The 72089-nt window shown below is 33.5% G+C and overlaps 4 protein-coding genes across 4 annotated transcripts in view; 2 read left to right on the top strand and 2 right to left on the bottom strand.

The window, feature by feature from the left end:
* LOC115950134 (protein THYLAKOID ASSEMBLY 8, chloroplastic-like) overlaps nucleotides 1-472 on the top strand; it is a 1282-nt gene extending 810 nt beyond the window's left edge. Inside the window, exon 2 of the mRNA XM_031067378.1 lies at nucleotides 32-472. Within this exon, the coding sequence (XP_030923238.1) occupies nucleotides 32-472 (441 nt within the window). The remainder of the gene's footprint in view (nucleotides 1-31) is intronic.
* Nucleotides 473-34249: 33777 nt separating this feature from the next.
* Nucleotides 34250-35029, bottom strand: LOC115993725. The gene is made up of 2 exons (XM_031117683.1): nucleotides 34781-35029; nucleotides 34250-34657 (listed from the first exon to the last, which is right to left on the bottom strand). The coding sequence occupies exons 1-2, from the start codon at nucleotides 34985-34987 to the stop codon at nucleotides 34550-34552; spliced, it is 315 nt and encodes a 104-aa protein (XP_030973543.1). The 5' UTR covers nucleotides 34988-35029; the 3' UTR covers nucleotides 34250-34549.
* Nucleotides 35030-40140: 5111 nt separating this feature from the next.
* On the bottom strand, nucleotides 40141-44168 carry LOC115993908. The gene is made up of 2 exons (XM_031117896.1): nucleotides 43685-44168; nucleotides 40141-40539 (listed from the first exon to the last, which is right to left on the bottom strand). Exons 1-2 carry the CDS (start codon nucleotides 43940-43942, stop codon nucleotides 40297-40299), a joined length of 501 nt encoding a protein of 166 aa, XP_030973756.1. The 5' UTR covers nucleotides 43943-44168; the 3' UTR covers nucleotides 40141-40296.
* Nucleotides 44169-50558: 6390 nt separating this feature from the next.
* LOC115950133 lies at nucleotides 50559-51887 on the top strand. Its single transcript, XM_031067377.1, has 2 exons — nucleotides 50559-50867; nucleotides 50970-51887. The coding sequence occupies exons 1-2, from the start codon at nucleotides 50559-50561 to the stop codon at nucleotides 51885-51887; spliced, it is 1227 nt and encodes a 408-aa protein (XP_030923237.1).
* The last annotated feature ends 20202 nt before the right edge of the window (nucleotides 51888-72089 follow it).

The raw sequence follows: 72089 nt of genomic DNA, 5'->3' as shown, positions 1-72089 counted from the left end.
AAACAACACAAAGATCCATTGATTATTGAAGCTGGGGTCACACGGTGGGATTTGGGGTAAGATTTGGATAGCCATCAACGCCATCCAAACCATCAAGCGAGCTCACAAGTCCTCCTCCACCACACCCGATTACTCCCCCATCCTCTCTCGCCTCCTCAAATCTGACCTCCTCGCTACCCTACGTGAGCTCCTACGCCAAGACCACTGTGCCCTCGCTCTCCACACCTTCTCCGCCGTCCGATCTAAATACAACAATCCGGACTTGTCCCTCTACGCCGACGTGGCCCCCGCTCTCGCCAGGAACAGAATGGTGGAAGATCTCAACCGTCTGATCTGTGACTTGGAGACAGATTGTGGTGGAGGTGGGATCCAGTGTGACGACAAGGGGCTCATCGGGTTGATAAAGGCGGTGATTGGTGCTGATAGGAGGGAATCGACGGTCAGGATTTACGAGAGTGTAGAGATGATATAGTTTTGTTGTAAGATGTGGGTTTTTTTGTTATGGCTTTGGCTGGGATTGAAAGAGGGAGAGGAACCAGAGAGAAGAGACTGGAGAGAATTCTGAGTGAGGGAAAGAAAAGTGACGGAGGGTTTAACGGTGTTAAGGGTATTAGAGACTAATATGTCTTTTAGGGACCTAATTGGTCAATTTTGAAATGTGTTGGACTTGAGTGGTATTTCTCCAAACCTCAGGGTAGTATTCTGGAATTTACCCTTATTATTATTATTATTAAATTGAGTAGAAAAAAAAATATATATTAAAAAAAACCAAAAGATTAGTATCAATATAACTCCTTAAAGGCAAACAACACTAATGACTAAACCATAATGGTAATTTACTAGGGTTTGTGTAAACTAATTGGTTTTTATATAAGATAGGAAGAATTGGTTATTTTTAAAAAATTATTAATTATATAATATATTATATATTAAATATATGGGTGGGTTGGGTCGGATTTGGAATTTTATAACCCAAGCCCAACTTGACCGGCTATTAAAAAATTTTTTGTAACCCAACCCAACCCACCAAGCCCTAAAAACCGACCCAACTAGGAGGGTTGGGTTGGGTCGGGTTTGATTTGGCAGGTTGGCTGCACACTCCTAGATATTACTTAAACATATGGCATTAAATTATTAGTTTGGAGGACTGTTAGGCATTGCTAACATGGTCCTCCAAGTGCATTAAATAATTTCTCATGAAATGGCTACTATCTCAAGGTTAAGGGGTAATACTATATTTTTCACTACAAAACTATGCTAACTCATAATTAATTTACAACAAGTTACCTCCTTGCCTCGATAAATGATATGCTTGAAAACTGCTTCCTAGTTAGTTGCAAGCCAATTTGACTAAGACTAGTTTTCCATCAACCCTATTCTACCTACAAGGGTTCACACAAGAGTAACAAGAGGGAGACAAGTTTTTTTTTTTGGTGACTGATAAACAAGTGAGAGAAAATTTATATACAAGCTAAGGATTAGTCAGGGTTTGGGCCCAATAAAAAATAGCACAACTCTCTCTCTCTTTTTTTTTTTTTTTTTTTTTTTTTTTTTTTTTTTTTTTTTTTTTTTTTTTTTAACGTGTTTTACAGCGACTCTGGTATAGAAAAAAAATATACACTTAGAGTGGATTGGGTTAGCAAACCTCTCAAGAATCTGAAACAGAGAGAGGTTATAGAATATTAACAGTCTAAATATTCAGTAATTGTCCCAAAACCAGTCCGAATTCAGTAACAGGTGACCTGAGATGGTCACCACTTGGCCATGACCACATCAGGGTTAATTTTGATTGTGCAAGTTTCCCAAGCCTTAATTCAACTGGTGTGGGAGGTGTCATGAGAAACAGTGCTGGTAAAATATTAGCAGCCATGGCCCAGAGGCTTCCATTACCACATTAAAGGATCAATTACAAAAATCATTTACTAGTTTTATCAATATGTCCACTAAATGAATCAAAATTTTATGCATTATAATCAGTTTGGGGGGTTTTTCTTCTTTTAAATGACTGCAAATCTTTCTTTTTCTATCTATTGATTAAGTAATTGGCTTCGAGTTAACTGGTATGCAGGCTAGAAAAGTCGGAGACCTGACACTTCATTGATGAAACAATGATTCTTGCAGGAGCGCAATGTCTCTTGTATATCTGAAACTTTTGCAATTGACATCAATGCCAAACTCGATGAGTATTTGTGAAAGGAAAAAATAAGTTACACTTACCACCAGTCTCCGCATGATGATTAAGTTTCTTTGGATTTGATGAAGCTAATTTCGGAGAAAGGACATACGAGAGTGCCAATACATTATGATTTATGAGCAACTGAGAAACATCATTGCAATTATATTGGTACATGTTTGTTGCTGCTATGCTTGAACATTTTTTTAGCTAACGCAATGGTGTGCCATCTTTTTAGATTAATAGAATAATACAATAAATTTAGTAAGAGAAGTGAGGGTGGACATTCATGCTGAAAGTTATCCTCAAGAGAAAAGTCTAAAGAGCAAGAGAGCACTAAAGAAGTTGAAGGGTGTATCTAGTGATGTCAATATGAAAAGAGTATTATCCAAGACCAAGAGCAAGATATGGTCAAAGGACTTTTGCACTCAAAAGTCCTGCATATCAATGATGAGAAACTTTGTTTTTGAAGAGGTCTTACTAGTTCGAGAAACTTTGTTTTATTTAATTCTTTTGTTCTCATACCATTAAAAAAATTTATTCCCCTATTGGTTGTGTTCTTTTAGGAGGAAATCTATGATGAGACAGATCATTGGGAGTTTATAATTTGAAAGTTGCTTTTTCTACTGAGACATACGGGCAAACAACAAGCTTCTTTTACTATAGAGAGATACAGGCATACAACATTATTCTTTAAATCAGAATGATTACTGACAATAGGAAGATGCTAAAGGGTTGTTCTATGATTTTTTTAGACTTTGGAAGTGAATGACATTTTTCCCCTTTTCTTTTCTAATGCCATTAAAAAATATAATAATTACAGGCCAGAGTTTAATTAGATAAAAGCCCATATAGTATTTATATGACAGTTAAAGGCTAATTTGGCTAAGAAGCAATGTTATCAATTCCATAATAATAGTAGAACATGTTGGGTTACACGTGTGAGTGAAGTCCCATATTGAATAAAGATGAGAAGAATGAGTGGTTAATATAACATAATTGAGCACATACCCATTGGGCTTAGGCCTTTTGGGTTAAAGTGTGTCTCTATATGTTATATTAATTACTCAAGGAAGCTCCCCAAGGTGTTTATCTCCCCAACAAGTGGTATCAGAGCCCATGGTGATGTGCGGCGAAGGTGGTGATGTGTTTGTCTCAGTGGATGCTTTTTTATTTATTTATTATTAATTTTTTAAGTTTGTTAATCTGATGCGTACATATGACTTTAGTGTACTCCCTCCATAATATTCTTCTTTCATATATGCAATTTTTTTCTTCCTTTCTTAAATTGTAGTGATTCAATGCGTAGCCAGATTGCATATTCAGGAATCAAGATAATATACATGATAATTTCTCTTTTTTTTTGGCTGAAATGGTAAACAATAATTTTGATAACTTTAATACTACAAAAAAGTATCTAGTTTAAATTTAATTTAATTTAACTTTTTTTTTTTGGTGGTGCGTGTCAAAATTGCATGTATAATTTTTCAATGTTTGTAATACGCTGGGGGCATATTAGGTCTTGCATTATTCATTAAGGAATTGACGTTGGTGTTAAATGAACATGATGAGATGTTTCATCGGTAGAAGTTCTGCATACTTCTACGCCAACTGCAATTGTATTATTTGCTAAGTATTTGTGTACTTTACATCTTGAATACAACTATATGGATACAACTTCTTATTGGTGATGATTGTTGATACCCACTTTTGATAAAAATGGCCCAATAGCAGAAAAACCCAATAACTGGCAATAAGGGGTGCAAGAAGAGATTAGTAGGTAATGGCAGAAACAAGGGTTGTAAAAGCCTAAAAGGAAAGATAGAAAGAAATAAGGCCCAACCGGCGAACTCGGCAAGAAATAGCAGCAGGCAGGCCCACAAGCCCAAGAAGAGGCAAAAGTGGTGCAAGCCCAATAAGCCCATGTCATCCTTCATAAAAGATAAGCAGGGGCAGAAAGGATGCAGGAGCAGAACGAGACAAAGTTGAGTAGCAATGGTAGAAGCAGTGTGAGAAAAAAGAAAACAAAAACAAAAACAAAAAGTAGTGGAACAACCACGCTATGGTCGAAGCACCACCAGCCTACAGAGGGTGTGGTTTGGTGGAGGGGGGAAAACAACTCATTTTCGGTATCCAGCTAGGGCCTCTTGAGGGAGATACTTTGCTGGGATGACATCTTTTTCCAAAATAAGTAATAGATGGTTGAAACCACTTGATGCATACCAGAGAGGTAGGTAGAAAGAGACACTTTACCCATCAGAATGGGAATGAAAGGCTCATGGCAGAACCAAACGAATTGAAATTTGTCATGGAATGGGTAGTGGAAGAGAGAGAAAGTACTGGGCATGCCCAGGTGTAGTGGAGGTCGAGCAGCCAATAGGTTAGTGGGCAGCTTTGAAGAGTTGTTCACAACAGGCAAAAGTAGTTGGTGAGCAATGGGGGTAAAAAAGAGAAATCTCATAGGATTAGTTCGGTAAAAATAGAAACAGTATCCATAAATAGGGGGATGGCGACTAAGGCAAGAAATAGAGAGAATTGAAAGAGAAATAATAGAGGAGAGAAAGAGTGAAGTAAAAGAAAAGAGAGTAAATACAACAAAAAAGGCATGCATCAATAGGCTATATTTTCCATTCCTCTTATAGCAAACCCACTCTTTGTAACTCCAGTAGAACAAAAAGTAGCTATTTAGACCCGTTCTCCAAAATGCATAACTTTGATGGCTTAGCCTAATAACAAGGTTGTCCAAGTTAGAGTTTGGGCTTTCTTTAGTTCAATTCTTGCAGAAAAACTCATTATTTTACATTCTGATGTATCATTTTGCATTATGCTATATTGGTTATGTTAATTGCTTCCCTGACTAACCTTCCTGCTATAAGATATTCGCTCTTAAATTTATAAACGTGTACTGACATTTGTGGACTAATATACATATATTTGTTAATACTCGTTGTCTTTATTTTGGATGCTGGGTTTGTGCAAAAACGGACCCTTTAGCAAGGTCTGGCTAGAATAGTGGGTCAGGCCCAACTCTCCGACCCATAGTAGAACGGGCCCTAGCCTAGTAGAATAGGCCTTAACCCGTTAACTCAAAAAGCACCTACAATGATTATTATCAGCTTTATAAATCTTCTTCATAGAAGTAAATGATCTTATGTCTTTTTATTCTTTTGTAGCATTTCATGTGTAACTTTCTTAGTCTTTTCTTTTTTCTTCTATTATATTTGTTTTGCGCTTCAAATTTTTTTTAATATATTTTTCAATGTATACTCAACTTTTTGCCTTTAGTTAATTTGTTTTAAATTCTAATATATAGTTTTTCATTATCAATACAACAAAAATAAGGCTGCAATAGTGATACTATTTCTAAAAAATTGAGCTACAGTGAATGACACCTATGGCAGATGTGAGGGATGAAACCTAGGACTTGCAAGCCTAATAAGAACCTACTAACACAATAACCACTAGACTATGATGTGTCGTTTTTGGATTTAATATTTTATTTATTTTTAGTTTAGATTATAGTTTTCAATTTATCTTATTATTTGATAATTTTATTAAAGGTTCAAGAATTATGCTTTTTACATGTGAACATACAATTTATTAATTTATGTTGAAAATGATTTTATTTTAGATGATTTTCAGTGAACTATCATCTATAGCAGACGCGAGGGATGAAACCTAGGATCTGCAAGCCTAATAAGAACCTACTAACACAATAACCATTGGGCTATTCTTTGTTGATGTGCCATTCTTGAATTCAATATTTTATTTATTTTTAGTTTAGATTATAGTTTTTCAATTTATCATATCATTTGATAATTTTATTAAAGGTTCAAGAATTATGCTTTTTACATGTGAGCATACAATCTATTAATTTATGTTGAAAATGATTTTATTTTAGACATTTTTTTTTAATTTGAAAGATTTCTAAACACAAAATTTTTAAACTTGTTTATGCTTTTATTATTTTCTATTCTTATAAAAATGGTGAAAATTCATTTGAAAGTTCTTAAAAAAATTTTAGACATATTTTTAGTAAAATTTGTTTAATGTTTGTCATTTTAATACCTTTATTTGTATTTTATTATTATTAATTATGATATTATTACAGTTCGACCTCAGTTGAACCTCAATACAACCTTAAAAACCTTGAACCTCTTCTTTCTATGGTTCATCGAACGATCTAAGTCTGAAAACCATGGAAACGAGTGAAGCCAATGTATCAATGAAATTAGCATAAATTATGAATACTTAGTCCAGTTTTTTAATAATTCATGCCCAAAATAAACGGCTTTTCAAAATAAATTACGATATTTTCTTGAGTGTGTGTTGCTTAACAATGACATTATATTCATAAAAGAAACAATGTATAAATTAGTAAACAATCAAAATTTAATATATATTCTCAAATTGAAATAAATGGCCAACCACTATTGATAATAGATTATAAAATTAGTTTTCAAGATTGTAAATTTCTTATATGTTTTTATTATTTTTCAAATTAGTTATTGAATAAGGCATTTGTAATATTGTTTTATGTTTTGGGATGTTGATATTGTGTAGAAATGAAACTTGTGTATTTGTTTTACTTATCTTTTGTGCTATTTTGTTTTGGTTAGTAATGTTGGGGTTTGTATAATTTTAAAATTATTGAACAAGTATTAATTTGTTTAGCTGAGCTCATTTTTTATATGAGTGGTAAATTCAAAGTAATGTATTTTACATTAAGTAATTTTTTTCGTAACTTTACAAATGGCAAATACATGTTTTTTTCATTTTATTTATTTATTTTTAAAAATTCATGTGAAAAATGAGGGCCAACCCGACTCGATCCACAACCAGATTGACCCGACTGTTTCTAACCCACTTAAAAAGACCTTTTTTTTACTTGCAACCAGATTGAACTAACCGTTTCTAACCCACTTAAAACGACCTTTTTTTTACTCGCAACCAGATTGACCCGACCTGAACCCGCCTATTTGCCACATCTAATCAAGAGTGAACTCAATAAGTTGAAACTGTTTATATAAAAAAAAAATCATTTAAAAAATGTAGACATTGAATTATTTATGTGTAACAATATTATTAACTTTCTAAAAAACAAAAAAAAAGGTATGTGGAAAGAGGGTGCTTATCCACAACATGTAAGAATGACTTTTTTTTTTTTTTTTTTACAAGGTAGAAATTCTACTCTAGCTTAATCTAAGTGTATATGTGTGTGAAACTTTCTTCTGGAGACTTGAACCCCGGCCCTTGCTCTCCACACCCCACAAGCACTTATACTTGTGGAGTGACCATCGCGCCAAGAGTGTGCGGTAAGAATGACTTTTTCTCAATTATGTCAAAATCCTAGTTGATATTATTATTACAATATTATGTAATATAGTTCCCTTTTTTATAGTTAATACCAAGGTACATGGCAATATAGTTACAACTTACAACAATATAGTCCACAAACATCAAAATCCTAAAAATAACAAGGAATTTATTAATCCTGTAAATCATGATAATAAACTATTTAACCCCATAGTTACAACAACACCAACACCATGCAAACCAACGCATCCATGTTCAACAAATAAAATCATGAATCATCTCGAAATTAAATCCCAAAAAAGAAGAAGTAATAAACAATTTAATCCCACAATTTCAATAAGACCACCACCATGCACAAGCCCACAAAAATTCACCAGTTGTGTGGTTGAATGAAAAGGGCAACCAAGTTAAGCGAGAGTTGAGGATGCAAAAAAAAGCAAGGCGTAAGATAGACTCGGAGAATATTGAACTATAGATAGTGGTCTGGCGTAAAAGCTCCTATGTGCTCTCCATGAACAAATTTAGGAGCTCTAGGATTTTTTTTTTTTTGTTAGGTGTGTTCTCTTTCCTTTTTTTTTTTTTTTTTTTAATGATTCTGAAAAGAAAATTTTTGAGAGAGGCATGTCATGTTTCTTTTAAAAAAAAAAAATCAGTGATCACTACAAAAAACGTGGGCTATAGCCGTGTTTTTTTTAGCCACGTTTACAAAAACGTGGCTATAGGTTAAGTCTATAGCCACGTTTATAAGTGGTTTTATTTGCATTTTTAAAACGCGGCTATAGGTTAAGTCTGTAGCTATGTTCATAGGCTATAGGTCCAGCCAATTATTTATTTATTTTTTTTTAAAGGAGGACCTATAGCCATGTTTAAAAAACACGCCTATAGCTAACCTATAGGTCCGGCCAATTTTTTTATTTTTTAAAAAGAGGACCTATAGCCATGTTTATGAATGTAGCTATAGGTCCAGCCAAATATATATATTTTTAAAAGGAGGACTTATAGCCATGTTTAAAAAATGCGGCTATAGTGGTCCCTTATAGCCACTTTTTATAAATGTGGCTAGAGTATGTCCTATAGCCGCGTTTCTAAAAACGTGGCCATTGGTCCTAGCCTATTGCTGCATTTGTAAAAACGCGGCTATAGACCCCTTAGGCATATAGTTATGGGTTTTAGGCCACGGCTGAAAACGCGACTATAGGTCAAATTGTCTTATAGCTACGTTTTTAGGAGCTATAGCCGTGTTTTAAAAACGCGGATATAGGACTTTTTTTTGGTAGTGGATGTGAACAATTGTAAAGGCTCCAAAGCTTATATGACACAATATGAGGAAGATAACAAATAGTCCCGAGTAAATTTTCCTTGCCCTAGTAAGGTGATTTTTTTTGGGGGGGGGGGGGAAGGTGGATGAGTTTTGCTTCCCATGCCCCCCCCCCCCCCCCCTCTCATGCCATTGCACCCTTAATGTGTGTACATTTATTTTATGTAATACTAGTGTTGAGGCACGTGCAAGGCACATGTAAATAACTATTAAAGAATATTTATAACAAATCATTCTTCAATTCAAAACTAATTTTCTCTAAATCATTAGAATGAGGGACCAATAATTATTTACAACAAATTTACTATTAAAAGATTTTGTCCAAATGGATGATAAAAAGAAAATTAATAAGAGACTATAATTTGTGTTTGATGTTGTGCAGGTGAAACTTTGATCTCCAAAAGGGCCCAAAGCTATGGACTTGGGCTTGGGCTTGGAGGATAAAGCCCACTTCAATTAATTTGTTCAGAGATGGGCATGGCATACCAACTTGTGGATTCCTAGGCCAAGAGCCTGACCTGGGATGGACAAGCCCAATCAAAGATAAAAGACAAAGAAAAACACAGATAGATTATGCAAAGAAAAAAAAAGAACTTTGTATTAACGCTCCCTTAGTTTGGTTGAGGAAAGTGTCTCTAAACAAGTTACAACACAAGTCTTAGTTGATAAACTCTCCCTTCTCTCCCTCATTTTTCTGATCCCTTTTTTAGTGGGGATTCCCTTCCTTTTATAGTAGTCTGTCTTTAATCATGGACCTCCAGCTGTAGGGTGGTGGTTATTGATCAAGATACTTGTCCCATCACCTCCTTTTGGGGGAAGTGCAGGGTGAACTACAGATTGTCCAAGTATTGTTCAGGTATCACCTCTCTCATTAATGCAACTGTCTTGATTGATGTAGAGCATTTAATGTAGAGGTGATGGGTGTTTCCCTAGCACGCTTGCACCCCCCCCCCCCTCCTTTTTCCTCTTTGGTGCCCACGTATGGGTATCTTCCTCGGTCTAGGTCCCTTGGCCCGTTGATAACCCATCTCACTCCCTTCGGTGTGAAGGTAGGTCTTCCTTAGTAGGACTATCACTCTTGTCTGTCTGCCTGGCTTAGAGGTTCCTTAGGCTTGGCCCACATTTTAAATATTTGTTAAAATTTATTATTATTATTATTGTATTAGCCAAATAAGTTTCAAGTGTGTCAGTTGTGCATGTCGTGCACTATATACATTTTCTGCTAGTGACTTAATAATAGAGACCAAATTGACCATAACTACTACCAAAATGTAGGAACTACATTGACAATGACCCCAAATTGAGTCAGAATATGTCATTTTTACCCAAATTGCATTTCTTTAGGTATAAAATGAAGTTTCCTTAACAACAATTAAAACAAAGTACATCAAAAGATATACACCAATTAAATTACAAGCCATCAAGAATATCAAGACAATAAGAAAACCCTAAATGCAATTCCTTAGGTGCTATATATATTAGGTTGCGTAATTAAAGTTAAATACATGGTTGCATTGACCAGTAAAGTGTAAATGATATTGTCTATTTTAAGGACAATAATTTTTTTTTTTGGAGTAACCAGTAATACTTATTAGAACACACATGAAAATAATAATAGTGTTTTAAACCAGATTTATAATATAAAATAATCAGGTAAGCAATTCATCTGTTGATTATCCTCACTTTTTAATAACAATATAGTTAATACCCAACTAATTTGCATAATAAGCATTATACATGGAACACAACACAATTTTAACAAAAATATTTTTAAAATGCAACTAAGCAGGTAAGCAATTCATCTCTTGATTATCCTCACTTTTTAATAACATATGATATAGTTAATACCCAACTATTTTGCATAATAAGCATTACACATGGAACATAACACAATTTTAACAAAAATATTTTAAAAATGCAATGCACATTACGCTGCATCAGCTTGTAGTTACCCAATATATACCTATTCCAGTTCTATAAATGAAAGATAACTTGGTCAATTTGAAGTGACAAGGCTCCTAAACTTCAACTATTTCGCATAATAAGCATTATACATGGAACATAACATAAATTAACAAAAATATTAAAAGAAAATGTGATGCACGTCATGTTGCATCAGCAAGTAGTTACCCAACATATATCTATTCCAATTTTATCCATTTGTTTTGAACTTGATGAAAGATAACACAATCAATTTGAAGTGATTAGCCTCCTAAACTTGAGAGGGACAAAGAGACTTTTAGGGTTTAATTTTCTACTTACCACATATTTCTCATACTAACGTTTATATACATATTGGACTGGAATTCAAAAGACTAGATAACTTAATTATCTAATTCTATCCACAAGTCCTATCACCAGATAGTCCCTATCCAAATCCACAACTCAAATTCAAATAACAACTAAATTATGAAACTCAAATAACATCTAATACTTAGGCATTCTATAACATCAAAATCACTATCTTTTGGCAACTTTCTGCTATAGTTGCAGCTGCATCTGCATCTTTTGGTTCCTTGTGTACATGGGACATAACAAAACCTGACTTCATACCTCCTTTTTTTCATATTAGCCAATATGGTCCACTTACCTCCATAATCACTAGGCCATAAGCAAATTAGGAAGTTAGTAAAAATTCTTTTTACATGAGAAAAAAAAAATGGACATAGGTCTCACTTTCTAGTCCAAGAGTTTGACTGATTCATGACAAAAGTGTGAAATCAATAAAGAACCACATGAGTCATAATTGTGTCTTTAAGACTTTTTAATTTTTTTATTTATAGAAGAATTGTGTCTTTAATACTTCTTGTGCAACAAACACCAGCTACAGGGAAAAAAAAAAGCTTCAATTGTAGCACATCTTCAAAAATCCAATAAAATTTCACGAACCACCACACTTAATTTAAGGGAAAAAAAATTCTATAACAGAACAAGTAAATTAAGTTTGGTTAAAAAGAATCAGGTTTGGAGATTCTTGTGCACAGATCATAGTGTTACTATGGTGTCTTTCAATATATGAGTAACAGATTTGTTTTGTTTGTAACACTTACCTAAGGTCCACAGCTAACTCACTCATAGTCATAGATTTTGCGGTCTTTCCATTCAAGCGAATTATGCAAAGGATTCTAGCTATCCCGTTAAAAAATGTTATTAGAAAGAGAATAATGATAGCAACAATAGTATTTGTTCAAATTGATTATAAATAGATAACAAGATGCCCAAAGAGAAGACCACATGTCAATTCAAAACCTCAGTAATAAAAGTCATACAATATCAACAACCTAATAGCATAAACAGATGCAAATTCCATAAACCTATATCCTTCCTGCAACATCAATAAGCTTAACAAAGTGTGCAAAATTATTAGGTCAACATAGTTGGGCATGACTGTATTAATTAGCATTTAATTTAGCAATGTAAGCCTAAGAGTGTGTTTCGATACCGTTTATTTTGCTGAAACTGAAAACTTATTAATGAAAGTATTGTAGATAAAGGTAAAAGTTAGTTGAAATAGTATAGTAGGGCTCATGAATAGTACCAAAAAGTGCAGAGAGACCCATAAATAGTACCAAAAAATGCATGAAGAGTCATGCCCAACTATATTCATAACACTCTCGTCGATCGCGTTTCAGAATCATATTCAGTATATCCATCTCCCTAATCTGGTTTGCATTGCATAGCATAATGGACTACTCTCTTCATTCCATATGTATGGATTTATGTTTATTGATTACTAGATATCAATTATTTTACAACCTATTGCAATGATAAACATGAAATATTTATCTATTACAACGATAAAATGTTCCAATAACTTAACCCTAACTATTTTTGTCAATTATTTACAATCTATTAAAATAACTTGATACCACTTATGATCAATTATTTTACAATCTATTGTAATGACAAATATAAAGTTGCAATGAAAATAGCATTGTAATAACTAAATATCAATTATTTTACAACCTATTGCAATGACAAATATGAAATTATTTTCTATTACAATGAATAAAACGTTGCAATAAATTACTAAAAGATATTTGAAGTAGTAAATTTTTTATTGTAACTATATACGCTGGCAAAAATAAAGGGAGCCATGACCCCCTGACTTTTTAAAAATCCTATTTACAGCATTATCAAATGATCATGTTAACGGATACTTTTAGAACAATTGTTAATAAACCATATTGTAAAATTTTTGACACAACTTTTATAAGAAATATAAAAGTGTCCAGAACCCATCACTACAGAACATAATGAGAAGATAAATTAGGGTTAGGTTAGGGTTGAAAGGCAAAAATCTAATTACATGCTTAAAAATGAAATAAACCCTAATATATATATATATATATATATAATCGAAACCTCTGAAATTCTCAAAACCTCTGAAGCTCTCACAATTTTCCACGTCAGCACAATTTTTAAACAAAATTAATTTTGTTTAGTCCAAACTTAACAAAGAGTGAAACTCTATCTCTCTAACAAGTCTAACTTAAACTCAAACTCATCATTATCATTTTTTTTAAAACTAAATTAATTTTGTTTTGTCCAAACTTAACAAGGAGTAAACCACTATCTCTCTAACAAGTCTAACTTAAACTCAAACTCAAACATTGATACAAAAAAAAAAAAAAAATTGAATAAATCCTATATTAAGATTATCCTAAATGTGGCTTTATTTGGATAAATATAAAAATCATTAACTATTGATAAAGTTCAACTTCTTTGGATAAGAGAGGAATTCTACTGCAACTTCTTATACAACAATGTAGTAATTAAGATGCTTGGTAGGCATAATTATCATTTTTTTTAAACAAAATTATTTTTGTTTAGTCCAAGCTTAACAAGGAGTGAAACTCTATCTCTCTAATAAGTCCAACTTAAACTCAAACTTTGTGAGGTTAATCTTGAACACTATAAAAGCAATGCAAATCCCAATTTTTTTTAAAAGTTGAGTAGAGGTATGAGCTCTTCTTATGTTATTTTCTTCTCCTCTACTTTGTTAAAAAAAATTTATTTTATTTTATGGGTTTCATGTATTTTTTTAAAAAGTAATTTTTGTACATAAACCACCAAACTCATTTTAGCTGTTTTTTCAATACCATAATGGGAGTGATGGGCTTGAAACTGGAGCTACTGGGTTGAGTGTCGGCCTTAGGTTCTCTTTGTAGCCTTCCTTCAGATCTTGACCAAATTCTCCCCTAATGACAGGCTTGGTCGGGTTAATCAAAGCTAAGTCTCCATTCACATCAATCAATCAACCAAACAAACACACACAACATGCAATGCAATTTTAACATGGATTGGCCTAAGGGTAGGTTCTAAGTCATTACATTGTAGGGTGGTTTTGTTTTTTCCTTGTTTCCCATAGCTAGGATGTTAGACCTCCCAACTTGTAATGTAATGAACATTGCGTTGGTCCAAATGGCATGGTCTGTCCTTTACAGTCAACAAGAAATGATCCAATGACTTTAGGCTGTGAGTTGGTAAGTTTGCCACTGGGTACCCGAATCTAATAAAAATCGGTAATCCATGGTTACTACCACCACATTGTTGTTGAAAGGGGTGCATACATATTTGTTGTTTTGATGGCACACACTATGACAGTTAGAGAAAGCTCTTAACAAACAATACATACAACAAAATATCATACAATATCTCAACAAATATAAATAAACAAACAAACAACAATATCATGCAAGACCATGCAAAACAAGGGTACATATTTGGTCACTTAAGTCTAATACGAAACTTAACCCTTGACATCCCTAGTGGAGTCGCCACCGTGAGAGATCGGGAAAATTCCATGGTGCTCTCAAAAAAGAGATTTGGGTACTTTTTAGGGCATCTCTCTTTTTGAGTAAGTGGTGTGGAGTCGCCACTTATTTCATCTACTAGAGATCAATCTTATTCTTTAAGTACTAGTGGAACAAAGTTGCAACCCAAGCTTCAGATATCAAGTGTACTAAAGAGTAAAGCGTGAACTAGAGCAGATCCACATCAAAGAAGTCTGAGTGTTTTAGAGCTAGGTTTAGTAATCATAGTTAAGTTTACTATGAATTAAATATTCTTGACTGTAAACTTTTATTTGATAGTGGATTCTTCTTCTTGGGATTGGTCCCCTTAGATTTTTTACCTTGAAACTAGTTTGTTAATTAGTTTTTCAGGGTCATCATATCAGTGTCTTATTTACTTTTCCACTATGTGATATGTTTGATATATGTTTAACCTAAGATCTACATAATTGACTTAAGCAACAACTTGACAATAAAATTAGGTTAAACATTGTGTATTCGTGGGTCTAAAAACTAAAAAAAGACTTGCCTTGAAATATTGATATTTTCGTTTTCTCATTTTGATTTTACTACAAAAGAGATTTACAAATGTATACATTCAATCCATTTCTGGATTTTAATGTAAAGGGGTCGATTTCACTAATGCCAATAAACAAATTAAAATTTGTAAACAAATATAGCTTGAAATATCAGAATTTTAGCAATAAACAAAATTTGTAAACAAATATAGTTTGAAATATCAGAATTTTAGTTATTGATTTGTAATTTTTGGTTGTAAATTGTAATAGTCTGTAATCTGATTTGAATGATTCCACAAGTTTAAGTTTGTGAATATTTTTTTCTCCTTTAATTTTCTACCAAAGGATCCACAAATGTACCATCAAAGGATATGTGAAAAAGGTAAAGTAACTATATTTTCAATTTTCATATCTTTTTTTCCTTTGTACGTAAAGTAAACAGTTTTTTTTCTCTTTCTTTGTTATCTCTTTTCTAGGACTTAAAAAAAAATATGAATACTGAAATATATATATATATATATATATATGAAATCATATTTTTGTGTGTGAATGTGTTTATTTTTGGAGCTAGCCTCATGACACTCCTGTTTATCAATAGTTCTCAAAAACATAATATGATCGAAACATACACTTAAAACCATTGTTATTGATTCCGTTCTATTCCGGCCGGAATATTTCGTATCGGCATGCAAACCGGTACCATAATACCCCCTATTCCACCTCAGGTCAAATTTCGGCCTATTTCGGGGTGTTCTGGCCATTCTGGCAAATTTCGGCCAATTTCGGCCGAAATACAAATTTCGGCTGGTACTAGATTTTGGCTTTAAAAAAAAAAAAATCCTACCTTCTTCTTCTTCTTCTTCTTGGTTACAGACCCTTCTTCTTCTTGTTTTCTTTTTCTTCTTCTTCTTCTTCTAGGTTTCAGAGCCCCCTTCTTCTTCTGGTGGGTTTCAGACCTTTCTTCTTCTCTTCTTCTCTTTTTGATTTTTTCTTCTAGTGGGTCTTGCTGCCAGTCTGCCTTTTCTTTTTTATTTGTGTGCTGTACAGGTAATGTATGTGACTATTTGTTAGCCTCCTTACTCTTCCTTAAATGCTATGTCCTTTGTTTTAAATTTTTTATTTGTTATGTTTTTGCTAGCCCACACTCTTCTCTTTTGTCACTTGTGTTTTACAATTTGAATTTTTTCTTTGTTTTTTTTTTTTTTTGTGAGCCCCACATGACTAACAATAAAAATGAATGTTCCAACATGACTAACAATAAAAATGAATGTTCCAACCTTAACCCTCTTCCACTGTTCCAACTACTAATATTAACATCAAGTTTTTTTTTTTTTTTTTTCCTTCATATTATTACACTTATTATATTTCATAAATGATTGAACTGATACTTATTATTATTATCATTATTATTATTATTATTATTAGAGCTTAAAGATTACATATTAGTTGAAATATGTACTTATAACTTCTTTAAAACCCTTAGTAATTTATATAGGTTTTTTTTATTAATAATAATATATATTTTTTATTATAAAATAACGTAACTCCGAAACGCCCTGAAACAGTGTGCCGAAATAGGTCGGTACCAAAATATTCCGTTCCAATAGGCAAACCGAAATGGGGTCCAAAACGGTATTCATAACATTGCTTAAAACTAAAAGTGGAACGACTAGAAAATTATGACATTAAATAAAAAAAAGTCTTAGAGCACGTGGAAAGCGCGTGCAATGAAGCGAGTAGTAGTTAGATACTGACTTGGGTAAGTTTTTACCTTCACAACAAGAGGAAGAGTGGATTTAAAGGGCGATTTTCAATTTGATCTTTATTATTGTTGCAAGGGCCATTACAATCTGATCTAAAATGTTATTGAAGAGTAGTCGAGAAAGAGTCAAACGAAGAGAGAGAGAGAGAGAGAGAGAGAGAGAGAGAGAGAGAGAGAGGTGGTAGGAATACACTGAAAAGTGAAGGAGGACACATTGCTTGATTATGGTCACTAATTTTATAGCAACAAGTGAAGGTTGCTGATGTCATGAAATATGTACAATAAAGTACTTTCATATTTGCATATTTAACCTTACTTTTATGCTATTTTGTGATTGATTATAAATCATTATTGTCATATAAATAATAAAGACTATTCACGTGACATGCTAAGCTCAGGCATATGTGAAGCAAGAAGTAAAGAAAAGAAGAAAAAAGCCACAAAGGAAAAGAATAAGAAGTGAGCTCTAGTCTAGGGTAACTTAATTTATAAAAGAAAGAAAAGTAAAGAAAAAAAAAAATGAAAAAAGGGAACTAAGGAAGTTTCGTGGGATAAAAGATCTACAGGCTTTGAAAGTCTTAATTTGATGGACCTATCACCTATCCATTAATCCAACGAAATTGAAAAGAGTTTTTATTGGGCTGCTTTTGTTTTGGTTTTGTGAAGTAACTAGTAAGGGCTTAAGGTCAGCGTGTTGTGTGAATACCAGGTGCAAAACAAAGTAATAAACTATCAGGCGGTTTGTGGAAAAATATATATAGAGAGCAAACAGAAAACTAGTAGGGGATTGATAGGGCTATAACGTGAAATACATAGAGGCATATCGCAGTAGGTAGCCTAGCTAAATTTATAATTAAGATTGAGCATGAAACTTTGTTAAAGATTATTGGTATTTATTTATGAGATTTAAATTTTTTTTTCTAGTCTTTAATGATTTAATTGTTCTTCACTACAAAACGCGGGAGCCTTGGGCCGCGTTTATTTCAATTGACTAAGATAGCTAGGATTCTTAATATGAGTTCAATTATGTTTTTCTTATGATTTTGGATTTATCTTAATTTATTGAATGCTTGGCTTATTATTTCTTAATTTTAAAATTGGATCTCTTGTGATTTTTTTGTCAACTTATAAAATTGATGATTTGATTTTTAAGTTGGATATCTCTTGTGATTTGTTTTTAAATGGATACAATTGATGATTTGATTGTATATTTATGAAGCAAAAAAAAAGCATGATTTAGATTTTTAAAATAAGAATTTTAGTAAGAATATTTTTCATGATAGTAAGATTGATTTCTAGATTATCATGCAATATTTGGGAAAAATGAATGATTATAAATAATTTCTAATATGAATTACAAGGTGGATTCCAAAACTTTAATTCCTTCCTCTTGATTGTTTACACCTTTTTAATGCTTTAATAATATATTTGATTAGTTTGATTATTTACTTAGCTTTATTTAATTTTAAAATAAACAGTTTTTATTGAACTAGATTATGACTTATTTAGTTAAGTTTTGATTAATTAATTTTCCTACCTGTGGATTCAACTTTTTGCTTGCTCAATTATACTTTGGTACGATTTGTGCACTTATGAGTATTTATAAATTTCACAAAAGCCGCCAACTTAGAAATTGAAATTCAGTCAAGGAAATGGAAATCTTAGGAGTGGAAAGGCAAATGAAGGGAAGATGAAGCCAAATACAAGAGAGTTGGGTGAGATGAAAGACGTGAAACTGTTTCCAAATATCCCTTTTGCGCCTATTCCTCAATTCCCGTTTCCTCATTTCATATTCCTGGAATTGCCCCATTACTTACAATTCTTCTATTACCATCCAACCCTAATTGTTTGGAATTTCATTTGTAATGTTTATTTCTTTTTGGAAAAATTTCAAATCCAAAATTTATTTTTTATTCGTTTTACATTTGTTTTCGTCTCTAAAATGTGCTTTTAACCATGAAGATTGAGAGGAGGATTACAGAAGCCTAACGCAACTAAAGCTTAGATGGAGAAGTGTTAAGTTTTGAACCATGGGTAGGTAATGTGAAAACGTAACTAACTTCAGGTAGGTTTATTGTAATTTTTCTAATATTTTTTAAATTACAAATGCACATTTTGATATTATTTTGTGGTATTAAATGACATTACACTATTACAGTGAGTTGAATAAGAATTGGTCAAGAAATTAACATTGTGCATATTTGTGTTCAACAAATACCATAAAACAACATGCCTTATAACCATCTCATGATGAATTCAAAAAACACCGTGCTTTAATGCAATTAGAAAATTTTAATTAATATAATATTAAAATAATTAATCTGTCTTCACAATTGCAACTTTGGTTCTATTGGTCAAACTGCACAAAAACTTCTCTAATAAAAAATTACTAATAAAGTAATAATCATGCTAAGAGAGGGAGGGGGGGAGGGGGGAAGCATAAAGAAACCCAAATTAATTTCCATGTACAGCTTCAAAAGAAACGTCACATTTACACAAAAGAAATGAAAAAATAATACAGATTATACTTAAACTCTGTACTTAGTATAGATACAAATTAAACTCTATAATTTTCAAAAGTTTCAAATTATATCTTAAAATATAATACTATTATAAATTGAATTTTAAATAATTTCATCAATGACCTCAAAAAAGTTACCAAATTAAAGATGATATGTGGTAAGCTCTTACCATAAAAGAAAGTCAACCCAAATAAGTTCTAATAATCCCGCACTCCTACTAACCACCTATCACTTTAGAATAATTTTAGCAAACCTATACCACCCGTTACATTTTTAACGGGATTGTCGCTTATGATTAGAACTTATTACGGGATAAATTTAAGGAAAATGAATTTGAAATTGAACGATATAGAGAGGTGGAAAAGGGTCAATTACCATTAGGAGATTAAGATGGAAATCATAATCATATTTATATAAACAAAAGAACATAGTCGCAAAGGGCTTTTGCCAATCTGGTAGGCCTATATGACCAAGATGCAACCTATATTAGCATTTAAAGAAAACAAACAATTTTTATCGTATTCTATGGTAATAAGCAGTAAAATCATACCGAGTAGATGCAACACAAGCATCCAAGCATGAGCAAACGATGGCTTCACTATGACTAGCAAGGACAACCGTCAACTCAACTTTGACAATATTTTGTCCTTATATCTTGAGACTCAAACGATGAAAAGAAGCTCTCTAAAAGTGTGGTCCAAGCAAAAAAGGCCGGAAACAGATAAGGCTTTTAACATGAGAGTACTCACACCAAACCAAAAATGGAAAATCTTCTCCATTTTGATTATTTTCAGTTCAACTCTCCGCGCTCATGACAAGCAATCAACCGATCAACAATATTTTGGGTGGTACATCCACTACAAAAAAGTGGGCCTATAGTGGCGTTTTACAAACGCCACTATAGATACTAAAACGCCACTATAGGCCCATTTTTGGCTATAGCACTATTGTACCGTAATGATAAACCTATAGTGGCAGTTACAAACGCTACTATAGACCAATTATTTTTTTTAATTTTTTGGCGAAAACACCATTTTGGTCCTTACATTTTGGGGTTGCAGTCAATTTGGTCCCTACATTTTGAGAGCAATCAATTTGGTCCCTGCTATTTTCAAGTTACAATTAATTTGGTCCCTACCGTTAAATGACTAACGGAATCTGCTTAGGTGGCAAACGGAATACACACATGGCATAATCTAAATTAAAATATAAATAGTGCTTCCGCGTTAGCCTTCCACATCAGCTTTCTCTACTGTTAAAATTGCACGTGAGTCTCACATGACTCACTTATCAACAACATCATCTTCACTGGGCAACAACACAGACACGATTGAATACTTAATCCCAAAATGAAATTTTGAACCCTAACCCCTTCTTCTTCATAGCCATTATCACAGTCTCACAGCCATGATGAACAAAACTCCTCAATGAACATGAACTCCTTCTTCTTCATAGCCACATCTCTTCTCACCTAATCCCCAAGATCAAAGCTCCTTTCATCTTGCCGATTCCACCGATTCCACCGATTCCACTCTCATCTCGCCGATTCCATTCCCAATTCCCAATTGAGCTTTCGACCCTCAAAGAAACGAAGAAACAAAGAACCCAAACAGCAGGTGAGTTGTTATGTGTACTTTCTTTGTTAATTTTAAGAATAAGTATTTTAGAATATTATTCCACTTATAATGGGTTTGTGACATTTTGTTCATTAGAATGATGTATGGGTCACCATGTTTGTTCATATACTTTGTAGCTAACTAAGCTTTTATTTGGAGGCTTTCGTATAAGCATCAAAGTATAGGCATGGTCTTCAACATTCCCAAGAGTACGAGATTCTGACTTGCAATTTCGTTCAACTATTTTAATTTCCTTCTTTTTAATCTTTAAAGTTAATGGTGGATCTACCTTTCTCTTTTCTAAATAGATAAAAAGCCATGCCTATACTTTGATGCTTCTTTCTTGATCTAAGTGTTTTTTGGTTATTGCCTTGATTTTTAGCGTGTAAAAACAACTAGGTCTCTGTCAATTTTCAATTTTTTTTTTTCATGATATGGGGTTGTGGTTGTATTTACCTTCATGATGTTGAGAAAGTGATCCCTTTTTTTTTCTCTCTTTGTTATTCGATTATGATTATTTTTTTGATCTAATCAAATTGTACGTTTTTTTTTTTCTCATTCTGTTGGGTTTATATGGTGCTTGAGGAGTTTTAATTGGATATGGATGTTTGATTGGTTGATTGAAAAATGTGGGGAGGAAATAAGAATTGTTGAATATTCATGCAATTAATCGATTTTGGCCTTGTTAGAGGTATTTTGAAGAGAAAAAATTAAAATCATTTGATGGTTCTTCTATTCATTTTGTGTTTGTGCATCTGTCTTTGTTTGTGCTTGTGGCTGAAACTTAATAAGTTGAGGTGGAAAATACGTAAGAGTACTATAGATTTACAACCAGGGTAGGGGTAGTGCTTTAATCAAAGTTATATTATTTTAATAGGCCAACTAACACTATAAACTCAATTGCAGGTTGTTTGCTAATGAAAAAATTTTCAATGACTTAATGAAGAGATATATGAGTGCGACAAGCAAGACAAGGTGCTTATATAGCAGAGGCAGAGAGATTATCACACTTCAAGTTGCAAATTGTTAAAGAGGAAAAAGGTTTTGACAATGTGTTTGGCAGTGTCATTGGTAATATATGGGATCGGCATTTGTGTGATTGTAGTTTTGGTGGGTTAAAGGGCTAGGTTTATTGTACTTAAACTAAGAGAGAAAAAAACTAAGAAAAGTTTTTGATGTAGTGGAGTGTTTTTTGTAAATGTGTTTCCAAGTATCAATGCATCTGCAGGTGTTGTCTGATAATTTTGCTGGTTCTGTCAGATATATTTAAGGTTTTGAGAGTTTATTTGTTGTACTTTTTCAATTTAATGAAATGGCAATCTTATTCCCAAATGGTTTTTTTTTTCTGTTGTGTAATCTGCAGTTTAGCTTTAAGGGGTTTGAAAAATCAAGTAATGTGCAGATTGTGCAATAGCTGAAATTGTGCAATGCACTTACTACCAAATGCAATTGCATTATCTAAACTAACTACCCTGTGATGGCTCAACAAAATTGACAATGATTCCATTAATTCCACTGTATAACATAATTGCATTTGGCATCTCCACTAACTGCCCTGTGATGGCTCAACAAAAATGACAGTGATGCCATTAATTCCACTGTATAACATAAATGAACCTGTTGGGTTTAACTACCATTAAAAAAAAAAAATCAATCCCATAACTAGCAACAATAGATAACCTGTTGTGTGTTTAACCACAAATCAGAATCACATTCACAAACATATAACAAAATAAATTCTTATTCCATTGACAATAAAAGCCACTGTCTAGCTAATAAAAGCCACTGTCTAGCTTGTAAATAGTTAAGGACATTCCAATGGTCAACACAATTATAAAAACAAATGTGAAGAAGGCCTTACAAAAATCAAGGAGGTCATTAACATCAATTAAAATCATCTTAATATAAGTTCCAGCTAGTAACAAAATATTAAGCTACCATTTAATATTAAGCTGCTCTCCTCTACAAAATATCTCTAGTACATCCTGCTTACAATCCTGGACCATGCATAAAGGATTGGCTCTCTCTAAACCTCAATGCATCCATATACCTTGATGCATTTGTAGTGGCTCTTAGAGTCTCATCAATGATTGTTCTTTTTTTTGACTTTGTTGAACCCTTACAGCTATTTCTACTCGGAGTGGAAGTGGTAGCATTGGAATTGACTGGTGCACAAGAGAATTCTGCTTCACTGGTGGTAGGTGGTGCACTTGTCTGATTTGGTTCAATAGTGGGAGATCCACCACTTGGACCACCCTCATGCCCCTACAAACAGAAAATACAAGATAATCAAAACTACAACATTAAACAATAACAAAAATTGAGGAAAAAAAAAAAAAAACTAGATATATTAAAAATGGAGGAAAAAAAAAAAAAAACAATACAAGATAGTCATAAAGCCTTAGATCAAGTATTTACGTTCTTGGTGTTGGTTCTTTTCCTTTTTGGCCTTTTGGTAGCTCCTGGAAGTGAAGAATTTCCTCCAACCTCCCCTTTGCAACTTCTTTTGTTATGGCCTAACCTCCCACATGCCTTACACTTCTTAGAGACTCCTACTCTTCTAAGCTTGGTATGGCGGGTTGGTTCATCAGGTTCCTTTACTCTACTTTTTTTAGGCCTGCCAGGTGGTCTACGTTTAATGGGAGGTTGCACAAAAGGAAGTCCAGTTGATTGCCACATGGTCTGCCCATTGATTGGCTCTATCATTGGCTCATAGCATGCCTTATACGCATTGACTTTGTAGCAGTCATTTACATATTTTTCAGCATCTTCTCTATTGAAAAAAATACATGAAATGGCATGGCAGCAAGGTATACCAGTGATCTCCCATTTCCTACAACTGCACTTGTATTCAGCCAAGTCCACAATGAAGCTATTAACCCCATTTTTGACCTCAAACTTGGTATGACCAGCCCAACAAGCTAGCCACTTGCCACTTCCAAGCTTCTCCTTGTACAATCTCTTCATAACCTTAGTACACAACTCCGACTCAAATTTCAAGATTGTTTTCTTGTTTAGTTGAAATCGTCCCATTAAATACAATCTAATGTCCTCAAGCTGAATACACAAACAAATGGAGAAATGAATTATCACACTATTAAATTACAATTAAAGTGAAAATTTAGAAAAGAATGTAAATAAATTACCATGCTAATTATGGGCTTCCCTCTAAATTTCAAGATCCTGCTATTGAAACTCTCACACATATTGTTTAGTATCGTATCACTCATTGCATCCCCACGAAACATATGTCTAGACCAGATTGTTGTTGAATGGTCTTGCAACCAGTTGTATGCCCCTTCATCAATTTCTTTTAGTTCATTCATGACCCTCTCATATTCTTGGAGATATGTTGCTTTTGCAGCTTTCCAAAAAAACTCCCTAATAAGAACACCAGGGTGATTCTTTCTCAAGTTATTATACAAATGTCTACAACAAATCCTATGTTCATATTGTGGCCAATTGTCAGCAAATGTTTGCACCAATCCCTACCAAGACAGGGGTAAAGTCAGTAACTCTAACAGAATAATGTAGCTTGCTTTAAAATTCTCAAACATTAACCATGAAAAATAAAGTTGTAATACATACCTTTTGCTGATCTGATATGAATGTCCACCTCCTAGCTTCACCTATGTCTGCAAGCAACAAATTTAGAAACCAAGTCCATGAATCCTTGGTTTCGGCTTCTACAACTGCAATTGCTAGAGGGAAATATTCTTCATTGGGATCTCTAGCAACTGCAGCAATCAAGTGTCCACCTAACTTGGTCTTCAAATGGCAAGCATCCAAACCAATAATTGGCCTACATGCAGCCAAGAATCCCCTCTTACAAGCTTCTAGACACATATACAACCTTTGGAAATAAGGCATCCCAGGCAGCAAATCCATTTCAGCTGCTAAATCACCTTCATTGAAGGTTTGTACCTTCATAAGTATTGTACTACCAGGACTAGACCTCCTTAACTCTGCACAATAGTCCCATAGCTTGTTATATTGTTCTGTGTAAGACCCATCAACAAGTTCATGAGCTTGACCCCTAGCCCTACTTGCTTTGCTGGCACTTATCTGGACCACATATTTTTCATGCACAGCATCTTGAATTTCTGCAACCTTAAGCTCAGGATGACGCCTCACTTTTTTCACCAGCTTCTTGGCAAGGAATTTAGCAGTACACCTAGGATTTTTATAACTCCTACTACATGTATGTTCCAAGTTTAGTGTTTTGAGTTGGTAGCTCATCTCCCCTGAAATCTTTGCCAGGTAAGCTAAAAACTTGCACCCTTCTTGGCAAATAGCTCTAACCCTTTTCTTATCATTTTTTTTAAACCTGATCCCCCATCCTCCATGAACTGCATACTCAGTGATAGCATCCTTGAATTGCTTAGGTGAGATAAAAAGCATATCCTTCTCAAACCTAATATTTTCAGCTTTCAATACTGGCTTAAAAACGGGATAATTGCTCAACCTAATAGAATTATCAACATAATCATCATCATCATCATCATCATCATCATCATCATTTGATGAAGATGATTCATCAAGACTTAATAACTCTTCAGTCTCATAATCGGAGTTCATTACCTCAACACCCATTTGCTCCACTTGTTCAACCACATCATCATCACTATCCCAACTATCACCACCATCAGAATTTTGATTGAGGTGCATTAATGCTACATCTTCCTCTTCCCTGTCACTTTCACCACTATCGGTGACAAGAACAGGTTCTTTACCTAGCTCTAAACTCCTAGAATGGATCTCTTCAACTTCTACCTCGATAGGCTCATCAATTTGATGCTCTACAAATAAATCAATCTCTCCATATCCTGCAACCAAGTCTGCCATGAACATTGCATCATTATTATTCACAATCATGTGGAACGATGCATTATCAAGGTTCACACCAGGCATTCTATACCACAACTTGCTAAGTGAAGTATACCCAAACTGCTTACATATAGACTCAATCTCACATTTTGAACACATCTCAGCATTACAATTGTCCACTATTCCCACTGCACCTCCCATGTACTGACGAGGATTAAGAGTGAAATAACCACCATGATGCACATTCATAGTAAAATATTGGGTGTCCATTCTGCATGCAAAAATACACACAAGATTAAACAATAAAAAAAACCAAACAGTATAAATTCTACACTGGTACAAAAAACAATAATAAAAAACAAACAATAATTTCATTATTCATTTAATTTTCAATCTTAAGATTAAATAGCAGCCAACTCTAGAATAGTTACATTATTCTTTATGCAATTGATTGCAAAGTCATTTAGAGATTGGTATCTTTATCAAGTACATGTAAAAGCCATTGACTGTGCCTACCCATGTTACAAAACCTGCCACGGTCTAGTTTTCAAGTGATTGCAAATTTATTCAATGTCACCTCATGTGGCTGGAGAAAACAAATACTATTAATTCTATATTTTTTCACAAACAAAAAAATATATATAATGGAATTATGCAATGAATTTTTTTTTTTTGGGATAAGGATGCAAGAAATTTTTTAATAACTGACACTTTCACATGCTAACAAGCTTACACATTGACTACCTTGACCCAAGAAAGAAAAGCACCAACAAACAGTCAATGACAAAGCTAATAACAGTCAAACAATAGTTATAAAAATAGCAAAAGTGTAAAAGCACAACCAAAGACACGACAAAAAAAGGTGTCAATGTTGAGGTTTTGTGGTCCCCAAAAGGTGTAAAACACAAACCCATTATAAGTGGAATAACATTCTGCATTACTTATTATTAAAATTCTCAAAGAAAGTACACATAACAACTCACCTCTGTTTGGGTTCTCTGTTTCTTCGTTTCTTCAGGGGTCGAGAGCTTAATTGGGAATCGGCGAGATAAGAGTGGAATCGGTGGAATCGGCAAGATGAGAGTGGAATCGGCAAGATGAGAGGAGCTTTGATCTTGGGGATTAGGTGAGAAGAGATGTGGCTATGAAGAAGAAGGAGTTCATGTTCATTGAGGAGTTTTGTTCATCATGGCTGTGAGACTGTGATAATGGCTATGAAGAAGAAGGGGTTAGGGTTCAAAATTTCATTTTGGGATTAAGTATTCAATCGTGTCTGTGTTGTTGTCCAGTGAAGATGATGTTGCTGATAAGTGAGTCATGTGAGACTCACGTGCAATTTTAACAGTAGAGAAAGCTGACGTGGAAGGCTAACGTGGAAGCACTATTTATATTTTAATTTAGATTATGCCATGTGTGTATTCTGATTGCCACCTAAGCAGATTCCGTTAGTCATTTAACGGTAGGGACCAAATTAATTGTAACTTGAAAATAGCAGGGACCAAATTGATTGCTCTCAAAATGTAGGGACCAAATTGACTGCAATCCTAAAATGTAGGGACCAAAATGGTGTTTTCGCCTAATTTTTTAAAAAGGCTATGACAGTGTTTTAGAACGCCACTATAGGGCAAACCTATAGTGCACACTCACAAGTCATTGGGATAGATATTTATCCCAACGACTTGTGAGCGTGCATGTATCTCTTGTACACTTCAATCATATAGACATTTATTCCAAAAGATGTGCCTAGTGTTTAAAACCCAACCACAATCCACTGTATTTTTTTTAAAAAATAAGCTAAAGTGCAGTTTAATCCCTTGCTTTTAAAAATTAAGCTACGTATTCTTATATATGTGCTAGTAGGAGGCTGTAGGACCTACCTTCCATTTATAAAAAAAAAAAATTAAGTTACCCACTGCTTTTACTAGGGCTTTTCAAGTGATTTTCAAATGGTCCTATTCTTAAGAGGATTTTCATATACTTTGATCTGTCTGAAGGAAAATATTGTAAGAGAAGCGGAGGATTGGCCCTAATATTCCCTAAATTGATTGAGAGAATGCCTTTCTATGTTTAGTAGATAACTAGTAATTACTATTTTTCTTCAATATTGGCTACAATTGAACCTCAAAGTTAATAGAGCTAGACAAATAATTGGGTAAGTTTGGAGATTTTAGGTGCAAAAAGTTTATAGAGGCATAGAGGTTTAGGAAATCAGTAAAAGAGAAACATGGAAAATTTGACAAGATAATAAAAATATTGTAGCAGCTACTCCTTTTTTTTTTTTTTTTTAGTAGCTTGCTCAATGCTGACTTGCTGAGAGAACTTCTGTGGCTGAGTGCTAGGAGGTGAACTTCTAGGGAACTCTGCCTATTAAATGAATGTCATAAAAGGAGGGTTGAGAAAAGAAGACTCATAAATGAAAAAAATTGATTATAATTTGTTTGGAATGAAGACATTCATGTTGAAAACCGTTCCGCCATTCATTTTTGTGAACTTTTATTTAATGACCTGTGGGGGTTTGCTGTAACAAGGTCATAGGGCAAAATACTTTCTGAATTGAAGCCTGATATAACTTCTCATAAGGAATCTGTTAGGGATGGAGTCAATATTTCTAAAGAACTTAATACTACTTCAAACAACTTTGTGACGGCTTCTAAAAACTTTGACATCACTACTAAAAACCTTGAGAATTGAGGCTGCTATCCTACGTCTTTGCTCCATGCTAGACGCTTGTGCGGCATCTGCATCTCCCTAGTATGACTATTGTTTGTCTAGTTATTTGTTTATTTAAATGTGCTAATTTAGTCTATTTGTTTGTTTAAATGCTAATATAGATTATATCTTGTAAGTTAGGTGGATTGGCGAGAGTACTGTATTTGTAAGTTAGGTGGACTGACAAGACTACCGTATGAGTATGTTCTTTACTTACTAATTGTTGTTGATCCTTTTCCACTATATATTTCTATTTCAAATTCCTTATCGATCTTGGTACCTAGGTTTTATTGACATATCACTTCTATATCTTTCAATTCATTACCTAAGGTTTATTGACATGATCACGTACATCTTTATTTTAATAATATTCATTAATATTCCCCAATAAAATACTAATTGTTTTTGCTATAGATATTGTGCATTATTGATTACAGACGGCCAGACGGGATGATTCATGAAAGAAAATTTCAATTTTTGTAAATTTATAAACTTATCTTTTCTTTTTCTATTTTACTTTTTTTTCATATGATTTTTGTATTTTGGGGTAGTTGATATTTTATTATTGTTTAGCCATGCGCCACATTATACTCAAGAAAGGAGACATGGCAAAATCTATAACTTTGGGTGAATTGGGTATTTCAATTTAATTTAATATTGGTTTTATAAATTTTATTGTAGGATTTCATAATAAAATTAGAATTTCCATTTAATTAGGTTTGTCATTTTTTCTCACTTTAATATAAACTCTCTTATGATTTAGGTATTTCGGAGGCATATGGAGTGAATTGGATGGCTCCAAAGTAAGTCCGAAGAAAGATTGAAGTAGATGAAGTTGGAAGTTTTAAAGTTGGAAATGTATAAATACTAATATAAGAAGTATATGTTTTTGTAAATTTCTAAACATCTATCTTGTGGATGTCCTGGTTTTGTGGACATTCCTATTACTGTAGAATCAGTTACTTGATGCCCAACTTATTATCAATCTATAACACGAACTCCTTGGTGTTATTATCATTCCTTAAATTTATCTAGTAACAAGTTCTAATCATTAAAAATGTAACTTGAGGTAAAGGGTCTACTGAAAATTATTCTAAAGTGATAGATAGTTAGTGGGAGTACAGGATTATTAGAACTTATTTGATTGATTTTTCTAAGAGTTTACCTCATATCATGTTTTGGTTATTTGTTTGAGGTCAAGGATGACATTATTAAAGTTCAATTTCTAATACTCTTAGATTTTAAGATATAATTTGAACCTTTTGAAAATATAGAGTTTAATTTGTAACTATACTTAAGGTATAGGGTTTAAATATCATTTTTATTATTTTTTCCTTTTCTTACATTTGATATACTTAAAGTATAGTGTTTAAATATAATTTGTATTATTTTTTTCCTTTTCTTACATGTGAATTTTTTTTTTTTTTTTGAGTTGCACATGGAATTTGATTTGGGTTTTCTTTATGATTTCCTCTTCATAATTGTGGGGCTGGGAAATTTGAGGACCTAGCCCACTTTACATTCAGGGCCCAAAACCCAGGCCGAGGAGCCCTATAGCCGAGGACGATCTCACACTCAACACCTCACAAAACGCCTGAAGAAAAGGACAAACTCAGTACAAGGGCAGGACAAGGGAGAAAGCTGCCAACACCGCAGTATGGAGCCCTGCATCTGACAGACCCATACTCTACATCATGCTATTTAGCCTTTCCCAACCATCCCCAACCACTCTGATGTATGGATTGATAGGACAAGTCTATACCCCAAAAAGCAAAACTTACACGTGGACACTAAATGGGAAGAAAACACTAGTATAAAAGGAAAAGAAAGCCAAGGGGGAGGGGATCCCCGGAAAGAAAAAAAATCCTACAAAAGGGAGAATGGGAAGGATATGATGCTCCTCAGACGCAGTCCGAGGACTTAAACCCTCCTAGCTGCATCGATGTAAGGCTTAGCTATTCAAGCCAAGCCCACCTTTGTATGAGCTTCCATAAAAATCATGATCAGACCGTTGTCCGGTGACCAAGGTCCAGCCTTTCAAGCCCACACTCTACAAATCATATTGTTCGGACCCTTTACATACGAGCCCAATGTCATTCTTGGACCATTAAAAATCGTGTCCCTACAATAATTATTTGTAATTTTTAATCATTTATACAAATATCAAGATTATGAAAAAGGCTATAAATGTATAGAGATGTTTTTGTGTAGTTTAGTTACAAAATTGATTATAGCCAAATGCTATAATACCCATTAAAAAATTTAACATGACTATGTATTTTGGAAATTAAACCATTAGATTGCATTTTTTTTTTTTATATTCTTAACATGCATATCAAATTTTGTATTAATTGAATATTATTTACTATTTGATCCATAAACTTTTTTTTTTTATGCATAATCGTAGACTACAAAAATTCAAATTTAAATATTTGATTGATGACATAGTTATTGATTTATGATTTTTTAGATATTTTGCAAGCATATATAGAAGATATAAGAAAAAAAATATATTTCAATAGTGGATTTGTCAAAATTTACATCTATTAAATAAATATTGAGTGCAGTTGTAATCATTAAATAGACTTTGTCCAAACGAAAATATCAAGTCAACAACATAAACACAAGTGAAGACAAAGGAAACATAACATACACCCAACCACAAGCCGTTTTCCCAATTTTTTGAGATTAACTATGAATCATCAACATATTAGTTAGAGAAAGTTGGAGAAAGAGAAAAAATATATATATATATATATATATATATATATTTTTATATGTTAAACCCTATACTCTAAGTTTAGTTTCAAATTAACTTCCATAATTTTCAAAAGTTTTAAATTAAATCTTAAAATTTAAGACCATTATAAACTGAACTTTAAATAATTTCATAATTTTCATATTGAATACTGAACTGTTAAAAACGTTTCTATATTAACAGTTTGATCAAATTTAAAGAGTATAGCATGGACATTAGTGACCCAACTATGAAGCTCAGTGATGTAGAAATCAATTTGGCCTCTATTTTGTATATCATGTTGCAAACCCATTTTTTTGTTTTTTTGCCAGGAGATTACCCAAGGTGTTAGAAGCTCCACTCGAGTTGTTGGCTTAGCTGAAGAGAGCTTGCAGGTTGCACATGGCTCCAACAGGTTATCCATGTCTTCTGTAGCTTTTCATGGTTTAAGTAGAGTTCATTGAATTGATCTGGAGCAATGAATTTTACCTCATCTTTACTTGATTAGCTTCGGTGTAGGAGTTAGACAGCCCAAAAACCAAGACAACAGTGCCAGTGTTGGCTAGAACTGCGACTGGCATAAGGGAGGGAATTGTGTGGGGTCGTTCAATCCTGCAAATATTTTTCACCATTGTCCGATTTTCTAAGTGGACAAAGATATGTTGTAGATTCTTTCTTGTCAGTCAAGTTATCTTTAGCCTAACTAAAATTTTTCTTCATTTTCTGTAGAATTACTGGAAGTTTAAGCATATTAAATATAATTAAATTCCTTGTTAGACTGGTCAGTGATCTACTAATCTTCAACTTTAGGTAGTTATGGCACTTAATGTGGCATAAATCTAGATTCACATTTTATAATGAAATCATGTCTAAATCTATCTGAGGTTGAGAAAAACTAAAACTTGTAGTATTGCAGTCAGTAAGGTTACTATTACGTACATATATATGTGTAGATGTAACCTTGTATTCATCATGGAGACTAGTCTAAGAGCATGTGATACGGAAATTAATTCTTGTTGTCATTGTCTGCAATAGCCAGTTTTGTGTGATTTGAGCTAAACAAGGCATTTTAGCTATTTGGCAGTTGTGTTGGGAAATTGACTACAGAAATCTCATTTGTAATCTGCTTTGGAAAACTAGATTGACAAGTTTTGATACTGGGCGTTTGTAGTTTTAAATTTCCACTTAAACAAGATGCTTGTGGGTTATTGATATGTCTTGTTGATGTTATGACTATTTGAAGCATTAGAAAGATGGAGAAATGACTTGAAAAGAACCAGGGTGTAGTTGTAGAGATAGGGAAATAATGGATGATTTCACTAAGAAATGAGGCACATTTGTTACTGAGGGCTCATGGGAACTAACATTGCTTTAGTGACCCTGCATTCTATGCTAATGTTTATAAACAGGAAACTGTAGTAATTTCCTTTCATCACATTTTGCATTCCAATTGATAAAAGGGTTTTGTTAACAGTGCTCTTAGGTAGGACCAGCTCAAGGCATTGTGGGGGCGTAAGGGATACTTTAAGTGAGACTTATTCTTATAATTTATTTAATTTAAGGTTTTTTTTTTACCCATTTAAAATCTATTTTTTTTAGATGCAGAATTATAAATTGAAACGAATCCATCTAACTCTCAATTATTATATAATTAATATAAACACTATATATTGAGTGAAGCAACCAAATACTAAAAAATTATGATGGAAAATTTTAATAAAATTATATATTTGATATCTCTAAATAACATTTGAGTATAAATTTATTTACTAGTGAGAAATTAATGAATTCTTTCAGTATTTGTGTGTGAGAGATTAACTGAGAAAAACAAATACTCATTGCCATATTCAATAAAAAGATTTTTCTTTAGTTGTTTTTCTTTGATTAAAAAAACTATTTTTTATTTATTGGTGAATATTTGAGCTTAATACTTCCATTGGTACAAGGATGTCTCTATTGGTAAAAATTTGGAGTTTTATGTAGATGCCTATTTACCTCACTCATTGTGGCGACAATTATGCTCTTAGAGTATTTCTTAATGAGCCATTTAAAAAAGTTTTAATATCATTTTAATAAAAAAATATAAAAAATTGTCAAAAAATTAATTACATTTTTTTTATATATATTTTTAAAATAGTTTTCAAATTAATGCTGTTAGATCTTCTGTTAACTTTTTGATAAAATACCCAAGGAAGGAAGGTGAGATGAACCAAATAGCCGCTGCTGCAGAGTTTCCAACTAAATCCTACAATGTAAGGTGATCTTTTTTTTTTTTTTTTTTTTTTGAAAGCGTAAGGTGATCTATTTTTGATAAGCGTGTAAGGTGATCTTTTGTATAGAATCCACCTAAGCATATCATCATATCATAACAAGGGCTTTTTTGTTATTATTTTGGAGAAACATATAATAACATAGGTAAATAATATAAATTGTTGCGAAATTGATAAACCGCTACTAAAAACATGCAAAGCTCACCCCACATGGATATCGAGGGCTCTCTTCTCCAATTGAGATATGAGGGCTAATTTAATGTGGACTGACAAATTGCTGGTCCTTGCCAGGGCTCATTTAAAGATGCAATAAATAGATCTGGCCTTGTTTTGGTGGAGAATGCGAAGAACTAGTCCCTATAAGTTATAACAAGTGAATCACGACAAATTTCCTCGTTATTATTATTTTTTTTTACCTTACCACCGCCCCACTAAACAAAACTTTGTTTCTATCACTTGGAACTTTCTGTGTTTTACTTATTCTTGTCTTCAACTTCTCTCAAAACTATAAAGCTTCAAACTTTCAATTCAAATGTCCACTTGATTTCCCTTTTTTTTTTTTTTTTTTAAGATTAATTTAATTTTTTAAGTCTACTCAGTTTCTTATATTCCTGGGAACAATAAAAACATAGGCTCTCATAAAGACAGTCAGAAAAACACATCTAGGAGAATATAATACAAATAAAAGACTGTAGTTGAACTATAGGCCATATAAACTCCAAATCTGCAACAAGCCAACAGTTATAAATAGAATAAACCTATTCATTTAGTTTGATACTTTAAATCAACAGGCACTTACTAGAATAGCACTATGCTATAGCATCGAGTAGTGAAGATGAATGCTAAATCACAGATACAAGACCATATATACAAACAAAACCATTGATGAAGACAGAAAATTAAGCATGCTATACAAGACCATGAGACCCATTTGAGGATCCTTAATAACTATTTAGTCTTTTAGACCAGTAATTAAGCAAGATAATTTAAGAAGAAGCTTTGTTGGTTTGAGGACCTCCTCCACTGCTTATTGGCGGTCTTGGTGGCGGTTTTAAAGCTCTTGATGACCTTGTGACCTTGTCTGCTAACTCTTCCTGCATTACAAAAACACATTAAACCAACAAACCTCTTAGTGTGTATGTAAGTGTTTGTGTGTGTGTGTGTGTGAGAGAGAGAGAGAGAGAGAGAGAGAGAGAGAGAGAGAGAGAGAGATTTACATTGATTTTCATATCTCTTTCTGCATGTGAAGGAGGGTCTTGAGCTTCTTGTTCAGTTGTGGAGTGACTGGAATCATGACCAAGGCACTTAAGGAAAGCCTTGATGACTTGTTCGAAGAAATAGCAAGGGCAGTACAAATGATATGCTTCTTCTCTATTTCTTTGTTCCTCTGTCGAAGTCTCCATATCTTGTTCTTCTTCTTCCATTTCTTTTCCTGTCTTGCTCAATCCACTTCTTCTTCTGTCACAGAGGTATGGTGAAGTTATTAATGCACCTGCCACTTTGTATATATAAGGTGTCTTTAAAGAGACACCTGGCAGTTTCTACATAAATTGTAGGTAATAGAGGTCCCTTTAACTTTGATTTCCAATTTTTGCTGTGATTTTCTATTTAATTTTTAGAAAGAGATTTATGTTAGGAAATAAGAATGACAAAGTTTTACTCCAAATTATGTGAGAAGAAATTATTTCAATTCATAATGTGACGGTTTAAAAAATCATTCATATATATTATATCACATTATTCATTAAATCAGGCTCCTACTAATGGTTGAGCAGCTATATTAAATAATTTGTTGAATGATAATTCCCTCCATTTGAAATAAGCCAGGCTTATTTCCTAGTCACTTTTTTGTTGCTAGCCAAACAAAGAGCAAGAAATTTTACTTTTTTTTAACTTGTAAACAAAGTCGGTTTTTTGGGCGAAAATTCTGTCAATGGGAGGTGGTGGAGGGTGTGTTGGGTGGGATTTTATTCCTTTGGAGCAACATAATCGGTTCTCTTACTTAGGTCAAATGAATAATTTTCTTTATTTAAAATAAATCGACTTATTTGTTAGTCACTTTTTGTCTTATGAATAAGCAAATAAGCCAGCTAACTGAACAAAATACAGTCAAAGTACAGCAGAAAAACACGCAGGAAGGCAGGTTGAAGGCAGCAAGGTTGATTCCCCCCCTCAGTCAGATGGTATTTACAAACTTAATGTGGCTTTTTCTCAATCAAAACAGTCATCTTCAGTGGGCATTAGACTCATTATCCGAAATAATGTGCTGCTTGTGATAAAGGTGTGAAGGAGTTGAATCCACTGTGTACAGCCGCTTGTGTGGTGAGGAAAGCTTTATTGTTCTGTCAAAGTACCCGCTTTTCCCATGTGCAGGTGGAGTGTAATTTTGCAGAGTTGGTGGACTTGCTGAACTCTGACCGAATATGCTCTCTAGAGGTGGCATGGATTTTGGAAGATATTGTTATTATTAAGCATAGTTTTAATTTTATTTCTTTTTCTAGTATTCCTCTAAGATGTAATTGAGCTTCACTAGCTTTAGTTAATGCTGCAAAAGAAAAAAGAGGAGGTCATTGTTTGGTTAGAAGAATGCCTATATTTTCTCTTTCCCATTGTACAAAGTGATATACATCAATAAAATCTACTATCGTTTCTGCTCTTAAAAAAAAAAAAAAAAAAAAAAAAAAAAAAAAAAAAAAAAAAAAAATACAAGTATTTTTATTCTTTCTTTTTTACTAGTAAAAAAACAAAAAAAAAGTCATTTTTTGGGAGGTGAAAATTTATATTTATGGTATGATTTAAACTATGTATGTTTTCATTGGAGACATAAAGAAGTACTAATTAAGTTATAAAACTTTGCGAAAATGTTTTTATTCATTTGGAGTAGCATAAATTACATAATTAAGATTCTTTGCATGCAGAATATGTTATATCAAAAAAATTGTTATAAGCCAGCTTAATTGCAAATTTGCAGGTCATTTTTATTCTCAAAAAAGGCAAATAAGCTTACTAAATACACAACAAACATTTATTACTCTCTTTTATTATTATTATTTTTTAATAAAAAAAACTTATAAAAGGAGTCGTTTTTTGGGGTAAAATAAGGACATTCATTTTAATGGAGTGCAAAATACATGATTGCACTAGACTTGTGGGGATGTCTTTTTTCCAAAAAAAGACTTGCCAACTCATTCATTATTTAAGATAATGCCGACATTAACAAAAGAGATAATAGAACAAACTAATTATGGACATTTCCTCCTTTTTTTTTTTTTTTTTGGTTTTGTTTTTTGAGTGACTATTGATGCACCTAATCTTTTAAGTCAGGTGAATAAATCGCTGGACTATTATGTGTACGTAAGAGTCTTTCCTATGAATAACCAAACACTTGGATCTTATATTATTGAGACTGCAGGACTATGCTATAATGCTATCAGATGGACGATATTGGGGGGGTGAATTAATTGGTAATTTCTTGTAGTATCAACCAACATTCAATGTGGAATTTTGTGTGCAGAGTTGCAGACTTTTTACGCCAAGTTCTTTTGGCAAAATAAGAGTCTAGCTATGCATGATACGAATATGCAATATCCATATCATTTGATGTTTGAGATTTATGCTAAATTTAGATTTTGATAACTATCCATCTCCTAAAATATATCATAGATATCAAAGAGAGTGTTAATTTGATATACAAAGGATATACGAAACACTTTTTATGCTGGAATCATCCCTTTGGTATAGGAAGGATGGTGACTTTGTTTATCTGGGTACGCTACAAACTTTTTAGTTTAATCATTTAACCAATACATTTAACTCGCTCCCTCTCACGTGTGGGCCGAAACTACCTTTTAATAGGTGAGACCCAACACATGAGAATTTAAATGAGAGGTAGAATGGAAGAGATAATGATCGAACTCATGATCTCATGCTTTGATACCATGTTAAACTACCGATTGTTCCAAAAGTTTAAACTATTAGGATATGGTAAATTTAATCATTTAACCAATACTTCTAACACGAAGGATCAATAATGATATCAATTATTTATCTATATATACATTCATAAAGCACATATATATATCTTCACGAAACAAGCTTTTATGCTGTAATCATCCTTCTTGTTGTCACCTCCATCATAATCACAATCACCATTATATAAACTTTTGATAATATCATTATTTTTCTTATTTGGTTATCATATATATCTAATCCGCCCTCCCTCGGTTCCCCCACCCCCCCCCCCCTTCAAAATATATATATATATATATATCCAATCCAAAATTTGATTTTGGTCCCAAAATAACTAAGTTAAAGATTAATTATAATTGAATTTGTTTATGTATCTCAGAGATGTAGTACCCGTTTGGATTCCATTTGGATTGGATATATATATATATATATATATATATAATGCATGGTTCATGGGACATGAACAGTGCATTAAGGCAAATGAATAGTGTTTGGGGAGTAAACAGGAACCGATTTTTTTTTTTTTTAATTGTTTTCAGCAATAAGTTTTCAGTTTTTAGCAAAATAAGCAGTATCCAAATACACCCGTAATAGAACAACACATGCCTTTATTTCAGAAGCTTCTCACTATGGGAATACTATGGTTTGGATATATCACATCATCCTAACTAAGGTAAATATTTCTATAACTATTTTTACTTAAGGTCGCAAGTATCAATGTGATTATAAGGTGTGTCGATGGCTTTCTGCAAGCACTGATGGCCTTTATCAAGGTTTCTATTTTGCAATTTGGCTTTTTTTCAAAGGGGAATGAATTCGTTTTGGCTCAAGGAGATGGACTTATATGCCATCGATGTTATTGCTAACAACGCTACATAGATAAAAGAGTAATAATGATTACTGACGAACTACTTGCATTTACACCTTTACACTAAATCCTAAACTAGGAATAAGATAATATGATAACTAGTCAGAGACGTCTTGGATATGTGTCATGAGAAGCCCTCCATTTATACGTAGTTATTTCTAGAGCTAATAACCATCCCTCAAAGCGATGGGAGTATTTTACTCACTCAATAGCAACCACCTTCCTTTTATCTTCAAATCCTCTATTTGATTGACAAGTAGTTTCAAGTCTTCTATCTTACTGAATAACACATGGCATAATTGCCAACTTACGTGTATAATAATTTCCATAGCATATGATGAAGTCAAATTCGTCAGTTGATAGGTTCGTCCAGATGGAGTGTGACCAAAGGACTATGAGTTTCTGCACAAGATCAAAGAATTGTGTTTCTCTCAGGAAGATCACCGGTGTGGTACCAGCCAATGAACCTCCGATAGTAAAGTCAAATACTGAGAGAGAAAATGGTAAAGGATTGATAGAGCTAAGATGTTTGTAAGTACTTTTGCTTGAGATCTGATGTAGTTTATATAGGATTTCGCCTTTCTAGCCGTTGGAGGCTTTCAATGGTGGCTTAAATGCCTTATTGTAACGCCCTAGTAATTTAATGAGTTGATATGAAGATCCCTCCAATGGTCATGTTTTTGTTTTCATTTGTGTAACGGCTCATGCAATAAACGCTCTTTTATGGTGCTTTGGTTGTCCAATAGCCTCTTTAGATGACAAGAATTTCTTGATTCATCAGCATATTGTTGGGTATACACGTGTAAGTGAAATCTTACATTAAAAAATGATAAGAAGAATGAATGGTTAATATAACATAATTAAACACATATCCATTGGGGGACCTTTTGGGTTAAAGTATGTCTCTATATAATATATTAATTACTCAAGAAAGCTTCTTAATGTGTTTATCTCCTCAAAAAGTGGTATTAGAGCCCATGGTAGTGTAGGACAATGGAGGCAAGGTTAACGAGGTTCCTTTCACAGTTGGAGTAGCCCACACAAACGATCTTGGAAAAGTCGCAACAAATAAGTATTATTGCCAATGGTGCTAGACAACGATGAAATGCAAGGTTCCCATAAAGAATATAAGACGTGTAGGATTGACTCGTGGAGACCCATAGATAATGCACTAGTGAAGGGAAAGACTCATTAGGCAAGGGGGAGCGAATAGAACTTGTTCATGACCCACAGAGAGGTCTTGAAACTCACAGAAAGACATAGACTCACATGTGAGGGAGAAATTGTTGGATACACACATGTGAGTAAAGTCTCACATTAAAAAATGATGAGAAGAATAAGTGGTTCATATAACATAATTGAACACGTATCAATTGAGCTTAAACCTTTTGGATTAAAGTGTGTCTCTATATATTATATTAACTACTCAAATAAACTCCCCAAGGTGTTTATTATCATCACGATTATGTTTTCGTGCCGTTGATGTCTGGGCTAGAATGATCTCAATTTGGTTCTCAAGACCACAGTTTGGTCTTGCCTCTTGAATTTGAGACCACAGTTTGGTCTCGACGTTAAGACCAATTTGCTATTATTTTATGATACACACAAAATCCTTTTCCTCAAAGCTGACCAAAAAACTATCATTTTATATATAAACAATGCTACCGTTTCTTTAACAAATAAAAAAATAAAAAAATAAATTGATGCCTATAATTCACCAGGTAAAAAAAAAAAGAGAGAGAGAGAGAGAGAGAGAGAGAGAGAGAGACCCATTAATCACTTTCGATCTCAGGGGAGTCACAATGTGTATTATCTACAAATGCAAATAATTTTATGGAGCTAAAATTGAGTATTTTTCAACAAGTATTTAATGGATTGGATAGTGAATTTCATACATTAGCTTTCTTTCCTAAATCTCTTTTCCTTTCTTTTTCTTTGCTCTGGTGTTGATGAATTTTCAGAGCTGGAGTCTAGTCCTAAACACTTTAAAAATGCTACTCTAGCAAGCCTGAAATAATGGCAAGGATGTAATAAATGGGTTGCAAATGGCCCTTCCCTTTCTGTAATGTCTTCTCCTCCTCTCACTAATATTCTACTTGTGCTTGTTGCTATTTCTCCTTTTATAATATTCTCTCCAACCTGTGAATATTTTTACGAACTATTAGCCATCCTCCACAAAAGATATGCATAATTAAACACCCAAATATGAAATTTAAGATGGTTAAAAAAAGGCTTGGTTAAGTTTTCTTTTGTCTCAATTTTGTTTGTTTATATTTAATGGTCATTCTTTTTTTGTATCAATTTTGTGTCTTTATTTTCGGTGGTCATTTTTACTTGCTTTTATGGTACCTAACCACAAACACAAAGTTGATCCTTCCTGTTTTTCCAAATATAAAAATTAAAGACAGTTATGAGATTAGCACAGAGACCGGGCACAAAAAGAAGTGAGGTCAAATATGTTCAAGTTATTATGGCCAAGAAAAATTCATGTTAAAGTTATGACAGATTTTTTAGTTTGGCTGAGGGAGAGGGATTTAGTTCAAATTCTCAGATAATATCAACAATACCACCAAACAAACAAGTCTAAATCCTCTATACCACTTTTTGTATACTCTCTATGTTCTATTAACCACTTTTTTGTATACCACATGTTTCCAATACTGTATAATTGCTTTCCATTTTAAACTTCAGTTATTTTATAAGGAAAATAAAATGAAAACATGACAAGTAGTTATTGGTAGAACATACAAAAAGTGGTATAGAAAATTTAGAATTCAAACGATATGGCTCTTGACTTTTTTTTTTTTTTTTTTTTACGTGGAATAAGGGAAAAAACACATCTTTAATTAGTTTCAATTATTTATTAAAAAAATTAATAGAGACATTTGACGGGCGTACAGATCACATATCCAATACATTAATTTCAGGAATGAGAAATGTTGAAGCTACTAGAGATTGTACTACAAAATGCTTATAAATTAAAATAGCAAGAATATGAGTGGCATCATTTAAACAACATAATGAATAAATAATCTTTTTTAGAGCATAATAAATAAATGTTTAAATTACTTTTTTATGATTAATGACATATCAAGTTATAAGGTCTATAGTAAGTTTTAGTTAACTCAACTAGTAAAGTCTCTAATAGTTGAATAAAAGATTTGGTTTTTCAATTCTCACATACACCAAAAACCAATTAGTGTCTTAATCTGATAATATAGAGTATCATTAGGAGCAGATGCGATAGGTTGAAATTCTCTCAAAAAATTTTTTTTTATAAGGTCTATAAAATAAATTTGTAATGTCTCTAACATTAATCTTTCATGAAAATTCCAAATTTGACTTGGCCCATCTAAACCAAAGTCATGCCCCTTTTTTTTTTCCTCCTAAAGGCTAAATGTTCTTCTCCTATTTCCTTTTTTCAATTAAAAAAAAAAAATTTAAGGAGACATTTGGCTTCATAAAAACGACAAAAATTCTAAAAGCCCAGGATTAGCTGACTTGGTGCTTTTTGTTTGGCTTTTTTTCTCTTTTGTTTTTTCTATCTAGTTTATTTGTTTATGTCAATTTTCTAAAATCTCTCCTTTTTTTTAGACATTATAACGACAAGTGCTGGTATGAACGGCACGATCATTTAATAATTAATATATTAAAAATAGTATAAAAAAATAAAAATAACTATTGAGCGATTTGGCATATCTTTATTGCATTTTTTTTCAAATGAATGGTAATTCCTATTGGTTAAGGTGGGTAGGCCCGGAAGGGTAGATTTCCGTGTTGGCAACGAGACCAATTAGAAATGGGTCATTAGCTGTACACCAAATGTTGAATATTTTAGATACTAAAATAAGAGTAAACGTAATAGCAAAATTCTTTATGAAAAAAAAAAAAAAAATCATCTGCAAATTTGGACAAATCCAAACAATTTTTGAGAATTGAGGAGGATAACAGGTAGAAAGTGGATAGTGATGGCATTGAGGGATAAGTTAATCAAAGTATGTCTCCATTAATAAATGAATGAATTTAACAAATAAAACCTAAGCATCATCTTCATTTTTTGAAACAAAAGGAAATGTTTTCACTTTTTTTTTTTTTAGAGAAGCTTTACAAATTGAACACACTTACAGTCTTACATGGCTCTATCATAATAAATAAGGACATTATCTTATATTTGTTACTCAATTTTGAACAAAATGGGTCGTACCACTAATCTCTTGCTGTCTTATATATTGAATAAGAATCCACTATCAAATTCCTCATCCCAAGCTGTAACAATGAATTAAAAATTAAATTAAAAATAATACCATGCTTTCAATTCAAGGACTTCAACAAAGTAAATTACTTTGGACATTGAACTCACCAAAAAAAAAAAAGAAAAAGTAAATTACTATAGACCAAGTTCCTAACTTTTTGTTTTGCTTTATAATATGAAACTTCCTATGTGATTTTCTTGTTGAGGCAACAAGATTACGAGAAGTTGCTAGTTTTGCAACTGAACAAATATTAACAAAGAATTAGCATATGCTGTCATATCCTAAATTTTGGGGTTTTCGACTTCTAATTTTGTGTGTCAGCTATCCCTTTTACTCACCTTTTTTCTAGGAGAAAATCGAAACTAAAACAGAAACCGACCCCAATTTCTATCTTTTTGAATCCTAAGGCCCTAGATCATGAGCAAATAATTGGGTACGAAGGCACTGTGATGTGTGAATGAGATACTTGAAATAAAGTGGATAAAACTTTTATATACTACTATTAGATTAAGAAAGATGGGTATAGAAATGGGTCCGCATATTGTACCAAATCCATTCAGTATTTGCAACAAAAGTATTCTCAGGAATCTAAACCTTAAAAGATTAGCTGGTACCATACCTAAAGGTCCTAAACTATAAACAGCACAAAATTTTAAGTTTAAAGGAGTGAGCACTAGAATCTAGAATCAAATTTTTAGGGAAGCTGATTTGAACATGTTCTAAGTTGTTTGGTCTTCCAAAATAAGAAAATCCAACTGAACTTGATCAAGCAGATATATGATATATACCAATCCAATGATCAAAATCTATAATGGGGTCTCCCATAAATAGATAAAATCTAAGGTTGAAGACAATAAATAAAAATCTTATCTTTCCCAACGGTTTCATAACCACCAAAAGCCAAAACGTGTGTGTATACTGCATACAAATAAGGTAGTTGGTATTTTGGAGTTGGGTATGGTACAACATGGAACAAGAACATGTTCAAGAGAGGCACATCACATAGAAAAGAATGGTAAGGAAATTCATACCTGGGTAGTCTCTAAGCAATTTGTAACAAATGATGTGTTGTTGTGCTTTGGAATTGACTTTTCTATCTGGGTTTCATTGGAAACCAATTGGCTGGTAGATGGTGAAGCAGTGGAACTGTAATTATCTGAGCGATCTGAAGCTAAGAGGCTGAAGCCATAGAGGAGAAAAATGAGGAGGAAGAGGACTAAGAGTTGGATCCATATGAGCCAAGGAATTTTGTAGCTTTCTAGTGTAAGTTCATCCCCAAATTCAAACATGTTTTGGGATATATTTCTATGACTTTGTTGAAAGATAATTTCTCAGAAAGAGAGAGAGAGAGAGAGAGAGAGAGAGAGAGAGAGTTGGGATTGAAGAAGAATGGTAGGTATGAAATATGGTTGTTTTGCTTTATTCAGCCCAAAAAATAAAATAAAAATAAAAATAAACAAGAAGTAAAAATGGTTGCTTTGCTTAGAGGGGAGAGAGAGAGAGAGAGAGAAGAAGGCTGGATAAAGCAAAGGGACGGTGAAGGAACGTGGAAGGGTGGATTGGAATATTTTTATAGAAGAAGAAAGTGATGACTTAAAAAAAATATGAACTCTAAAGTACACACGTCGGATCAAAGTCCACGCGCCAATCTTTGTGCGTAAAACAACAAGAGTCACAGGACCCAAGGAATTTGACTCACTTTTACAATCTATTAGAGCATTCTCATCTGCTCTCTCATAAAAAATATCATTTTAATATACTAAAAATTTATTTTATTATTTTAACACATCATTTTACAATATACCATTTATCAGATATTCTATTCTTCAATTCTATATATTAAAATAATATATCCCACACATTAGAATAATCTAAAAAAAACTTTTACAAATATATATATATACACACAAAATCTTCCACTACCCACACCCACAAATTAACTACCATAGCCCACAACCACCGCTCACCCCCACAAAATCAACCACCGACCACCATCAGCCCCTACACAAATAAAAAAAAAAAAAAACACCACAATATCAACCACCACAACCAATATCGACGGCGGCACTAGTGAGACCTATCCACAGCCACAAATCTCACACCCACAACTCGATCAACCCACCACCTTCAACCAAAATCAGCCAACCACCATTAGAACCCATCAAACCCATCCCAAATGAAAGTGAGAAAGAAATAGGGAGCAACGAAGTGGGAGACCCATCAAACCCATCCCAAATCAAAGAACCCAAAAGCGTAAGAGGTAGGAGATCCATCAAACCCAACTCTTGTGACTCCAAGCATAAGTGAGGAGTCACGGACGGAGAAGAGACCTACATGAGCATGAGGAGGAACCATCGGGCGACGTCGCGGACGGGCTGTTTGGCGTCACCGAGGCGCTTGACGATGGAGGGGACGAGAGCGGTGTTGAAGTGGAGCTTGAAGTGGTCGCCGGAGAGCATGGCAGCGGAGTCCAGAGCTCAGAGTGCGCCTTGGGAGACTCTAAAGTTGTTGTCTGAGGAGAGATGTGTTAGGAGGAGAGAGGAAAATTGAATAAAATAAGCATAAAAGTTTTGGCATTCTCTTCCGTACACTCTCATATTTGAAAGCGTACTGTAGCATGTCTCAAAATTTTGAGACATTTAGCACACTTGATGAGGGTCCGTTTTTGTGTTTGGTGTGTCAAATGTGCCAAATATTTGGCACATTTGAGAGAGCTGATGAGAATGCTCTTATATATGCAAAAAAACAGAAACTCAAATATATATATATATATATATATGTAAAAAAAAAGAAAGATCTAATACCACAAAAAATGCACAATTTTTTCCATAATTGTTTATGTGGCAAACTAAATGGCGCATTTATGTAAAAGTGACATATAATCAACAAAATCTACCATATAGAATAATTATAACAAAAATTGTAATTTTTTTGTGATAAAATTACTCATTTATATTAAACTTGTAGTTCGTGGGAACTAATAAAAAAAATAGTAATTCATTGGAATTTATTTTACAAATATTATCAAAAAAAATATCATAATAATTAATAAGTTTTTTTTTTGTTCACTTTAAATCCTAAATTAATTTTCACAATGCCTACATATTGGCCCACTTAAGCATGTAGTGTGCAAGTTTTGTTAATATCAAAAAACTAAATTATGATGAATGATAAATAAATATTAATATTTTGGTAAAAATATATATATAGTTGGAGTAGATAATAGAATTTTTTTTCTAAATTAAATCATATTAACACTTAATAGGATACATAGAATTTGAATTGGAGTATAAATTTTAATTTCTTGAAATTTAAGTATAGAATTTTAACTAAAATAAACTATCATAACAATTAGAAAGATAAAGATAAACTAATTTTATATTTATAGCCACTTGTTGCATAGAGAAAGCAGTCATTAGGCACAATTAAGATATCTAAGAGCCAGTATTAGTCATACCAGTTCGAAGTAAGGTAGCAACTTAAGTAAAAACTTTTTCGTGCTCTCCTTTGTAGCACCCCTTCCCCTCTCACTCGCTCATACCTTACCTATATTATCCTACAATTTTTACCTTTAACCTTACCCTATACATCCCTAAAACCTAAGGAATAGTCAGATTACTCTATAATGGAGGTCTCGAACCTCATAGCTTGCACAGAGAATTGCATATGCATAGATGCCTGTCTTGAGCTCCCTCCAAACCAATATGACCCAAACAACTCACCATGGATGCTATTAGGAAAGCTTATAACCTATAAATCTATAGGTATATCCATAATTTTAGATGTGGTGAACAGAGCTTGGAGACCGGCTTTCCTGATTCGAGTGAGTCGACTAGATAACTATACGTTTATATTTCACTTCCAGCATGAAGCGGACATGGCTAACGCCTATCGCAGAAGGCCCTAGTCTATCCAAGGTGGGCACCTAGTGCTAAAGAAATGGAACCCTTCCCTCACATGGCAAGAGATTCCCTTCACAACATCGGCATTCTAGGTACAAGTGCATGGCCTCCCTGAGTTATGGAGATCTCCAAACAACCTTCGTTTAATCGGCGGTAAAGTTGGAAACGTTGTTAAAGTAGACTTAGTCAGAGATAGAGGTGGAATGTGGAAGAGATTCATATGCATCCAAATCGAAGTCAAGCTCAATCGACCACTCATACCAACGATCTTTTTTCCTAGAAACGATCTCCCTCATCTCTAGATTAGCTTAAGATATGAAAAGTTGGCGGACGTGTGCTATTGATGTGGGATTATTGGCCACAAAACTCATGCATGCCAAGGAAAAGCGTTTCTTATCCGGAATCCGTTTGGCCACAAGTTCATCGCCTTAGGGCCATGGCTGAAAGCAGAAAATAGCACCATGCTGGCAGAGCTATCCCACGATCCTGGCCGTCTCACTCAACCTGTGGCACTCTCCATGGACAGCTTAAACGAAGCAAAATCTTAAACAGAATTTCTAGCACATCAAGTCACGTCATCAAACTAGGATGAAGCATACGCTCCTTGCCTTCACACTATACCTAAGGAGAGTAGCACTGGCAACTTGGCAAGATAGTACTGTACCAAACCGCTTGCTAGAAGGAAGGTACACTTGTGGGGACCAATAAGCAACAGCCAGCAGTCCCACCCACACACGTTGTCAATCCTTCCCATACCCCATCCGAGCCTAATCTGGACCCAAAAGCTAACAACCCAACACCACTATCCACCAACATAGAGGACTCAAGCCCACTATCCACCAATATGCTGATTTAAGCCCATTTTTCCCCCTAGGTTTTGGCCCACATATTGTTAGCCCAAACCAAACAGATCTGACTATAACAAAAACATAACCTGAAGATATGTCTAACCTAATCCAAGATAATGCCCCTTATCCCTAATTGAAGACATCCCAACCTCACTCACTGCAAAATCCACCAGAAAACCCATCTATACCTCAACTATCTCAAGCCGCTCCACCACAACCCTCCCAAGAAGAAAGCCTTAATCTGAACCCCACACACACAAAAGGAAGGTCACATGGCAAGAGCTTGAAAACCATACCAAAAGAGTTAGATTGGAAGTTCACAACTCCGAAAAGGTTGTTTTCGACCTCGAGGTGAGCCCAACGCCTCTTGAGGAAAGGCAGAAAGGTAAGTCCATCTCATTAGGCTAGTGCAATTCAGAACTCCAAGGTGAGCCCTATATGTTTGTCTTTACCCTTTCTGATTCTCCCATCAAGACATGCTTTGTTTCTACTTGTTGCTTTGTTTCTATTGTTACGGTCGAGAAGGCGAGCCTTATCAAGCCTCCAACCTCCCTATGAAGGTCTTAGGCTGGAACTATCGCAGTATTTATAACGCCGTGACAATAAGAGCCCTTAAGGCTCATGTTAAAGGGAATAGCCCTGATATTATTTTTCTTAGTGAAACCAAAGCTTCTATACATAGGATGAAGTTAGTGTTGAAAGCAATAAAGTTTGTTGATATATGTGTTGTTGAGGCCAAAGGTATTGCAGGTGGTATTTGTGTGATGTGGAAATCTAGTCTTTCTATTCACCAAGTGGAGTATAATAAAAATCTCATTACTCTTAAAGTGTCTGATGCTCTCTGCAATTGGCTTTTGGTTAGTTTCTATGGCCCTCCCTATCTAGCAAAGAAACAAAAAGCTTGGGAGAACCTTATGGCCTTTCTAAATTCCTGTCAATGCCTGTAGGTCTGCATTGGTGATTTCAACTTCACCATAAATGATAAGGAAATTTTCGGGGGGAACAAACGAGGCAAATCATCAGCCACCAACTTTTTGAAGGAACTTATCTTCGAGTTCGGTGCAATTGATCTTGGTTTTGCTTGTAACACTTTCACGTGGGCTAGAGGAAAATGGGGGTAGTTCTGCTATTAGAAGAAGTCTAGATAGAGCCATTGCTAGTATTTCGTAGCACCTAGCATTCCCAAAAGCTGCAGTAACTCATTTAGGAGCTCTCAAATCAGATCACACCCCTATCCTATTAGATACCAATCTAGAAGATAGTTTTGCCCACAGACCATTCCGGTTTGAAGCCACCTGGATCAAAGACAATGGGTGCAACTCTATTGTTGGAAAAGGCATGGAACGAAGAAACTAGAGGATCAGCTTTCTTTAAGCTTTACAAAAAGCAAGCCAAAACAAGGGAAGCACTCCACAAGGGGAATAAAGAAGTGTTCGGGCATTGCCAAGTCAGAATCAACCTATTGATGGACAAGATTTTTGAAGTCCAAAAGAGGCCTCCCTTTGAGAACAATGGAAGAATTGACCAAGAGCTCCAGATTAAGCTGTCAAAATGCCTTTTTAGAAGCGAAAACCTTTGGAAGTAAAAATCCCGTGAGCTATGGCTAAAGGAAGGAGATAGGAACACAATTTTTTTCCATCTCTCTACCATCATTAGGAGAAGGCAAAATGATATAGATGCTACCAAAATAGAGGAGGGCAGATGGGTTACCAGCTCAAACCAAATCAAGCATCTATTTTTCTCTTCTTTCAAAAGTTTGTTTGCTGAGGAATATGTGAACTTTCTAGAGCATCTTGACAACCTCCTGACAAGTTGCATCATTGAGGAGGAGAACTCCATTTTAAAGAAGGTTCCAACCTGAGAAGAGATCAAGGAAACACTGTTCCAAATGTAGAACCTAAAAACTCCCGGCCTCAATGGCTTCCATGCCTTCTTCTACAAAGAATTTTGGCCCATTGTAGGTGATACAATAATAGATGCAATCATATCTTTCTTCACAAACCAATGCTTGCCTAAAGAAGCCAACAATTCACTCATCGTTCTTATACCAAAAATGACCAACCCAACATCTGTAAACAACTTTCGGCCCATAAGCTTCTGCAATGTTGTGTACAAGATCATATCCAAACTACTAGTTGCAAAGTTAAGACATCTTCTTCATAAGATAATCTCTCCCTATCAGTCGGCTTTTATACCAAGCAGATGGATTACAAAAAATCAGGTAGTCGTCTATGAGCTTCTCCACAGTTTTAAGACTAGGAAAGTCAAATCTAGTTTTATGACCATCAAGCTCGACCTTCAGAAAGCATATGACAGATTCAGTTGGAAGTTCATCCATGCTATTCTTACCAACCTTGGGTTCAATTTTGTCTTCACCAATTGGATTCTGAATTGCATTTCTTCTGTATCCTTTGAAGTGCTAGTAAATTGGGGCAAGTCGAACCAATTCAAACCAAGAAAAGGGCTAAGGCAAGGCGACCCATTGTCGCCTTATTTATTCATTTTGGGTTAGGAAGTTTTATCAAAAATGCTGGATAAGGAGCTTAGAGATGGCAATATTAGCGATGCTAAACCAAGTATAAGGGGACTTGCCCTAACGCACGTCATGTATACAGACGACATAGTCCTTTTCTCTAAAGCAACAATAAATGATGCAAAAAGGCTTGTTGATTGCCTGGAAAAGTACTGTACATGGTTAGGGCAAAGTATTAACAAAGGCAAATTTGGGATTTTCTTTTCAAAGCATACTGGGCCTAATAGTAGATGAGCAATGAGGAAGCAACTTAACATGAAAAGACTCAAAAAAGATGTGGTGTACCTTGGAGCACCAATGTTCTTGTCTAGATCACCCTCTAAAGATTTTAAATTTTTGCAAAGACAAGCTAGAGGCAAAATCAACAGGTTGGAGGAGCAAATGCCTTTTTGTAACCCAAGCTATACCTACTTACACTCTTTCTTTATTTGATATCCTTGTTAAGAATTGTGACAAACTGGACTCACTCTCTAGAAGGTTTTGGTGGAAACCCAAAGAGAAGGAAGGAAGATTCATTGCCTGGAAAGGGTGGAGTAAGCTATATCAACCAAAATGCGTAAGTGGTCTCGGCTTCAAAAAAACAAGAGAGGTAAATGAAGCACTTCTAGCCAAGTTAGCCTAGATGGTGGCTTCTGGCAAACAAAGCCTTTGTATGGAAGTATTGCGGTCGAAGTATAAAGTCAAGAAGGATTGGCTTAGAACAAAGCTAAGTAAATTTGCCTCTCCTACATGGCATGCGATAGAAAAAGCAAAGAAGTTGATTGAAAAAGGAGCTTGCTTCCTTTTGAGAGATGGGAAATCCATTAACGTATGGGTTGATCCTTGGATTGAGGATTTTAAGCCGAATCCAAGGATAGACGACTACCTCCAACTCCCCATCAAGGCACACCATCTCATCGACCATACCTCTAAAGCATGGGATGAAGAAATGGTAAAAGAAATATTTTCACCAGAAGCTGCGTAGGCCATCCTCACAATCCTAATCCCATACCACCCCAGGCAAGATAGGCTTATTTGACTGTTTGACCCCAAGGGAACCTTTACTGTAAAATTTGTTCATCGTGTGGCATTTACCCAAGTTTGTGATGGAAGCCCAGTTAACTCCCTTTGGAAGAATTTGTGGAAAGCGAGGCTTTCGGAACGTCTAAAAATGTTATTATGGAGGATTGGAGCCAATGTCATTCCCACAGGAGAGAATCTCCAACGAAGAATACAGCATATAGACTCGATCTGCAATTTTTGCGACACAAAAGTTGAGAGCAACATCCATCTTTTTTTAGAGTGTCATTTTGCCAGAGCTCTTTGGACAATTACAAGTTGGGGCATCAGGATTGATACTACACCTCTAACCTCAAGCAAGGACATCATAAAGCTTATCGTTAACCCACCCAATGCCCCAATACCAACAAATGAGCAATGGATTGTAACTCTAAACATGGCACTCATCATTGACGAAATCTGGAATTCTAGAAACCTCAAGCTTTTCCAACAAGAACAAGCCAACTTGCTCAATGCCAAGCATCGTGTGCAAGCAAGGTTTCAAGAAATCTCCAAAGTCTTCGCCTCAACCATCTACCCCACCCCGAGGTCATGCTCTACCTCATGGTCACCTCCCTCGCCAGATCACATCAAAATTAATGTGAATGCGATTTTAAACTCATCCAAAACTGCTCTAGCTGTGGTTGCTCGAAATCACCATGGAAAGGTGCTCTTCGTTTGGGGAAAAGTGCACCAACTCTGCCCCCCTTTACAAGTAGAAGCGTTGGCACTTCTTTGGGTTGTCCATCTAGCCATCCAAAACCATTGGTGCTTTGTCATGTTTGAGGAAGACTCAAAAATCTGCATTGACGCTTTGGACCACCCTATTCAAACTCCCAGATGGACTCTAAACACTATCATTAGCAATATTCGTAACTTATCTTCCTGTTTTTCTTCTTGTAATTTCTGTTAGGTTCATAGGAGCAACAACTCTGCAATCCATGTAGCTACTAGATTTTCTGTATGCAAACGTTTTGTTTTTCTGAAGGTATGCTCCCCCCTGCCATTGAGGCAGCTTGTAAGGGAGATACCCCTACTTGTTTTCCTCTGTAGTTTCTTTGAATGAATATGCAATTTATAAATAAATAAATAAATAAATAAATAAAAGATTTCTAAGAGCCAACTTTTATTATATAATAAGTATATGATATGATATAGACTTTCATAACTGCTAATATGGCTTTTCTTTTATGTTATGATCGAAGTGATATCACTATTATCCGAGTTTATTACTTATATCATTTTTATTTTACATCAATTAAAATTTATCATTTCAACAATTGTAAATATTATATATGCTTAGGCCTTTTTTTTTCTTTCTTTAGATATTCTAAGTTCAAGAGTGATTTTAGCAATACTACAAATTTTACTATATATATATTTTACCACTAATATCTTATTAATCATAAAAAAATAATAATTTGACATTAATTTATTATATTTTTAAAGTAACATAATCACATTCTTTATCACATCATTTTATTAGTTTTTTGTTGTAAATTTTATACTAGTGTTAGAATTTTTTGAGTTCCGACTCACATTTTTAGATGGGCAATGTTAGGACACCACTATTTTCATAATCTTTGTCATTATTTCTAAAAAAATTTTATGTTCACAATATTTTCACAACACTTTCACAATAAATCAAAGATGGTAAGTTGTTATTTGCTGTTATGTGTTGGCAAAAAAGTAATTTAAGTTGTGAATTCAAATTAGAACCAATAAGTGAATTTCAGTTAACTCAACTGGTAAAGTCTCTTGTCATCGAATAAGAGATCTGGAGTTCTATTCCCGCCTACACCAAAAACCAATTGCTTTCTTGGTCTGATGATAAATGACAATCATATGAAGCGAACATCATAAGTTGAAACTCTACCTCTGAAAGCCAAAAAAAAAAAAAAACCAATAACTTACCACCTAAAATTTATTATGAAAATAAAGTGAACGTAGCACTTCTTTTATTTCTAAAGGGTAATATAGCCCACAAGATTCAAATCCACACTATCTCCATATGAGAGAAGCAATGTGCCAAATATAAGTACTTTGGTAGTTAGAAGTATTGATCTTAATGTATTCTTTGTATTTATACGATAGTGTTGTAATTTGGATTGTACTCAATGCTTGTATATAGAGAGCTAACATTATAAAAATATAAAGAATGTCACGTTATTTAATTTTTGAATACCTTTTAAATTAGTAAGTTCTAGTTAGCTCAATCAATAAAAAATTTTGTGGTTGAATAAGGGATTTGAAGTTTGATCCATGTTTATACCAAACATCAATTGATGTCTTAGTCTGAAGATAAAAAATAATAATCAGGAGCCTCATAGGTTGAAACTATCTCTAAATAATAATTAAAAAAAAAAAAAACATTTTTAGATTTGTAACACTTGATATATCAATTTCAGATTATTGAAATGATTCTTTTCTGATTATGAATGTAATTAGTTGGATCTTTAAATAACTTTCCTTTAACTGGGGATGTTGTATGTTAGCTTTGTTATTTATTTTATGGAAATATGGCATTTACTTTCGTCCATGTATACTTTTTTCTTTTTTTCTTTTTTACTGAAATAAACTTTTATATGCTTTCATTTTATTTATTTATTTTTAAGTATATGTAAATCATATCAATGTACATGTTTTACAGAAGGAAAAAAAAAGGAAAAAAAAAATGTTTCAGAAAAAGAATAATGGAGTTGGTTTTTGTTGTAATATGGCCTCTACACGAGCTCAACAACAATAGGTTAAGAAATGAAATGAAAATAGCTCTTTGGAAAATGTTTTTCTATGCTAAAATGTATTTTAGTCCAACTTTATTTTATTTATAATTTTTTTGAGAGATAGTTTTTAACCTATAATGTCCGCTCTTGATTATTGCTCTTTATCATCATATCAAAACACCAATTAAAAATTGGTGTAGGTTAGGATCAAACCCTAGATCTCTTATTATTAAAAGGTTACAATGTTGTCAATTTTATCCTTTCGTTTATAAGCAATTAAAAACTCTATATACGTGATACATTACAAAGTTGATGTAATATGCAATAAAATGAAAGACAACTGGAAAAGTGAAAATGATGTATTTTTAATTTTAAACATTTCAGTTAACTCAATTGGTAAAGTTTTTTGTTGTTGAATAAGAGATATAAGGGTCGATCCTCACTTATACCAAAAACCAATAGATGTCTTGGTCTAATGAGCAATTATCAAGAGCGAATGACTTAAGTTGGAATTATCTCTAAATTTTTTTTAAAACATTTAAAGATTGAAGTTGCAACTTTTAAATTAGATAAATGATAAACAAACTTGGGTCAAATTTTAGAGATGAAATAAAATAATTTAGCCTGTTTTTCTATAAAGAGCATTAATTTTGAGAAACTTATAAAGAGCATCAATATATTGTCAACCAAAAAATCCATCCTTTAAAACATGCATTCTTGGACCTTGACAAGATCGCTTACCTGATTTTTTATTACTATTTAATTTTCATTAATTGTGACAATATAGACTATATAGTTCCTTAATTATGACAGATTGTTCACCTAAATAAATAATGAAACTTTGTGTTGTGGCATTAGTTTTTGAGTTTAATGTAATAAATTATTATAAACCATTAATAGGCAGTTGTGTTAATTTGACAACCATCAAGAGGAATTTAAATTGCATATGAAGAAACATCATAAAGCATGCAGTTGCTGTCTAGCTTCTCTCGTACCAAATAGTGGTAGAAATTCTTGATAAATTGAATTATTTAAATTATATGCAAGTACAATTACCTACTCATACATGATCTTGCTTCCAAGGTTGTGAATTCGCAGATTTTGCAAAAGATTATTTCAAATATGATATTTTAATACATGTACCCAGACTGAATTGAATCGTCATCCTCCACTATTTATACCAAAAAAAAAAAAAAATCAATCAACTAAATGTTAATGAAAAGAATAACATCTACATTTCAACTTTCAATAGTTTAATATAATTTGTCTTTGTCAATACATTGTCGAACTTCAAATAAAGTTATCTGTATTTCATACATGCAATATTAAATTTTGATGTCCGTTTACCTTCATATTTTTTTTAATTGAATTACTCCAACCTTTGAAGAATATAATAAATGGTGTTTCATAAATGGTGTTTCATAAATGGTATTCGATGTTCCTTTAAGAATATACGGTGGTCGGTGGTCGATTGAATAGACTTAAAAGACATGTCGTAAATTGTAAATATGGAGGTATCAAATTCAATCTATTCCACTATTGTATTATGAAAATATTTGGAAACATTTGTGATGTCTTAAAATAGTTTGGTTTAAAATTGACATATCATTTTCCTAATATTAAAAAAAAAAAAAAAATTGAAGCTAGATCGTGTTCATCACGCATCATGGAGAAAACGTGGGTTGTGTTGAAAGTAATTCCACGTGGAAAATGGAAAAGACAAGGCTGCACCGCCAGGTCTTAGTTAAGGTAGGCTGACGTGGCCAGCAGAAGTAGTGGTCACCATTGAATTTGCGGTGTGGTGTGCATCATACAAAATACATTTAAAAAGTACGTGACCATTTTTCTGGAAAATATTAAAGGCTATGCAAACAAATTATTTAAGGGAATATGGTTTTCCTGTCCCACGTGGGGTCAATAATACCCAAACAAATTATTTGGGGGACAATTTAACAAACGCTTTGTCCCCATTTGTTCGTCCGATGAAAATAGTTAGGGATATTATTATTATTATTGCCTTCCTTTATTTTTTGAGAAGCTAGGGATATTGCCTTCTAAAAAAAAAAATTATAGAATGTTTTTAGTATATGATTTACCAAGTAAAATTACTATTTAATGTGACATGAGTAAAAATGTGAAAAAATATTACTGTCATATGTGACTTTATTTCTTTAAAAGAAATGTGATTTTATAATTTATCACTCTATTTGTTTCAATGAAAAATCTTATATAAAGATAATTTTTCAAATTTTCCACTCTTTGTTAATTTTTTTTTAAAAAGCCAAAAAAAAAAAAAAACTATTTTTGGTTAACATATAGAACATGCCTTATTTTTTAGAGATTGTTTATTAAAAAAAAAAATTATATCTCATAACAAGCTAAATAAGGAAAATTATGAGATTTTTTCCAACACATCTAAGTTAGCTATCAAACATAGGAAAATGAGATAGTTTTATAGATTTTTATTTTATTATATATATATATATATATATATATATATATATAGAAAAATGACTTATTTCCTAGAAAACTTTAATGTTGAAACAAACAAAGTGTATATATTGTTATCTAATTTATGATTTCATTTTTTTTTCTTCTACCTGTTAATTGTACTTTTCTTCTTGAACTATTGGGTACACTTACAATAAAGGTTTGTAAATTAATTGAGTTGTTTATGAACATCTAGAGTTCAACTTGGAAAAAGGTTATTTTATGTTTATTTGTTTAGCCAACAAGTGAATTCAAGCTCACGTTTAATTAGCTCGATTTTTTTAACAAGTTAAGCTTAAACATAATAATGTATTAGTGGACAAGTTAGTGAACTCATGAGGCTCAATTTAAAAATATATAATATTATATGTATACATGTTTAAAAATATATTTATATAGGCTTAAGAGTAAATATGTAAGTTTAAAAATAAGTTCATATGATGTCAAATTATTATTTATAGTTTAATGATAATAAAAGTAATTCATTTTTAGTAATTAAATATAGTTTTTAACAATACAAGGATGGAAAATCTAATTTTTATAAATTCATAAATAAAATTTATTCTATCTAATTAACTCAAATAAGGAAATTTCATTTATAATTAGTTATTAATTATTAGCATGGATCTATGAAAGGATAAAAGATTTTAGTCCTAATTTTACTATAGATAAGAAAAAAATAAGTTAATAAAGTAACTCATGAACAAGGTTGAGCTTGTTCGACAAGGAAATAAACTAAGTTTGAACATTTAATATTGTATGGTGATGAAGTCTAGCTCAATTCGTGTTCAAAATAAAAGTAAATACGCATTCCTAAACTTTCAATATTAGGCTTGACTTGAATCATTTACAACTGTAATTAACTTCAATGCTTTGATTGTCATGTTAACTAAAGTCATTTGCTTTGCTTTAACAATTGATCGTCATTTTTAGTTGGCTTTAATAGTTGATCTTTATTCTTTAATTGGTTTTTTATAATTATTGTTTTTGTTAAATTACCAATTATTCCAAAAGTTTAAATTATTAAGAAATAATAAATTTAATCACTTAACCATAATTCTAACAATTTTAGTTTTTTTTAATCTTTGGATGATGGTGAGTTCATTGGTCTTTTATTTTTTTTCTTCGTCTTTTCAAATTTTGTATTCTTGCTTTTTTTTTTTTTTTTTTTTTTTTTTTTTTTTTTTTTTTTTTTAAAGGAGGATGATCCGAAACAATCATGTATACGAAACCTAAATAGAAGTTCAAATTCTATTGTCCCTTATTGTACTCCAAGAGCAATGCCTCATCCTCTCATGGGTTATTATATTAAATTACAACGATCTTACCGGATATTACCCTATTTGCTCATCTTTGACAATGATTTAGCAATTGTTAGATGTGGCATATGTAAGTGTAGTGGAAATTGGGATGCGACTGCAAATTAAATTAGAAGTTTGATTTAAAGCAATGGGTCAGGGAGGGACAGAGGAAGCATTATTTCAAAGGCAAAGCTCCAATATGGATAGTAAAACATTTTGTCCCTTTGTGGAGGGCATCCTCCAAATTCAAGGAACTCCAAATGCAAACTTCAATTTTCTTTTGTTAATGACAAGAAGTGGTCCAACACTATTAAGGAATTTGCATGAAATGGATGTTCGAGCCTGTTTATGGGGACTTGGGCATTGAAGCAAAGTTCTTGTGATGCTAAAACGTTGTCAAAACTTGGGGTTCCTCCTAAGGTTGAAGTACATGGATTGCTTGGTTATAACTTATAATTGGCAGACTGCAAGAAGTGAAAGAAGATCTCAAAGAAACACTTCTTTAAGTAAACTTAGTTAGGCAATATTGAAAATACCATAGTCACTCAAATTATTTTTATAAATAATTTCATTAAAAAAAGAAGCAAAAATGAATTACTAAACATGTTTTCAGATAATTATTATCACAATAATATGCTTCAGAGAATATCAAAAGTGGAAATTTTTTATAACTTTTTTCTATTTTCAATTTGATAAAAACAAATTTCTTAAAAACGTCAAAAAAAAAAAAAAAAAAATTAACATACAAATTAATTAGCAAATTAAAGAACATGCTGACGGCTTGTCCTGTTTTGAAACCAAATTACCCTACAAGCCCAACTAAACGGGGCCTATATGGGTTAAGCTTCAGTATTTCTTACTTCCTTTTTCTTGTTATGGATCAGATCAGTTTTATTTATAAACCCACGGCCCACTCTAAAACCGTTTCGCTTTCACGTCCCTTCAGACCCTTCCTCTATCTACCTTTATCATCCATGCTTCATATAGTATCAAAAACTTCACTCCAAATCCTTTTAAGAACCAAGAAGATATCAAAATTATTTTAAGACTCCTTCTTCTTTTTTTTTTTTTTTTTTAATCTAGTACTTCCTAAAACCTCATGATATCAATAAGATCTTGGGTTCAAAACTTCTTGTCACATCTTGGGCCACTTCCATTGAAATTCTCCATGTGGTGTATGTAGAACTGAGGGACTGCATACACTTGAGATTAAATAATCGAAAAAATCTGGATTGTAAATAAAAAAATTTATAAAAAGAAAAAAAAGAACACTGCTTCGGTTAAGGTCTAATAATAGAATTCGATTTTATTTTCTTATTTATCAAAGCCCAATTTAATGGTGGATGGTGGATCCATCACCAACTCCGGGCCCATCTCCATACATTAAAAACGTGAATGTATGCTCCAAATTAATCAAAGAGCTAGCCCCTAAATTCATCCATGCCTTTAATCTTTAAATTTGTTGACGTGTGACGAATCAACGAGAAAAAACAAAAGTTTTTTTTTTTTTTTGAATTATTGCTAACTTATGACATCAGATTTATAATGAGTTTCAATTTCGTAGATAATTAGGATAAGATCTGAACTTATATTTCTTAGATAATTAGGATAAGATTTGAACTTACAACATTAATTTCATGATATTAGTTATTACCATCAGGCTAAGTGTCATAAGGTAGAATTACACCCTGATTCTTTTTTGCCATGAATTACACCCTGAATTGTTTTTGCCACTTAGTCCCAACCAACAACTCTATACTCATACAAAGGAATCAACCAATAATCTGTGTAGCTTAGAATGCACAACACACAAATTATAGGAGAACATTCTTAATTTTTTTACTTCACGACAATGTATGTGCAAAGGATACTAGGGCTTTCTTATACAAAATACTCACTTGGGACATGCGTTAGTCATAAATGAGAGCTGAGATGGGAGATCTGGGGTGGCTTGAACGAAAAGGGAGAAGAGAAGGATGAGAGTTTAGTTTTGCAAAGAGACAAAAACAAGCAAAACTTGATGTCACTAGTGTGCGGGTTAATATAAAAATAAAGGATAATAATAAAATAATAGGATAGAAAGCTAAGTAATCATCTAAATGAACATAGTTATTGTAGCTAACTTGTATATTTATACAACAATACAATGCTTTGCCAAGCAATATGCAATGCTTTGCCAAGCAAATCACAACTTAAAAGTCTTAAACCCGTCTAAGAGGGACAACATAACTTGATGCTATCCAAAACACCTTACTTAACCCACGACATGCCTTTCTCATGGTCAAGGTTTTGTGTGGTTAGTATAGGGGTAAGGTGCTATCTTATGCTGCCAACCATCGTTGATCAAGGGATTTGATATTAGGTCTCATATTAATTTGACTACAAATTACTTAATCAATCACTAAAACCACTAAAAATAAAGGGAAATCATCTACTAAAAGACTAAACCCTAACTTGAATTAGTCTTACTCTAAGCTTATACTGGACTATTTGTTCTCAAGTAGCAAGTGCATATTTAGAAAAAAAAAGAAAAAAAAAGAAAAGAATGTGTTTTGTGTATGTGTATGTGTCGGCGAATACTTTCTCGCTGACAGATGATAGAAGAGATGCTACCCTGAATTTATTCAATGCCATAATTAGCTTATATAGTTTTATTAGATATTGCTACTAATCATATTAATCTATGAAAAATTCTTGAGAGGTTGGCTAACCCAATCCACTATTAAGTATATTTTTTTTCTATACTAGAGTTGTTGTAATACACACTAAAATTATATTTCATATATACCAGAGTTGCTGTAAAACATGTAAAAAAAAGGATAAAATTATATATTTTTTGGTGGTTGGCCTGTTAAAATTGTACACGGAGACAGAGAGAGTTGTGCTATTTTTTATTGGGCCCAAACCCTAACTAACCCTTGGCTTGTATATAAATTTCCTCTCACTTGTTTATCTGTCACCCAAAAAAAAAAAACTTGTCTCCCTCTTGTTACTCTTGTGTGAATCCTTGTAGGAGGAATAAGGTTGATAGAAAACTAGTCTTAGGCTGTGTTTGGTTCCCATAAAATATTTTCCGAAAATGCTATTTTCGGGAAAGGAAAATATTTTCAAGTGTTTGGTTGCATTCCAAAAAATATTTTGGAAAATATTTTCTGGTGTTTGGTTGTATTCTTGAAAATGCTCTAGAAAACTCATTTTTATTATGTTTCTCACATTTTCTCAGCTTCCAAACAAATATATCATCAAATCCAACAAAACCCAAATTCATCAAAACCCAAATTCTCAATACCCAACAAAAAAAAAAATTCATCAAATCAGAGATCAACCCAAAATCAAAGAACAACAAAACAAGAACCACCCACGCCACCATAACAACAAGAAGAAAATCACAGATCAAAGAGAGCAAGTGGATCGGCGACGAGATCGACCTAGAGCAAGCAGATTGGCGATTCGGCGAGACGATCTCGGGTTTGACGAATGGGTTTGACGAATGGTGCGACGATTTCTGGGTTCGCGACGATCGGTGGCGAATGGGTTTGACGATTTCTGGGTTCGCGACGATCGGTGACGAATGGGTTTGACGATTTCTGGGTTCGCGATCTGAGGAATGGGTTCGAGGCGTGATCTCTCTCTCTCTCTCTCTCTCTCTCTCTCTCTCTCTCTGTGTTTGCGTGTCTGAGTCCTTCCTTCTCTCGCTCTCTCTCTCTCTCTCTCTTTGGGCATTGCTCGATGAACGAGCTAGGTCTTGGGTTTTCTGGGTTCGTCGTGGCTCTTGGATGTGGATCGATCTCGCCTTCGTCGGTGCTGAGGTGCTGGTGCGATCTCTCTTCCTTGCTGTCTCTCTCTCTCTCTTCTATTTTCCTGGGGCGGAAGTGATTTGAAGTGAAAATGAGAACGGAAATTATTTTCCACCCTCTCAGCCTTATTTTACAGTCAAACTGAAAACATTTTTAGTTTGACCAAATTTTCAGTAACAGCCAAACATCTACTTTTCTGAAAAAGCATTTCTAGAATCAGTTTGAAGCCAAAACAAACAGAGCCTTAGTTAAATTGGCTTGTAGCTAACTAGGAAGCAGTTTTCACGCGTCATTTATCAAGGCAAGGAGGTAACTTGTTGTAAACTAATTATGAGTTAGCACAATTTTATAGGGAAAAATACACTGACACCCCTGAACTTTGAGATAGTAGCCATTTCATGAGAAATTATTTAATGCACTTGGAAGATCATGTTAGCAATGCCTAATGGTCCTCCAAACTAATAATTTAATGCCATATGTATGAGTAATAATATCTACTCACAATTCTAGTCATAATTTCCTTAAAAAATACACATCACGGTAAATAGCAATCTCTAGCATCTTTCCACCGCCCTAGAAAAATTCTGGCAACCCAAGATCAACCTAAATAGCTATACCACACTAATAAAGTTTTGGCAACCCAAACTCCACTCTCCAACTTGAACCTGAAATCTTTTTTGATTGGTGGTGGCTTGCCTTCGTAATCTTGCAATTGGGGGCCGTGTAAGATAATGGTGATTCCAAAATTAGGAATTTTAGGACTTGTATTGGTAGGCTTATTCAAACAAACAAAGCATTTAAAAAAATCTCACCAACCCAAATGCTTTCTCCTTGGGGAACTATAGAAATAGAAATGGCAACTATCTGGATTCTAGACCCACCCCTCCTCCTTCTCTATGTGTTGCTATCGTCCGTGACCATGAGCCCTCATTTGGGAGGAAGGAATGGAATGGAATATAAAAGAATGAAAAGAATAATTTTAGAGAATTCTTCTCTTCCCTTATTTGGGAGTTTTAATAAAGGGAATAAAAAATTTATTTTCTTGTTTAAGAGTTTAAGTGAGAGGGAATGAAATAGGTAAGAGGGAATACTCATTCTTCTCTATTCCCTTAAAACCTCAAATTTTCATTTCCCCCGAAACTAAGAAGAATGGAAGGGAATGGAACTAGATTTAATGAATTTTTTTATTAAAACTCCCAAAATACCTCTATATATTAAACATTTTTATTTTAAAATAGGAATATTATAGTAATATTGTTATAAAATGATTTTATTCTATTTCCAAGGTTTTGAAAACCGGACTGGACCAAGCGGTCCGACTGAAAAAACTGAGAACCGAACTGAAATCCGGTTTTTTAAACGTAGAGAACCAGGTATACATGAGTTCTAAGAGAACCGGACGAACCGGGGTTCAACCAGAAAAACCAAACAAACTGTAGGCCGGTTCAACCGGTCATGAAATAGGGAAAAATTAAAGAAAAATGTAGTTGCCAGGATCCGAACCTGAGCTCTCACACATTGTAACAGGGAAGTTTATACTGTACTGTACCAGCTAGTATTGCCGTTATTTACCGTACCGGTACCCAAACATGGTTGTTTCTTACCGCTCCAAATACCGAGGCATACCGGATTGTACCGACCATCACGAGAAATATATCAGATTCCGACTGAAAAATAAAAATCGGCCAGTATTTAAAAAAAAAAAAAAAAACACTATGTCAGTGGATAAGAATAAAAAACCAGATAGCTCAGATCCTCACTGTCGCCATGATGTTCTGGTAGTGACTCTATTTTTCCGTTCATCCTCTCATCTAGTCCTCCTTCTAATCTTCTTCTTCTTCGCGCAGAGTCCCAAAAGCCAGACTTCTTCCCTCTTTTCTATTTCTTACTTTATCTTATAGTTATGGGCGGTATACTCAAGTAAGAGCTTTTTAAATTTTATTCTGTTGGAGGACATGTGTAGCTTTTATGGCCTTTAAACTTGAAGTTTGGTAGTGTGCCTTTGATAGGACACTAACCCACGTGAACCTGATAATTCAAAGTTGTAAAACTTTTATTTTTTTAATTAAAATCTTTTTAAAACCTTAGAAGTTTCCAACGACAGGTAGAAAAAGACATTTAATTTTTTTATCATTATTATTATCATCAACTAAATAGTTGATGGTAAATACATCAATGGCCTAATATTACTAATTAGCTCACACTTTAGCTAAAGCTTAACATATTAAGTGAATTTTTTATTTCTAAATTTAAATTTCTTTTACAAATTATAGGGATTTAACTTAACATATATAAACATATCAAATTAGTAGTAATCCTAAAACGATATACCAGTATTAACTGATACCTAAATATTTCGTTTTCATGACCAAAACAAAACGTCTTTCAAAATGGTATTGACTTCCTTGCCTTGTAAGCAAGATTGAAGCCATGACCAACGGACCAAGTGCTCTTTTTGGGAGCTAATATGCAATATTATTAAATTTATAATAAATTTACATGATTTATAGTTTCAAAACTTCTATGTCATCTTTCTCAACATATTAAATATTACTAAATTAAATTTTTTATTTAAGAATAATACCTATGCAATTTATGAATTTATTTTAAAAGTCGTTTTTAGTTAATTGAAATGATTTCTCTTAAAGGATTATTATAAAATTTTCTTTTTATGCTTATTTATGTTGTACTATTTTTTATTAACCTTATAATGTACTATTTTATGTATTTTGTTTCAATTTTTAAGATATTTTTAGTAAATTTTGCTAATATTTACAAATTTAATATATTTATTTATATTTAAATAATTATTAAATTAATTATGACGTCATCACGGTTCGACCTCGGTTCAACCTCGGTTCGACCTTAAAAATCTTGAATCTCTCCCTTTTACGGTTCAATGAACGGTCTAGGTTTCAAAACCTTGTCTATTACCTCAATATTACTCCCAAATAAGATTACTTACCTTCCATTCATTTTCATTCTTTTATTTTAAAATATCCAATCAATGTTACTCAATTTCATTCCATTTCATTCATTTTATCTTACTTAAATATATTCCATTCCATTCCCTTATGATCATTCTATTCCATTCCCTTTCCTTATGAACCCCCAAATAAAGGCTGAGGATGTTAAGCTCAATCTTATGAAACCTGAGGAACACCCCGATGTCATTGAGAGTCTCATCTCCTAGTGTTTGGCAAGACTATATAAAGGTGAGCTAAGCCCACAACTGATCAAGGACGGTCTCAAATTTATGCCAAGAGTGGGTTTTGGTTTGCTGGAAATTTCGACAGTATGGTGGAGACTTATACAATTATTATCACTGTGATTTTTTTTTTCCTCAATATGACTAGGATTGTGAGTAGATATTACTCAAACATATGGAATTAAACTATTAGTTTAGAGGACCACTAAGCATTGCTGATATGATCCTCCATATGCACTGAATAATTTCTCCCATTTCACCTTGAACTTTTATTTTGGCCATTTTAATACCTAAACTTTACACATGTGCCAAATAACTACTTATGTTTCTCCCTGTTGAATACTAACGTCCTACTCTAATTCACGTGACATGCACGGGTAAAAAACATTTTCCAAAAGCAATGCCAAGTTTGCAACCGATTGAGAGAGAGAGAATCAAATAGGACATCACAGCTTTAAGATTTGAGATACAGGGAAGTGAGAACCAGTTTCAAAACAAAACTAAAATTTAAAATAATACATTAGAAAAACAGTGAACAGGACATCATACCTTTTAACTCGTAAAGAATTTCCCTATCATCTTTAGAATATTTTCTCAATAACCTTTTTGATAAATTAGGGCCACAGCTCTACGACCACTAGATGCCTTTTCTCTCTCATTAATTCTGGTATTGTTAATTATTGGAAAGTACAAACATAAGGTTATTGAGAAAAGGCAATGAGAGAATTGTAGGAGTTGCTACTTATTGTATATATTTTTTTAATGAGAAAATAAAACAATAAATATAAATCCTTTTCATGAAATAAATCCATAAATAGAAAATAGTTTACATTCCATTAAAGACAGATTACGTAGTGAAAATGTGTGAGACACCACAATATGTCTTTCAATTTTAACTAAATAAGTAAGAGCTATTCAATACTTAATTAATTGTTTGATGGACACAAAATTATTATTCAAATTTATTACATCAACTCAATCAAGTGGTAATTTTTATGGCATGATGGGCTAAAAATAAATCATGTAACAAGACAAGAAATAATATATATAACATGATAATAAAAATTGAAGTGCAACTATAAGGAATAGGAATAGCAAATTATATTATGTAAAGTAAAGCATGTCTAACATCAACTCTGCTAAGTGATTATTTGAGCATCATAAAGTTAAATTATGTTAACAGGGGATTTATTATTTGAAAAATAAGATGAGGCTTATTTTGTTAAAATCTGATCAGCCTATGAGCTTGGTTTTGGACCTTTTAGCCTAAGGTAGAAGAAGATATTTTCCTTTGTAAAAGCATAGAGGCTTGTTGAACGTGGAGGTGGAGGTGGAGGTGGGTCTAAAAGTTTATTTTAAAAACCAAAACCCAACCCGTATAAACCAGCTGAAAGGAAGTCCACCCATGCGTTTTTCTCCTGAGCCTCTTCCATCTGGAAGAAGGTGGGCCGGCTTCCTTGCCATCTTAAATTCCTAATTGAAACCACATTCTTATATTCTCTCTCTCATTGCGTTTAGTTTTGGCTGTTATGGGTCTTGTAGCCATCTTCTCTTCTAAAATTCTCAAAAGGATGAAGAGTAATGTTGTATTTGTAGTTAAGCTCGTTTATAGCTTGATATATGTTTACTAAATAAATTTATTATTATGGCATTATACATATGTTTTTGAATGTTAATTTATAATTTGTTTATTCATATATATAAATATATATATATATATATATATATATTTATATGTTTTGGAATGTTAATTTATTTAGATTTGTGAAAATTATAGTTGTACGAATAACAAATGTGAATGTAAAAATTGTATTTTGAACAATTACTCAAGCTATAGACAATAAATGATGATAGATAGATTTAATTATGTAAAGTTGTAATTTGAACAAATTCTAATCACGGGTGTTAGAAGCATGATAAAATGAGTATATTATATATATATATATATATATATATATATATATATTTGTTTACTTGATTTTTGGTGATATAAGCATTTGATAATGCAATTTTTTTGGATCCCAAACTAAAAATCTTGACTTGAGCTTGAGTTTGAGCTTGGTATTAAGCACGAGCTTGGCTTGACTAATTAATCAAGCCAAGAAAATCCAAACTCAAGCTTTTTGCATTCTCACAAGCTTGAGTTCAAACATTATTTTTAGGCTTGTCTCAAGTTCAAGTCAAACTTGAGCATTTGATTTTTATTGACAAGCTAAGCTCAAAAACACATTACTCGGCAAAGTTTGGCTCGTTTACTGCCCTACCAGTAGCCACAGCTTACTTGTAAAGGTTTTGTCTGTACTGAAATTCAACGATGGAGATGGAAATGAAGTACTCGGTATCAGCAGGATTTTAAAACTAAACCAGACCTGTTACTTAAGTCCTCGCCTTAAACATATGGTTTTGTTTTAATTTAACACAAATAAATTGGAAAGTTCTTGCATGTGATCTAGAAAGTGCGACAAAAATATACAACCTGCCAATAGAAATTCAAATGACACAAAATAACAACTCTCGTTAATCATCTAATTCTCTCCACCAGATGGGACCTGATAATCAACAACTCAAATTCAAATAACATCTAAATTACGAAATTAAATTATACCTGAGGCCATAGGAAGTTGGCAGGAATTCTTTTCTTTTTACACGAGAAAAAAGAAGAAGAAGAAGACAGGTTTTGCTTTCTAGGTCAAAAGAGTTTGACTAATTCATCACCAAAGTGTGAAATCCATTAGAACTCTGAATATCCCTATGCTACATTCAAACCAACCTCTCCCTCAGCAATCATGGGGTAATCTTTTCTTTTCTCCAATTTTCACAATGCTATTTTTGTCTGTTTTTGAATAATTTGTTGCTCTGCTCTAAGTGTGTTGAGTGTTCTCTAAGTCCACTGAGGAAAGGCTTTTTATTTTTGTATTGTTATTGTTATTTTGGTCTTGTTTGGTATCAGTGTTCAAATAATAGTTTTTAGTGTTTAAACACTGAAAACTGTGAGGCAAAAAAAAAAAATGTTTGGTTGGAGTGTTTACTTAGGACTATTTAAACACTGTATTTTGAAAATTCTTGTGGACGCCCAATTTTTCCGTCCCTCTATTGCTTCAAGAGGGGGGGGGGGGCAGGTGTCGTCGTTTGTCGTATATTGGATCCTTGGCAACGTGATTCGTGTGTGATTGTGTATCTAGAGTGGGGTGTGTGTACGTGAGTCCTTTTTATTTATTTTTTCTTATTTTTATTTTAGGAGTTGCCACCAATCATTTGTTTGTATTAAGTGTGATTGGTTACCTAGAAGTCTAATTTATTTGGAGTTACCTAACTAACTAAACCAAAATTTAAAAGGTCCATTAATTGAGGTAAACGAAAAGTCTTTGAACCAAAGATTTTTAGACTCGAAAGTTTGGTTACGTGTAGGGAAGATGTTAGGCACCCCACAACGTCTATCCAAAAATAGTACATTATTTTAATTACAAAGCATTTTTCTTGAAAATGTTCTTCAATGTGGTAAAAAAAAATTTATTTTTATTTATTTTAAGAAGGAACATGATTTTTGATTTTTGTAAAAAAAAGAAAAAAAAAAGAAAATACATTTTAAGAAAAAACTCAACTTGGTAAAAATATTATCTTTTGAAGAAAACATTTTTCTAACTTACCATTTCTGGATTTAAAGAAGAAAAATGAAAAAGGAGTTTCTTTATTTTTGAAAGAAAGGTCATCTTTGGTTTTTTTTTTTTTTTTTTTTTTTTTTTTTTTTTTTTTTTTCAAGAAAATCATTTTTTTCTTAAGGGAAAATAAATTTTGACATGTTTAAGGGAAAAAAAAAATCCTTTTTTGATAACACTTTTGGGAAAAGAAAATCATTTTGAAAGCACTCTTGGGAAAGGAAAATCATTTTGAAAATACTTTTGGGAAAGGAAAATAATTTTGAAAACACTTGTGGTAAAAGAAAATCATTTTGAAAATACTTTTTGGGAAAGGAAAATCATTTTGAAAATGCTTTTTTTTAATTTTTTAAATTTTTTTTTTTGAAGTTTCGGGTTTTATTCCCTCTATTTTTTTTTTTTTTTTTTTTTGAAAGAGTTATTTTGGAAAAACGGAGAAAAACTTAAGAAAGAAAGTATTTTCTTAGAATAGGGGGTGTAGGGGAGATGTATACCCAAGCACTTTTTTTTATGGCACATTATTAGCAAAAAAGATAAAGAGACAACAAAATACAATATGTGCAGAAAAATAAAGAGCTTTAAAGGTAAAGACTTTTTTTTATTTATAACGCTTTAAAGGTAAAGACTTGAAATGTAAATGACAAGGAAAGTAAAAACTTCAAATGTAAATGACAAGAAAAAGTAGAAGCTTGGAATGTAAATGACATAAATGTAAAAGCTTTAAATATTGTAAGTTGGTTAAAATGTTTTTTTATTTTTTATTTTTATTTCCTCCTTAAATAGAGTCTAATCCCCTTCAAGCCTTATGGATCCTCCAACATAAAGAAGTGGAAGTTCTTAAGTCATTACCACTCTTATGAGACATGAGAGATGTTACGTCTATAACATTTTTACAACAAATCACAGGTGGTTAGTTATTATTGGTTCAAATTTGAAACTAACACTAAGATTACTTTTTTGTCCTAACAATAACAACTAGTAATAACCTGCCACTTAGGATTTGTTGTAAAAATATTGTAGACATATCATTTCTCTATGAGACATACCCATATTGTGCCCTAATGAAAATTTAAAACCATTTAAAGAGGATAATAGATTTTTTTTTTGGTGTCTAGATATAAGAGCAATAAAAATAAAGGGGAATGGGGATGTTGCAAGAAAATAAATGGGATAACAAATAATGTAAAGTCAATAAATAAAATCCTAGATGCCTAGGTGGTATGAGATTTCTTCCCCTAAGGGTTCTTCCCATTCATGGCCTAGGGTGATGGTCCAATACCCAACTAGGATGAACAATACAAATATAATATCCAACATTAATATTAAAAGCATTAAAAGAAAGGGGTTAGAAGCAACACAAAATAAACAACAACATAGGGAAATAAAGCAACTATTTGCACAACAAAGTAAAGGAAAGAATTTTTTATTTTTTATTTTTTTTTATATATATGGAAAGATGATTACGAAAGGAAAAAGAAGGGATGGGTTTAGTTATTAAGGAACTAAACCTGTGGGGCCCAATAATTTATGGGCTAGGCCCACTTGCTCACGGGGAGTCCAAAGGCCCAAACCGAAAAAGGTCATGGCCCGGAGATGCAGCCGAGGACAGTTTAGTCCTCGGCAGACCCAAAGCCCCATTGAGAAGAGGGGTAAAAAAGAGATATAGGAACAAATTTGTAAGGATATCTAAAATATCTTGAGAAAGTTATCTTTACTACCATTCCCAGATAAGACTCTGCACCTAACAGAGCCGTATTCTTCAGCTTTATCAACCATCCCCAACAATTCTGGGATTGGACTGATGGGACAAATATCAGTCTTGTAAAGGTTGACCCTACACGTGGACGAAGGACAGCGAACACGGGCTAGTATAAAAGGAAAAGTAAGTGAATCTGGAAGGGGGGCTCCCATCCGACCTCCAGGAAAAAAGACTCCATGGGGGAAAACGCCTTAACAACACATGCACATCACAGAAAAAAAACCCACCGTTGGGTAACCGGGGTAAGACCTGAATGATCCTCGGATCAAGTCCGGGGAGTCCAACCCCATAGGATGCGACGCTGTAGGGCTTAAATGTTCAAACCCAACTCCTTTTTCTACAGGAATTCCTCTAAAATCAAGATCGGAATATCGCCCCGTGACCAAAGGCAAGCTTTTCAAGCCCACTCTCTACAAATCATATTGTGAGGGATCTTTCATGTGCGAGTCCAACATCATTATTGGGCCGCCAAAGAACCGTGTCCTTACAATTGGCGCCGTCTGTGGGAAGCTTGTGCGTTGGCGCAGGTGGCGGTGGAGTCAACTCTCTAGCAAGCAGAAATTCCTGGGGTTTCCTCCGTCTCCGGCGACATACAGTTGTTGCTCCGGCATAAACTTCTGCTAGGGGCTATGCCTTGCAGTGCCAAGGGCGCGGGCATTTCTAGGGGCTTCCGGCCTCAAGCCAACTTTCCCCGCCCTGGTATAGGGGCTTATGGTCGAAAAATGAACCAAGTACAAAAGAAATCTCGTAAGTTTTGGACAGAACCAAGGCCTTGCATGGTCCTCGGACTCAAGCCTATGGGGAAACCAAGTACAAAAAAGAAATCTCGTAAGTTTTGGACAGAACCAAGGCCTTGCATGGTCCTCGGACTCAAGCCTATGGGGAAACCAAGTACAAAAAGTACAAACAGAACCAAGATGGTCCTCGGACTCAAGCCTATGGGGAAACCAAGTACAAAAAAGTAAAGTTTTGGACAGAACCAAGGCCTTGCATGGTCCTCGGACTCAAGCCTATGGGGAAAACAAGTACAAAAAAAAAATCTCATAAGTTTTGGACAGAACCAAGGCCTTGCATGGTCCTCGGACTCAAGCCTATGGGGAAACCAAGTACAAAGAAGAAAAAATCACAAGTTTTGGACAGAACCAAGGCCTTGCATGGTCCTCGGACTCAAGCCTATGGGGAAACCAAGTACTCCAAAAAGTTTTGGACAGAAACCAAGGCCTTGCATGGTCCTCGGACCCAAGCCTTTGGGGAAACCGACTACTTGTAAGGAAAAACTACATTACATGGACTTTGGGATTTATCCGAGGAAAACTCTCCACTAACAATTGGGTTAGTTCCTAAATTGCGAGGATTCTCAAGTCTGCTTTCGGATCTGCAGCACCAAAGGGATCGATGCGATATAGAGCAATATGTCGCCTGAAAAACAATCTGAGTTCTCTACTGCTCAGTCAACCCCTCGGATGGATTATTTAGAGATTATCATTCTCGGACGGTATTCTCGCACTTATCACAGAATATTCAATTGTTACCTCGGTTAGTTTCCTAAGTTTAACTTACTATGAATTATCGTCGTAATGCCTGGTAGTGTTGGTAAATCAGAATTAGTTGAATTACGTTTCAAGGTTTCCCGCTCTAAGTATCATTGAAGAAACGTACACATGGAGCACACCCTTTCACAAAATAGTGTTGCAAAAAGAATAGTATTCAAAACAAGTAAATAAATTTCCCTTTTTACTGAAACAAAGAAATAGTACAGCGTACAATGAAAAGCTGGAATCGGCTTACGTCAAAGCTCACTACATAATTGAAAAGGAAAGATACAAGAGAATAAGATAAAGCCGAGGAGGTAGCACAGAGGAGGGGTTGGCTACTGCTTCAAGACCTGGTTCTTCCTCAATGCTTTTGCATGCCCATAGCTCAGGCAGCAAAAGAACTCGGCTTGGGGCCTGCACCGTTGAAGAAAGGGTGTAGAGAGAGCCCAGCTTCAGGCTAGCGTAGCTGAGGAAAAGGTGCATGAAACCCAACTTGAGCCTCACACCGCTGAAGGAAAGATGCAGAGAGCCGAAAATTGAGGAGCCTCCACCAAAAATTTGCCTGCAACAAGGCAGAGGCGCTGATGGCGGAGAATCTTTCTTCTGACACACCAAAATTCTGGCATGAATAGAACCTGCTTCGGAT

The sequence above is a fragment of the Quercus lobata genome, chromosome 6 (assembly GCF_001633185.2).
Source record: "Quercus lobata isolate SW786 chromosome 6, ValleyOak3.0 Primary Assembly, whole genome shotgun sequence".
NCBI lineage: Eukaryota > Viridiplantae > Streptophyta > Magnoliopsida > Fagales > Fagaceae > Quercus > Quercus lobata.
The sequence above is the reverse complement of the archived record's forward strand: the minus strand, read 5'-3'. Positions and strand labels throughout refer to the sequence as shown.

Coding starts and splice junctions, on each gene's coding strand:
- LOC115993725 (XM_031117683.1), bottom strand. CDS start 34,987: ATGGAAGAAGAAGAACAAGATATGGAGACTTCGACAGAGGAACAAAGA. Junction 34,658..34,780: donor AAAGAGATATGAAAATCAAT/GTAAATCTCTCT, acceptor TTTGTAATGCAG/GAAGAGTTAGCAGACAAGGT.
- LOC115993908 (XM_031117896.1), bottom strand. CDS start 43,942: ATGTTTGAATTTGGGGATGAACTTACACTAGAAAGCTACAAAATTCCT. Junction 40,540..43,684: donor ATTGCTTAGAGACTACCCAG/GTATGAATTTCC, acceptor AAATATTCACAG/GTTGGAGAGAATATTATAAA.
- LOC115950133 (XM_031067377.1), top strand. CDS start 50,559: ATGGTGGCTTCTGGCAAACAAAGCCTTTGTATGGAAGTATTGCGGTCG. Junction 50,868..50,969: donor AAGCATGGGATGAAGAAATG/GTAAAAGAAATA, acceptor TTTGACCCCAAG/GGAACCTTTACTGTAAAATT.